Source organism: Triticum aestivum, chromosome 7A, assembly GCF_018294505.1.
Source record: "Triticum aestivum cultivar Chinese Spring chromosome 7A, IWGSC CS RefSeq v2.1, whole genome shotgun sequence".
NCBI lineage: Eukaryota > Viridiplantae > Streptophyta > Magnoliopsida > Poales > Poaceae > Triticum > Triticum aestivum.
The window spans coordinates 669355989-669428077 of record NC_057812.1 but is presented as its reverse complement, the minus strand read 5'-3'; the positions used below and the strand labels follow the sequence as shown (position 1 = coordinate 669428077).

General features: G+C 44.5%; 1 protein-coding gene, 1 long non-coding RNA gene, 2 other non-coding genes and 1 pseudogene across 6 annotated transcripts; 4 read left to right on the top strand and 1 right to left on the bottom strand.

The window, feature by feature from the left end:
* Positions 1 to 6728: 6728 nt before the first annotated feature.
* On the bottom strand, positions 6729 to 9664 carry LOC123154499 (uncharacterized). Of its 3 annotated transcripts, none has more exons than XR_006476872.1 (3): positions 8957 to 9657; positions 7667 to 8868; positions 6729 to 6987 (listed from the first exon to the last, which is right to left on the bottom strand). It is a non-coding gene; the product is annotated as an uncharacterized lncRNA (long non-coding RNA). The 3 variants fall into 3 exon arrangements; XR_006476871.1 differs by having other exon boundaries at positions 7667 to 9158; positions 9226 to 9657; XR_006476870.1 differs by having other exon boundaries at positions 7667 to 9664.
* A 16920-nt stretch (positions 9665 to 26584) lies between these two features.
* LOC123149133 (40S ribosomal protein S18) lies at positions 26585 to 28957 on the top strand. The gene is made up of 4 exons (XM_044568664.1): positions 26585 to 26742; positions 26839 to 26999; positions 27098 to 27286; positions 28661 to 28957. The coding sequence occupies exons 1-4, from the start codon at positions 26740 to 26742 to the stop codon at positions 28764 to 28766; spliced, it is 459 nt and encodes a 152-aa protein (XP_044424599.1). The 5' UTR covers positions 26585 to 26739; the 3' UTR covers positions 28767 to 28957.
* On the top strand, positions 27765 to 27910 carry LOC123155230 (small nucleolar RNA F1/F2/snoR5a). Its single transcript, XR_006477287.1, has one exon. It is a non-coding gene; the product is annotated as a small nucleolar RNA F1/F2/snoR5a (small nucleolar RNA).
* On the top strand, positions 27929 to 28003 carry LOC123155272 (uncharacterized; annotated as a pseudogene).
* Positions 28074 to 28160, top strand: LOC123155271 (small nucleolar RNA SNOR75). The gene has a single exon (XR_006477324.1). It is a non-coding gene; the product is annotated as a small nucleolar RNA SNOR75 (small nucleolar RNA).
* Positions 28958 to 72089: the final 43132 nt, after the last annotated feature.

Genomic DNA, 72089 nt, shown 5'->3' with positions numbered 1-72089 from the left:
TAGATCTCGTGGTCAACCGCTCCAGGGTTAGGCGGGACGGGGGCCCTGGGGGTAGCAATGCCACCGGAGCGTCGCACCGGCCCCTCATACATGCGGGGTGGCATGTCCGAAGAGGCGGCACGCGTCTCCGGGGTGTGGCCCCCCTCACGGACGGCGATGACATAGTAGTAGACGTCTGCGAAGGCCGTGGACCACACCGGAGGGGGGAAACGGCCGTGTCGGCAGCCTCGGGTAGGGTCTTGTGCTGGGTTAGACTACTGGATTAGTAGTAGATTTATTTTAAAATTTTAAATTTGTTGCAATATATATATATGCCTACGGCTAAGAAGTCGGCATAGGTGCCATGTGGCGCCTTCTCCTATGCTGACGGCTTAGCCATCGGCATATCTCACCTTATCCATCCCGGGGCGGCCCAGTCTACTCGTTCCCCTCATCTCTCCCCGACCCCCTGCGCCTCCCATCCTGCATCACCGCTGCCGCCCGCCTCCACCCGCCCACGCTGCCGCCTCCTCCACACCCGCGCCGCCGCCGCCGCATCCATCCCGGCCCAGCCCCCCTACCGCTGCCACCAAACCCCGCGCCGCCTAGCCTCCACCCCGGCCCAGCCCCCCTGCCTCTCCAAGCCCCCCGCCGCCTCGATCGACCCCGCCCCTTCCCTCTCCAACCCTGCGCCCCGACCGCCCCGCCGGTCTCCCCACTGTCCCGGACTACTCCCTCCTCCTAGACCCTGTGCAGCGCTGGCGGCGGTCCCGAGCACGGTTGGCCGCGGCTCTTGCCGGCCCGCGCCCCTGATGTGTTGGCCGGGCTTCCCCAGCCCGCCCCGGCCCTCCCGTCCCCTCCACCGCTGGCCCCTACCTTTAACTCCACCACCGCGACGCCCCTCTGCCCGGTGAGCTAACACTCCTTTTTTCATTTTTTTGCATTATTTAGCTACTGTTGGATGTATGTATGGATGCATGGATGGATGTTGGATGTTGTTAGGTTGCTAGATGGATGAATGTTGTACTTAGTTGGATGGAGGAATCTCGGCAAAATGAATTATTTTGCTACAGGTTGCTAGATGGATGAATCTTGGAAAAATGAATTATCATAGTTAAAAAAGCAACTTGAGTCACTTAGTTTATAAAATTGTTAACGAAGATTTTATTTTCAGTTTGTGATGTTGTTAAGTAGCTATGTGAGATGTGCTTCAAATTTGGGATATGACAAGTGGTTATTTCATCATGATGATCTTGCTAAAAAAATTGATGTGTCAATGCTTAATGTGAGGTGATGACCTAAATTGCGATATGATAAGTGCTTCCAAATTTGATAGTTGACAAAATATGATTTTTCTTTATAGTTTAAAGTGTTAATGATTAATGTGAGATGATGACCTATTTTTTCACTCAGTGTAATTAACAGGATTTGTGGTGTTCCATCTTCGTGGAGTGATCATCGATGTTGGAGGTGTTGGTCCACGATCGTCCCTCTCCTTTGATCGACTACATCGGAGGGTGAGCAACAGTTCCATGACCTCGTCCACTTTTTTTCCATGTCACTAGATTAAATTTTCACATCAAGTCGCATAACCTAGGTCTCCCGTCCGAAAGGGTTGCATCGATAAATATGCATTCAATTGCATATTTATCACCGCAACTCTTTCGGATTGTCCAGGGCTTTGCACTGACAGCCCGAGGATGTGTAGATTGGGTATGTTGTTCATGCTCTACCCTGTTCCGAGACATGATTTCGGCGGCGCCTCCCTGTTGTTCTCCGGATGCACATTCTCTCGGCATTTTGCCGAGACGTGTATTTGGAGAACAACGGGGAGGTGCTGCCAAAAATTTGTCTCAGAATGGGGTAGAGCATGGACAATGTACTCAATCTACACATTCTTGGGTGGGATTAGGACCCATCTTTACCTATTAGAGATGTAGGTGGATTAAATGTCGTTTCTCGTCAACACTCTAAAAAATAAAATATTGATGTGAGTAATTTAAATGAATCCTTAATTTTGTTGTGTGGCTTCCAATAAAGTAGAGATGGCAGATAATCAGTGGATGTATATTGGGTTTTTCCATCGGAATCAAGTAACAACAGAGTGGTTCGAGAAAACTGATGTGTTTTTGAAAGAGATATTCCGTAGTCCAATGAGGATGGTGCCAGAATGCCCGTGTGCCAAATGTAAGAGACGTATCTGCAGAGATAAGAGTGAGATGACTAAGCACCTTCGCACGCATGGATTTATGCCAACTTTAATATGCCGATAAACTTTGCCCAGCGGGACCGTGGTAGAGATGAGGTGATACGACAACGCGTCGCTGGTTATGAGGACGATGGGGTTAGAGACATGCTAGATGATGTCTTTGCTGCACAGCCGACACCTCCGTCACATTCAACGAATGAACTGGAGGAGCCGGAGGAAACCGCAAAGGCCTTCCTGGATATCTTGGCCTCGTCAAAGAAACCTCTTTATGAGGGTGCCAAGCTTCTGTGCTGGATGCCATCTCGCAACTGATGGCAGTCAAGGCTGAGTACGGCTGTAGCCGAGGTTGCTTCGAAGCATTTCTGGGAGTATGGGCTAACAGCCTGCCTGAGGGCCATGAACTGCCGAAAACCATGTACGCTATGAAGAAAATCATGAAGGCGCTCTCCATGGATTATGAGAAAATACATGTTTGTCCAAAGAATTGCCTTTTGTTTAGGCATGAGTATGCGGATGACAACTACTGTAGGAAGTGCGGTTCCTCTCGGTATATTGAGGTGGTCGATGAGCATGGTCAGAAGCAGCAGCTAAAAATCCCTGTGAAGGTTCTTCGTATCTTGATTTTATAAAAAGACTGCAGCGCCTTTTCATCACCGAGGAGTCTGCCAAAATGATGAAGTGGCACAAGGAAGGGAAAAGGTACAATCCAAAAAAATTGTACATCCATCAGAAGGTGAAGCATGGAAGTCATTCGATATAGAGTACCCGGAGGAAGCAGCCGAGGCTGGGAATGTCAGAATTGCTATAACAGGTGATGGGTTCAATCCATATGGTATGTCGTCTAATCCATACAGCTACTGGCCCGTATTTGTTATTCCGCTCAATCTCCCTCCCGGCGCCATAATGCAACGCAAGACCATGTTCCTGTCGCTTATAATTCCGGGGCCTGAATATCCGGGGAAGAATTTGAGTGTGTTTATGCAGCCGTTGGTGGATGATTTGCACCATTCTTGGTACTTCCCGAGGTTGACATACGACCGGCATCTGCAGAAAAATTTCTTGATGAAAGTTTGGCTACAGTATTGCATGCATGACTTTCCCGGCTATGCCCTGTTCTGCGGATGGTGTACAAGTGGAAAGATGCCTTGCCTAGTGTGCATGCAGGCCTTGATTTTCATTTGGCTGAAGAAGGGTGGCAAGTATGTTGCCTTTGACCTGCATCGACGGTTCCTCCCTCCAGACCATCCTGATGGGGAAGACAAGAAGAACTTCACAAAAGGCAAAGTTGTCCATGAAGTAAACGAGATTCCAACGTTTTCTGGTGCAGATGTGCTTGCTCAGCTAAAAGATCTTAAGCCTGCCAGCGAAGGGAAAGGTAAAGGCAAAGCCACAGGCGAAGACGAGGGCGAGGGCAAAGGAAAAGGGAAAGGGAAAAAATGTTTTGAAGCTTATGGTGAGACGCACAACTGGACTCACATTACCCCCTAAATGCAGCTTCCCTATTTTAAGGACCTCAAACTTCCATACAACATCGACGTGATGCTCACCAAAAAGAATGTCGCAGAGTCCCTTTTTTGCACCATCCTCAACATTCCTGATAAGACAAAGGATAATGTTAATGCTAGAGTCGATCAACAGAATATTTGTGATAGACCACGTCTACACATGCAGCCTCCCACAAGCAGTCGAAAATCTTGGTTCAAGCCAGATGTTGATTTCATACTTAAAAAGGATCATAAGATGGAGGCACTGAAGTGGCTGAAACACGTCGTGAAGTTCACTGATGGTTATGCGTCGAATATAAGTAAGGGGGTCAATCTTTCAATGAGCAAAGTGACTGGGCTTAAGAGTCATGACTATCATGTGTGGATTGAGCGGATTATGCCGGTGATGGTTCGGGGCTATGTTCCCGAGCGTGTCTGGCGTGTGCTTGCAGAGTTAAGCCATTTCTTCCGCACACTTTGTGCTAAAGAAGTATGTCCTGAGAAGATAAAAGAAATGCATAAGAAGGTGCTGGAGTTGATATGCAAGATAGAGAAGATCTTCCCGCCAGGATTCTTTACTCCGATGACACATCTCATTTTGCACCTCGCAAACGAGGTATTGTTGGGGGGCCCTATGCAGAATCGTTGGCAGTACGGTCCTGAGAGATAGAACAAGCATCTGAGACAGAAATGTGGAAACAAAGCTAAGATTGAAGCTTCCATAGTTGAGGCAGTTATCCTAGAGGAGGTGGCAGACCTTAGGACAGCCTACTATCCAGACCACGTTGCACAATAAGGTGTCTTGATACAATACATAAGAACCTAAGTATAAACCCAGGTTGCCTCTATTCATCGGGCAAGGTGGCAGGGCTGGATGCTCGACACCTTATCTCATGCCACGAGATGAGTGGGAGGATGTCATGTTCTATATCTTGCACAACATCAAGGAAGTTGAGGATGAGTGGATGAGGTAATACCTTTGCACCATTCTTTAGGTCAATTCGTTATGTTCACTTTGTCTAGTTCTTATACCGCTTTTCTTATTGTAGTCGATTTGTTGATGAAGAGTGGACGGGAATGCTGCCTCCTAATGAAGCGGAGGCACTTGCTCTTAGGGTGCTGATGGAAGGAAAAATTTCGTTGTGTGGTTCATGGAGAAAGTAAGGTTTCACACTTCCCTATTACCTATTTCAATTAAACTCAGGCACCCTATAATTTTAATTAAACTCATGCACCCTATAATTTCAATTAAACTTGTAGGAAATGATCTGAATGAATCAATGGATGAAGAATTGAGATGGGTTTCCATGGGTTTTGACCCTACCGTCATGACATGCCAAAAGTATGATGTGAATGGGTATCGCTTCCATACAGAGGAGCATCAGAACAGTCGGCCTGATCCCAAAACCATAAATACCGGAGTCTTCACTGAAGGAGATAGTAAAGTAGATTACTACGGAAGGGTAGGAAAAATATACGAGCTTACATTCAAACGTGGCCACGAACCCCTAAGTCTCACTGTGTTCAAATGCCAATGGTTCGACCCCAAAAAGGGTCTGAGACATACGCCTTCTGTTGGTTTAGTTGAAGTTAAACCATCAACCATCTATGCCGGAGCTGATCTCTTTATCGCCGCTACCTAGGCCACACAAGTATATTATCTGCCTTACCCATGCCAGAAAGAGTACCTAAAGGGTTGGGAAGTTGTGTTCAAGGTGTCGCCACATGGTAAGCTACCGGACCCGGACGATGATGATTACTACAACATAAACCCCATGACATACGAGGGAGTGTTCTTTCAAGAGGAACATGATGACGTGGTCTGAAACAACGAGGATGATTACTTGGGTTATGTTGACCTGGACCCAAACGACGACGACGCATGGATTGATGGTGAGGCAGTTGTGAATCAAAGAGACACAATTATGCTTGAAAAGTTAAATGAAGACGCTGACGATGAGGAAGAGCCTCCACCTCCATCAGACAATGAAGAAGATATGCGTGGTAGTGATGATGAGACCGGTCGACAAATAGATTACAATAGTGATGATTCATATGGGTTCTAGAAAATGTAAGTTCTTTTAATGATCATTACAATAGTATGCTTAATGTGCTCTTTTGTTATTAATGTTTTTCCTGTATGCTTGTTTATTTGATATCCTTACTAATTGTTTATTCTCTTCTCAATGCAGGTTTGCTAATCATGGGCAAGTCCAGCAGCGCTAGTTTCCTCAGTAAATTCAAAGGACTAACTCGGAGTGGACGAGCCCACAAGGTTCCCTCCCGACTACGCAAGGATGACACCTCACATGGAGGTGGAGGGGTCGGGGGAGAAGACCCTAGAGGAGGAGGGAGTGGGGGGAGAGCCCCTAGAGGAGGAGGAGGTGGGGGAGAGGCAGCCGGGGCAAAAAACTCCGGGCCGTGTCCGAAATAGGAGGGTCTTCTTCAATGCCCTCCTATACTGAGGCACCTTCTGAGTTTGAGGAGGAGGAGTATGTTCTTGATGGCGAGGAGGAGGAGGGTGAGGAGGAGGGCGAGGAGGATGGTGGAGGGGAGGTTGACCCCGAGTTGTGGGGTGACTTGCCATCGGGTCACTACAAGAAACCTGTTAATACGTGACAGTCCTTGTCCGTCACGCATCAGTGCAAAACTATCATGGGTGCCCATCGATGACGGATTTGAAATCCGTCATGTATATCGCACCATAATTTGACATTAGGCCTTCCATGACAGTCCTTGACCGTCATGGATCTGCCCTAAAGCCCACCCAGCCCAAAATAGGCCCAACCATTCATGACGGAACAAGCTGTCACAGGACCAACGCCACGTAGGATTTTCGATCGACCAATTGGAATGACGTGGCTGCCTACGTGGACATTATTTTTCGTCACATAAATCGTTGTGGAATTTGGCACAATTTAAATTTCATTACCACACATCTGCTGCACCAATTTTGAACCAGTACATATTTTAGCCTAATGCATTACACAAATCATAATACCAACTCTGGGCCAAGACCAAGTATTTCCAAAGAATGATCATATATTACACAAATATTCAATATGCATCCATCCATTTTTATATATACCACATCAACTTACAAAATCCTCCATGAAATGATAATTTACAAAATATATTGCCAAAATATATCACACAACAAGGTTAGGAACCAATACAATCCAATTTACAACAACAGAACATATGATACTATTGAGCTTGTTATTCAGGTTCTTGTCATCAGCCCTCCTAATGGTAAGTATCATGTCATGGCGGATTGTGATGGCCAGCACCAAGAAGCCTGCTACCCAATCATACCTAACATATTTACAACAACATTAGATAGTAGTAGACAATAGAAATAAGAGAATAAGAACAAACTTCAAAAATAAATTAACAGTTGTCCAAATTTCTTAAATTTTACTGTCCCTACATACGAGAATAACAAAGTATCTAATCAAGTGAGGTTGCCTAAAATTAATCCAAATAAAAGTGGGTTAAATGAAAGTCTAATCAAGTTGACAGATAAGTGACAACGCAATAGAACATACATCAGAGAACACAAGTACTCAGTAGCAGTTGAGGCCATATAAACCCGACGGCAAAATGGCATTCAAATTTTCATGTGTCAAGATGTATACACGTGAAACTAAATGTTTATCCGAGGCACTTACACTAGTAAAAAACAACTGCTTGACAAGTTAACTTCAAATGGCATGCAAAATAACTATAAGGTGCGGCCACTAATAAATCTATAGAACTAAGTGGCAAATGGTTCTCTTAGGAGATACTGGATAGATGTATAAACTATTGCTCTTAAAAACATGCATACTGGGGTTACTTTAATTCAAGTGCATGAGATGATAAATTTCACCAAGATCCAAGGGGCACAAACAAATTAGTAAAAAATCAAACCATGGTGAAAAATGCCTAACTCAGAACTAAATCAACTAAATAGGTGCAGTTCAGTAGCAGTTGAGCTGGGGAATGTAAATACCGGAGAAATCATAGGAGTGGCAGTAGAGCAAGCCCCTGGATGATCACAGAGCAGCTCCACCACAGTTATCATGGCCGCCCTCTCGAGCTCTATTTTGCGCCATGCAGCGGCACAGCTACTATGGCACCGCCTAGACCTACGTACATCCTGAAAAACAGAAATCATAATCAAGGAGATTACAGTGTTAATTGATCATAAAAAAGATGGGAAAACATCAAGGAAAAGATTTAGGATCAGAGAGTAGACATCAATCCTTACTTGTCGGCAAAACTACTATGGAGGTCGACCTGGCAGGGAGCACATGAGTTGAAGAAATATGTGTCACTATGTTGGCAACTGCTAGCTTGGTGCGTGCCTCCAGGTTGAGGGAGAGTGAACTTACATGCATTGGTTCTAGTACTAGTAGGCGCACAACTAATAGTAGCAGTACTACATGTGCTTAGTACACAAATGAACAAGTTTAAACCTCTGCAGTACAGATATAGGACTGCCACTGTACCAACATAATTTTCTTCTTAGATTCAGATTAAACTTAATTCTGGTTATATATATTCAATGAGCTGCAGTTGACAATATGGACAGAAGTGTATGGAGAAACCTCTAAATAGAACATGTCGCCATATTAATACACTAACAGAAATTATGTCTCCTATTTGATGAAATTATTCACCACCTGATTACATTGATACATACTGAATTATATTTTGATAGAAAACTAAACTGAATGCATATAGAACATTTAATTATATTGATTTACAGAACAGAGACACATCAAACTGTCAAAAAAATATAAACTGAATTAGATCTTGGTAGAAAATTAAACTAAATTAGATCTTGATAGAAGCCCACATAGCCCAGTGCAGCTGGTTGATGAACTACTGTAGTTTCTTCAACTCGTGTTTAATTCAGTGAACTACAGCGTGTATAAGAAACTATGGCAGGTCGACCTGCCTACTAGTATTAGACAAGCCAGGTCAACCTCCGCAATAGTACACCACCGGCAGTGTGTACAACAAACTATGGCAGGCCGACCACCTAGGCCTCGTATAAATTCAGAGAAAATTAAACTAAATTAATTCTCTATATCTTTACAGTGCAGGCAGGGTATCTCGGCAAAATTACGGCACCACATAGACCTACATCCGAAAAAACAGAGATCATAATCAAGGAGGTCGACCTGCCTCCTGTCTCTACTAGGTACCCTGCAGTGTAAAGATACAGAGAAAATTCAGTGTTAAAGATTCAGAGGAAACCCACAAACACAACACACCGGCTACTGCACGCACACACATCTCACTCATATACACGTTGTAGCCCTCGATAGACGCTGTCGCCGCCATGTCAGCATGGACACACACACCCTAAGATTTGGAGAAGGCAGTAGCCAAGCTTAAGCAATCGATTGAAGAGGGAGGCCACACACCAGCCTTAGGCTTACCACCATGCCCACAAACGGCTGTTATGGCTAACGGCTTAGGCAAATGAACCTAACCTGTGGTCGAAGCAGCAGAATGAGGCCATGGTGTCAAGGAAGCCAACAGAAGGGGCGGGAGCCATACCAGAATCCAGTGGCGGCGAGGGCTACGGCCTCCCGTGAGCCATTGTCATAGACCGGCCACCGCACGGTCGCTCCGCTCCAACAAGGCCAACAATGGGGGTTGAGCCCATGTTGGATCTACGCGCGCCCAAGACGCGGATCTCATCAGTCGGGCTGCCGCCGCCGTCAAACTAGGCAGATCAGCAACACATGTTGCGGATCAACCATCCTCGTGAAGATAGGGCGGAGGGGATAGTAGACGATGGTGTGTAGGGGTGATGGTTTCCACTAGGATTACGAGTGGAGGAAGTACGGGAGTGGCCTGGAGGTGGGGATTGGGTGGAGGAAGGAGAGACCGTCGGAGCGGTCGATGAGCGGATGACGAAAAGGAGTGGATCGGGGAGAAGGAAGGAGATGATGGGGGCGGCGGCGGAGGGAGAATGAGATGGGGGCAGGGAGAGGCTTAGGGTTAGATTTTATACGAGGAATGGGTTAGACGGGCTCCAGCGGGCTTCGGCGGGCTCTGGGGCCGTACTAGGCCAGTTCATGATGAATTCTTAGAACTTCACCGAAAATCCGTCATGTATTAACTGATTTCTTGTAGTGGGTGCTCCGCAGGGGTGGCTGCGTGGTAATGTCGGAGTACCTACACCACCTTCTATCGAGGCGCACAAGTGTCTCATTGAACCTGCGGGGACAGAGTAAGTGCCTCTCAATCATATTTTCAACACATGACGGCATTTTCTTATTGTACACATGGCAATCCTTTGATTCTTTTGCAGTAACTGGATCCTTCGTGGAAAGGGCCGTAAATTGAACGGCCTTATCACTGTCTTGTTGAAGGAGTTTTGGCCTGGCCTATTCTGCCCGCGGCCAGACAGGGACCCGAAGCTGCGGGTTTTGGCCACGAGCTAGGCCCACTACGAAGCTTGCAGCAACGCGGAGTATGGGACGACCACTAAGGCCGTGATCACCAAATTTTGGGTAAGTTCTCTTTTGAATCACTTATCTTCAGTTTCGTTCATAGTTTATCATTGAATCACTCAACTCATGCCTTGTTTGCTTCTGGTTTATGCATGATTGCGGCAACTCTATAGAGTTCTTGACGAGCACAAGGCCAGAGCCGACGTGGTCTTACTTGCGGCTGCAAAGAAGAAAGCTCGTCAGTTGCAGTACGAGGTGCGCTGGATTGCCATCTCGCAGTACTACCACATCTACCTACACCAAAAGATGACCAAAACTCAAGTGTAGAGGCAATGACTTACCTTGAACAGGGAGCAGTTCATGATGGTAACTATTACTGACTTTTCATTGTTTCAAGCAGTCAACTATATGTTTCGTGCTCACATGTCATGCTTCCAAAATTTGCATAGGTTGTTCCTTGTTGGTGCTATGGAAGGCATTACGATGGGCGAGTTTGGTGGATAGGTGGCTCGACGATGATGCAGAGTTTGCTGCCAAGAGCATCAAGGCCCGGGCTAACCGTGGAAAAGACGGGACACACGACCAAGGAAATAGGAACCACTGGGGCTTCAAGGCCATGAAGGTATATCTATATGCATGATGCATTTTTGTTCTTCTTTACCGTCATGTTCTGATGTATGGCTAACTTATGTTTGACATTGCAGGATGACAAGTTGAAGAGGCCGCTCTCAGACATTGAGTCATGGAAGCTGGCCCACGAGCGGAGTGATCGCAAGGACGGCGAGAGCCAGTACTACGGCAAGACCGAGGAGCACCTGGAGTCTTACACTCAGAACTATCAGAAGTTGCATCCGGATGTTCCTGTTCCTGAGGTCGCCCAGTCTCAGATTGATGACATGGCGGTGGTGGCCATCTAGGGGAAGTCACATGGCCGGTATCCGTGTTTCGATGGCTTGATCACTCCTTCGATCTCGTACACACGGCTTCGGGCTACCAACCCGAGCTAGTTAGAGAGTACGGGGCGTTCACAGACTCCCTTAGCCCGCCAGCATGCTGTAAGTACTTCCCCTTTATCTTCTTTCTCTCTAGCATTCTTAGTTTATTTTCAGCATTGCAAACTTAGAAACAACCTAAATTACGTAGGCATATAAGGCCTTTGTCGAGAATAGGAATCTCGAGGTGCGAGAGTACTTGCAACGAGTGAAGACAAACGATGATTACAACCGTCAGATGATGATGGTTAGTTTTGCCCTCTTAAAACCAAGCTAAATTTTTGCACTTTCATTCCTCTGACCTTCTAGTTTGCTTGTTTAACTAACATCCAGGCTATGTTAGCGTCTTGGAGTAACCGCACAGAACCACCACAAATGGGACCCCCCCCACCACCACCTGCAGGAGAACCCCCACACGTGCCCACGTTCGATGAATGGGTGGCACTAGGCAGTGATAGTCCGGTTAGTACATTTGCCTAACTACTAACAAACTAGTTCTCATTCATTCAACACTATCATATCATATTTACGGTTAGAACCTTCTCTCAAACATGTAGGGGACCGGTGGATCGACTCCTCCTTCGTCGACCCCAGTCACTCCGATCTGGCAGAGTGATGGTGGTCACGGTGGCGGTTTTGGCGGAGGTGGTCTTGGCGGTGATGGTTTTGGCGGAGGTAGTCTTGATGGTGGTGGTTTTGGCGGAGGTGGTTTTGGCGGAGGTGGTCTTGCTTGATGTCGATGATGATACCCGTGCATGTGGCTGTCGTGCCATACCTTTCATGTTTCTACTTGTTAGTTTCTGCTTTGAAATGATGTTCCATGTCTTGCACTACTTTTATGTTTATGAACTTTCGCCGGTGATGATCTTTAGATGATGAACTTGACTATGTTTAAATGATGATGATGAACTTGAGTATGTTTAGATGATGAACTGTCATATTTCTGCATAATCCCATATTATTCTGCTTTGAAATGCTGTCAAATGAATTGAAAAAGAGAAAACAGGGGGAAAAAGAAAACTATGCCTACGGCAAAGCCGTCGGCATAGATGAGCCCAGGGCTTGCCACGTGGCATTCCTTCTATGCCTACGGCAAAGCCGTAGGCATAGCCCTACCACCAGGAGGCACCACGGAATGCCACGTGGCAGAGGTATGCCGACGACTTTACCGTCGGCATAGATTTCCAACTATGCCGACGGCCAAGCCATCGGCATACCTCTGCCATGTGGCTTCCCGTGAATCGTCAGCGCTTTTGACGGTGCCGTCCGTTGCCATCAGGCGAAAAACACTGCCGACGGCTGTCGCTGGGCCGTCGGCATAGGCCCCTATGCCGACGGTCTGACAAGACTACGCTGACGTAATCTACCCCGACGGGGCTATGCCGACGGTAGCCGTAGGCATATATCTATGCCGACAGGAAATGACCTATGCCGACGGCCCTAGGCCGCGAGTTCGGTAGTGGCAGTCCCTTCTTGTCGCAAGGGCTTTTTCGCAATTTAGTCCTTCGAACTTTCCCGACCAAACTCGCAGTCCACCCCGTCTCCTTCCTCGCTCTCTTCATCGCTCCCCCACTCCGGCGATGGCGCTGCCTCCGACCCTCCGCCCCACGCCCCACGCCACCTTGCTCCCCCACCCACCTCTCCGCCGCACCACGTAGTCGTCGCCTCCCCCCATGCCGCCGCCTCGTTCCCCTGCCAAAACAGAGCAAGCGGCAAGGTTCGATTTTGTCGCCGCCTGGTTCACCTGCGCGTCGTGGATCACCTCCTCGCCGGCTAGCCTCCGTCGACCTCATCCCTTCCCCCCATAGCCCCACCCCGCCGCTCCCATGTCATCTTCGGCCGGCGGCCCTGCCACGCCGCAGCTCCTTCACCAGCAAGTCGACGCCGCCTTCCACCCCATATCATCGTCGCCAGCAGGTAGACGACGCCGTCCACTCTTGTTCAGCCACGGCACCATCATCCAGCACCCCAAGGCCGTCCACTCCTGTTTCAAGATTTCAGATTCAGAGGTGAGTACTAAAACTACTTGATGCTAAGATTCAGACTAAAGTTCACTGTCAAAACTGTCAATTTGCTCCTTGATGTGGGCATTTCTAGTTTGATCCAAAGTTTCAGAAGATTAAGCGACCCATTCGCACATCTAGAGCCAACGTAACGCGTCAATAATTCATCGGCGTTTGTTTACTGATTGCCGCTAAAGTTTGATGCTTTCGATCTGGCCATGATTGGGAGAGAGAGGGAGATGTAAAACAAGATGAGATAGAAACTAGTTCTTCTACAACTTGTATCTGGTTTCACACCCTTTTCTTTAGATCTAGGTGTTGGGGAACGTAGTAATTTCAAAAAAAAATTCCTACGCACACGCAAGATCATGGTGATGCATAGCAACAAGAGGGGAGAGTGTTGTCTACGTACCCTCGTAGACCGGAAGCGGAAGCGTTAGCACAACGCGGTTGATGTAGTCGTACGTTTTCACGGCCCGACCGATCAAGCACCGAAACAACGGCACCTCCGAGTTCTAGCACACGTTCAGCTCGATGACAATCCCCGGACTTCGATCCAGCAAAGTGTCGGGGAAGAGTTCTGTCAGCACGACGGCGTGGTGACGGTCTTGATGTTCTACCGTCGCAGGGCTTCGCCTAAGCACCGCTACAATATTATCGAGGATTATGGTGGAGGGGGGCACCGCACACGGCTAAGAGAACGATCACGAAGATCAACTTGTGTGTCTAGAGGTGCCCCTACCCCTGTATATAAAGGAGCAAGGGGGGAGGCTGGCCGGCCCTTGAGGCGCGCCAAGGAGGGGGGAGTCCTCCTCCTAGTAGGAGTAGGACTCCCCTTTCCTAGTCCAACTAGGAAGAGGGAAGGGGGAAGGAAAGAGAGGGAGAGGGAGAGGGAAAGAGGGGCCGCGCCCCCCTCCCCTAGTCCAATTCGGACTCCCCATGGGAGGGGGCGCGCCACCTCCTGGGCTGCTTCCCTCTCTCTCCCCTCAGGCCCACTAAGGCCCAATACTTCCCCGGGGGGTTCCGGTAACCCTTCCGGCACTCCGGTTTTCTCCAAAATCACCCGAAACACTTCCGGTGTCCGAATATAGCCGTCCAATATATTGATCTTTATGTCTCGACCATTTCGAGACTCCTCGTCATGTCTGTGATCATATCCGGGACTCCGAACAACCTTCGGTACATCAAAATATATAAACTCATAATGAAACTGTCATCGTAACGTTAAGCGTGCGGACCCTACGGGTTCGAGAACAATGTAGACATGACCGAGACACGTCTCCAGTCAATAACCAATAGCAGAACCTGGATGCTCATATTGGCTCCCACATATTCTACGAAGATCTTTTATCGGTCAGACCGCATAACAACATACGTTGTTCCCTTTGTCATCGGTATGTTACTTGCCCGAGATTTGATCGTCGGTATCTCAATACCTAGTTCAATCTCGTTACCGGCAAGTCTCTTTACTCGTTCCGTAATACATCATCCCGCAACTAACTTATTAGTTGCAATGCTTGCAAGGCTTATGTGATGTGCATTACCGAGAGGGCCCAGAGATACCTCTCCGACAATCGGAGTGACAAATCCTAATCTCGAAATACGCCAACCCAACAAGTACCTTCGGAGACACCTGTAGAGCACCTTTATAATCACCCAGTTACGTTGTGACGTTTGGTAGCACACAAAGTGTTCCTCGGTAAACGGGAGTTGCATAATCTCATAGTCATAGGAACATGTATAAGTCATGAAGAAAGCAATAGCAACAAACTAAATGATCAAGTGCTAAGCTAACGAAATGGGTCAAGTCAATCACATCATTCTCCTAATGATGTGATCCCGTTAATCAAATGACAACTCATGTCTATGGTTAGGAAACTTAACCATCTTCGATCAACGAGCTAGTCAAGTAGAGGCATACTAGTGACACTATGTTTGTCTATGTATTCACACATGTATTATGTTTCCGGTTAATACAATTCTAGCATGAATAATAAACATTTATCATGATATAAGGAAATAAATAATAACTTTATTATTGCCTCTAGGGCATATTTCCTTCAGTCTCCCACTTGCACTAGAGTCAATAATCTAGATTACACAGTAATGATTCTAACACCCATGGAGCCTTGGTGTTGATCATGTTTTGCTCGTGGAAGAGGCTTAGTCAGCGGGTCTGCAACATTCAGATCCGTATGTATCTTGCAAATTTCTATGTCTCCCACTTGGACTAAATCCCGAATGGAATTGAAGCGTCTCTTGATGTGCTTGGTTCTCTTGTGAAATCTGGATTCCTTTGCCAAGGCAATTGCACCAGTATTGTCACAAAAGATTTTCATTGGACCCGATGCACTAGGTATGACACCTAGATCGGATATGAACTCCTTCATCCAGACTCCTTCATTTGCTTCTTCCGAAGCAGTACTCTGCTTCACATGTAGATCCCGCCATGACGCTTTGTTTTGAACTGCACCAACTGACAGCTCCTCCGTTTAGTAAAAATACGTATCCGGTTTGCGATTTAGAATCGTCCGGATCAGTGTCAAAGCTTGCATCAACGTAACCATTTACGATGAGCTCTTTGTCACCTCCATATACGAGAAACATATCCTTAGTCCTTTTCAGGTATTTCAGGATGTTCTTGACCGCTGTCCAGTGATCCACTCCTGGATTACTTTGGTACCTCCCTGCTAGACTTATAGCAAGGCACACATCAGGTCTGGTACACAGCATTGCATACATGATAGAGCCTATGGCTGAAGCATAGGGAACATCTTTCATTTTCTCTCTATCTTCTGCGGTGGTCGGACATTGAGTCTTACTCAACTTCACACCTTGTAACACAGGCAAGAACCCTTTCTTTGCTTGATCCATTTTGAACTTCTTCAAAACCTTGTCAAGGTATGTGCTTTGTGAAAGTCCAATTAAGCGTCTTGATCTATCTCTATAGATCTTAATGCCCAATATGTAAGCAGCTTCACCGAGGTCTTTCATTGAAAAACTCTTATTCAAGTATCCCTTTATGCTATCCAGAAATTCTATATTATTTCCAATCAATAATATGTCATCCACATATAATATCAGAAATGCTACAGAGCTCCCACTCACTTTCTTGTAAATACAGGCTTCTCCAAAAGTCTGTACAAAACCAAATGCTTTGATCACACTATCAAAGCGTTTATTCCAACTCCGAGAGGCTTGCACCAGTCCATAAATGGATCGCTGGAGCTTGCACACTTTGTTAGCTCCCTTTGGATCGACAAAACCTTCTGGTTGCATCATATACAACTCTTCTTCCAGAAATCCATTCAGGAATGCAGTTTTGACATCCATTTGCCAAATTTCATAATCATAAAATGCGGCAATTGCTAACATGATTCGGACAGACTTAAGCATCGCTACGGGTGAGAAGGTCTCATCGTAGTCAATCCCTTGAACTTGTCGAAAACCTTTTGCAACAAGTCGAGCTTTATAGACAGTAACATTACCGTCAGCGTCAGTCTTCTTCTTGAAGATCCATTTATTCTCAATTGCTTGCCGATCAACGGGCAAGTCAACCAAAGTCCACACTTTGTTCTCATACATGGATCCCATCTCAGATTTCATGGCTTCTAGCCATTTTGCGGAATCTGGGCTCACCATCGCTTCTTCATAGTTCGTAGGTTCATCATGATCTAGTAGCATGACTTCCAGAACAGGATTACCGTACCACTCTGGTGCGGATCTTACTCTGGTTGATCTACGAGGTTCGGTAGTAACTTGATCTGAAGTTTCATGATCAGTATCATTAGCTTCCTCACTAATTGGTGTAGGTGTCACAGAAACCGGTTTCTGTGATGTAATACTTTCCAATAAGGGAGCAGGTATACTTACCTCATCAAGTTCTACTTTTCTCCCACTCACTTCTTTCGAGAGAAACTCCTTCTCTAGAAAAACTCCGAATTTAGCAACAAAAGTCTTGCCTTCGGATCTGTGATAGAAGGTGTACCCAATAGTCTCCTTTGGGTATCCTATGAAGACACATTTCTCCGATTTGGGTTCGAGCTTATCAGGTTGAAGCTTTTTCACATAAGCATCGCAGCCCCAAACTTTTAGAAACGACAACTTTGGTTTCTTGCCAAACCACAGTTCATAAGGCGTCGTCTCAACGGATTTCGATGGTGTCCTATTTAACATGAATGCAGCCGTCTCTAAAGCATAACCCCAAAATGATAACGGTAAATCAGTAAGAGACATCATAGATCGCACCATATCTAATAAAGTACGATTACGACGTTCGGACACACCATTACGTTGTGGTGTTCCGGGTGGCGTGAGTTGCTAAACTATTCCGCATTGTTTCAAATGTAGACCAAACTCGTAACTCAAATATTCTTCTCCACGATCAGATCGTAGAAACTTTATTTTCTTGTTACGATGATTTTCAACTTCACTTTGAAATTCTTTGAACTTTTCAAATGTTTCAGACTTATGTTTCATTAAGTAGATATACCCATATCTACTTAAATCATCTGTGAAGGTGAGAAAATAACGATATCCGCCACGAGCCTCAACATACATCTGTATGTATGATTTCCAACAAATCCGTTGCTCTCTCCATAGTACCGGAGAAAGGCGTTTTAGTCATCTTACCCATGAGGCACGGTTTGCAAGTACCAAGTGATTCATAATCAAGTGGTTCCAAAAGTCCATCAGTATGGAGTTTCTTCATGCGCTTTACACCGATATGACCTAAACGGCAGTGCCACAAATAAGTTGCACTATCATTATCAACTCTGCATCTTTTGATTTCAACATTACGAATATGTGTATCACTACTATCAAGATTCATCAAAAATAGACCACTCTTCAAGGGTGCATGACCATAAAAGATATTACTCATATAAATAGAACAACCATTATTCTCTGATTTAAATGAATAACCGTCTCGCATCAAACAAGATCCAGATATAATGTTCATGCTCAACGATGGCACCAAATAACAATTATTTAGGTCTAATACTAATCCTGAAGGTAGATGTAGAGGTAGCATGCCGACCGCGATCACATCGACTTTGGAACCATTTCCCATGCGCATTGTTACCTCGTCCTTAGCCAATCTTCGCTTGATCCGTAGCCCCTGTTTCGAGTTGCAAATGTTAGCAACAGAACCAGTATCAAATACCCAGGTGCTACTGCGAGTATTAGTAAGGTACACATCAATAACATGTATATCACATATACCTTTGTTCACTTTGCCATCCTTCTTATCCGCCAAATACTTGGGGCAGTTCCGCTTCCAGTGACCAGTCTGCTTGCAGTAGAAGCACTCAGTTTCAGGCTTAGGTCCAGACTTGGGTTTCTTCTCCTGAGCAGCAACTTGTTCGTTGTTCTTCTTGAAGTTCCCTTTCTTCTATCCTTTGCCCTTTTTCTTGAAACTAGTGGTCTTATTGACCATCAACACTTGATGCTCCTTGATTTCTACCTCCACGGCTTTTAGCATTGCGAAGAGCTCAGGAATAGTCTTATTCATCCCTTGCATATTATAGTTCATCACGAAGCTTTTGTAGCTTGGTGGCAGTGATTGAAGAACTCTGTCAATGACACTATCAACAGGAAGATTAACCCCCAGTTGAGTCAAGTGATTATGATACCCAGACATTTTGAGTATATGTTCACTAACAGAACTATTCTCCTCCATCTTGCAGCTATAGAACTTATTGGAGACTTCATATCTCTCAATCCGGGCATTTGCTTGAAATATTAACTTCAACTCCTGGAACATCTCATATGCTCCATGACGTTCAAAACGTCGTTGAAGACCCGGTTCTAAGCCGTAAAGCATGGCACACTGAACTATCGAGTAGTCATCAGCTTTGCTCTGCCAGACGTTCATAACATCTGGTGTTGCTCCTGCAGCAGGCTTGGCACTTAGCGGTGCTTCCAGGACGTAATTCTTCTGTGCAGCAATGAGGATAATCCTCAAGTTACGGACCCAGTCCGTGTAATTGCTACCATCATCTTTCAACTTTGCTTTCTCAAGGAACGCATTAAAATTCAATGGAACAACAGCACGAGCCATCTATCTACAATCAAACATAGACAAGCAAGATACTATCAGGTACTAAGTTCATGATAAATTGAAGTTCAATTAATCATATTACTTAAGAACTCCCACTTAGAAAGATATCCTTCTAATCCTCTAAGTGATCACGTGATCCAAATCAACTAAACCATGTCAGATCATCATGTGAGATGGAGTAGTATCAATGGTGAACATCAATATGTTGATCATATCTACTATATGATTCACGCTCGACCTTTCGGTCTCCATGTTCCGAGGCCATATCTGTTATATGCTAGGCTCATCAAGTTAAACCTGAGTATTCCGCGTGTGCAACTGTTTTGCACCCGTTGTATTTGAACGTAGAGCCTATCACACCCAATCATCACGTGGTGTCTCAGCACGAAGAACTTTCGCAATGGTGCATACTCAGGGAGAACACTTATACTTTGATAATTTAGTGAGGGATCATCTTATAATGCTACCGTCAATCAAAGCAAGATAAGATGCATAAAAGATAAACATCACATGCAATCAATATAAGTGATATGATATGGCCATCATCATCTTGTGCTTGTGATCTCCATCTTCGAAGCACCGTCATGATCACCATCATCACCGGCGCAACACCTTGATCACCATCGTAGCATCATTGTCGTCTCACCAATCTTATGCTTCCACGACTATCGCTACCGCTTAGTGATAAAGTAAAGCATTACAGTGTAATTGCATTGCATACAATAAAGCGACAACCATATGGCTCCTGCCAGTTGCCGATAACTTGGTTACAAAACATGATCATCTCATACAATAAAATTTAGCATCATGTCTTGACCATATCACATCACAACATGCCCTACAAAAACAAGTTAGACGTCCTCTACTTTGTTGTTGCAAATTTTACGTGGCTGCTACGGGCTTAGCAAGAACCGTTCTTACCTACGCATCAAAACCACAACGATAGTTTGTCAAGTTGGTGCTGTTTTAACCTTCGCAAGGACCGGGCGTAGACACACTCGGTTCAACTAAAGTTGAAGAAACTGACACCCGCCAGCCACCTGTGTGCAAAGCATGTCAGTAGAACCAGTCTCGCGTAAGCGTACGCATAATGTCGGTCCGCGCCGCTTCATCCAACAATACCGCCGAACCAAAGTATGACATGCTGGTAAGCAGTATGACTTATATCGCCCACAACTCACTTGTGTTATACTCGTGCACAACATCAATGTATAAAACCTAGGCTTTGATACCACTATTGGGGAACATAGTAATTTCAAAAAAATTCCTACGCACATGCAAGATCATGGTGATGCATACCAACGAGAGGGGAGAGTGTTGTCTACGTACCCTCGTAGACCGAAAGCGGAAGCGTTAGCACAACGCGGTTGATGTAGTCGTATTTTTTCACGGCCCGACCGATCAAGCACCGAAACTACGGCACCTCCGAGTTCTAGCACACGTTCAACTCAATGACGATCCCCGGACTCCGATCCAGCAAAGTGTCGGGGAAGAGTTCTGTCAGCACGACGGCCTGGTGACGATCTTGATGTTCTACCGTCGCATGGCTTCGCCTAAGCACCGCTACAATATTATCGAGGATTATGGTGGAGGGGAGCACCGCACACGGCTAAGAGAACGATCACAAAGATCAACTTGTGTGTCTAGAGGTGCCCCCTGCCCCTGTATATAAAGGAGCAAGGGGGGAGGCCGGCCGGCCCTTGAGGCGCGCCAAGGAGGGGGGAGTCCTCCTCCTAGTAGGAGTAGGACTCCCCTTTCCTAGTCCAACTAGGAAGAGGGAAGGGGGAAGGAAAGAGAGGGAGAGGGAGAGGGAAAGAGGGGCCGCGCCCCCCTCCCCTAGTCCAATTCGGACTCCCCATGGGAGGGGGCGCGCCACCTCCTGGGCTGCTGCCCTCTCTCTCCCCTCAGGCCCACTAAGGCCCAATACTTCCCCGGGGGGTTCCGGTAACCCTTTCGGCACTCCGGTTTTCTCTGAAATCACCCGAAACACTTCCGGTGTCCGAATATAGCCGTCCAATATATTGATCTTTATGTCTCGACCATTTCGAGACTCCTCGTCATGTTCATGATCATATCCCAGACTCCGAACAACCTTCGGTACATCAAAATATATAAACTCATAATGAAACTGTCATCGTAACGTTAAGCGTGCGGACCCTACGGGTTCGAGAACAATGTAGACATGATCGAGACACGTCTCCGGTCAATAACCAATAGCGGAACCTAGATGCTCATATTGGTTCCCACATATTCTATGAAGATCTTTTATCGGTCAGACCGCATAACAACATATGTTGTTCCCTTTTGTCATGGGTATGTTACTTGCCCGAGATTTGATCGTCGGTATCTCAATACCTAGTTCAATCTCGTTACCGGCAAGTCTCTTTACTCGTTTCGTAATACATCATCCCGCAACTAACTTATTAGTTGCAATGCTTGCAATGCTTATGTGATGTGCATTCCTGAGAGGGCCCAGAGATACCTCTCCGACAATCGGAGTGACAAATCCTAATCTTGAAATACGCCAACCCAACAAGTACCTTCGGAGACACCTGTAGAGCACCTTTATAATCACCCAGTTACGTTGTGACGTTTGGTAGCACACAAAGTGCTCCTCCGGTAAACGGGACTTGCATAATCTCATAGTCATAGGAACATGTATAAGTCATGAAGAAAGCAATAGCAACAAACTAAACGATCAAGTGCTAAGCTAATGAAATGGGTCAAGTCAATCACATCATTCTCCTAATGATGTGATCCCGTTAATCAAACGACAACTCATGTCTATGGTTAGGAAACTTAACCATCTTCGATCAACGAGCTAGTCAAGTAGACGCATACTAGTGACACTATGTTTGTCTATGTATTCACACATGTATTATGTTTCCGGTTAATACAATTTTAGCATAAATAATAAACATTTATCATGATATAAGGAAATAAATAATAACTTTATTATTACCTCTAGGGCATATTTCCTTCACTAGGGACATAGGTCATGCTGGCATGGTAGCTTACATTGTAGTGCTGATGCAGAGGTCTCCTCTACTTGGGTTAAATTAAGGCGGTGACATCACGTCTCGGTGTTAGAGTTCGTTTATCAGCATGCTGTCTGGTAATTAAGCAAATCAAACCAGGTTCAAGTGAATGCTGCTAATTCTTTTTCATTTGGTTTGTAGTGTAGCTTTCCATAATAGGGGACTATAGACACTTTATTTCTTTTTTTTTAACGGTGCTACGGCGCGCTTACTATAGAAACTTCGTGACTGTAGTTGCTGCTGCACTAGCACTTGTGGTGCAGCTAGCTAGAAGCTAAGCTTGCCTGAATTATTTGTTCGGCTTAATTATCTGCTACTCTCATCATGTAAACAAATCGAGACCATTCTACATGCTTGTTTGTGACTAAGAAAGAGTAAAGTAACGGTAATTAACAAAGAGTAAAGTACTCCTTGATGTGGGCATCCTCATTGGTTGTAAAGCAAAGCAATTTGACATTTTCAATCATGAGTAAATCAGAAACTAGTCTCAGCTTGAGACCCTTGTGCATTTTCTTTTTTCTTTCAGTGAACTAGTCTAGCTATTGAGTCATGATGTACTGTAGTTTTTTATTTAAATGTTTAATTGACAAATCATTTTAAATGGTGTGCACAGGTTTCGGTGAACTAGTCTTAGCTTAAAATAGCTAACTGAATTTTGTCAGTGGAATGGATCTTTTTGAACCACTCTGAATTCTGTTTCTGAAAAATAGTCGGGTCATCTTCACATCCTGTGTTGTGTGTGTTTCTGAAAAAAAATAGTTAACTGAATTTAAATGTTGTTAATGCATTAGAATTTTAGAATGACTGAATTTTCAGCCAAGTTTGTTTCTGAACAGTAGTGACATGGAGTAGTGTAGTGGTCCTGTAGTGACCAAAATTTCAAATACTCTTTGTAAGTTGGTGAAAATACGAGAGGGGCGTTTTGGAGGCCGAGCTACGTGGCTCCTGTTATCTCGTCCAGCCATTGTCACGTTGTGATTTGCGTGGCCTGCTTTTCACACTACTATACGCTGGCTGTTTGGTGGGAATACAGCAGTGCCATGCGTTGGTGTGCTTGTTGTGTATATGGGTATCCGTTCTGTCTCATTGCACGAACAAGTAGGCAAGCTGTGCTGATGGCTGCGGACTGCGGTGTGTGTTAATAAGAGCAGATGGTTGAGTTTAATGCTGAGCGTGACAGGAAGTAAAGGATTCCCAACAGTGAGACTACGCATACAGCTGAGATGGCTAGTGTTGACCAAGTAAATTGCTTTCTATATTTGAAAATTCTGAGAACAAAATATGACATTGTTATTTTTAACGGATATCAGAGAACAAAAAAATGAACTACAACAGAAAATTCATATACATTAAGATATAAAAAGGTTGGGATACTTGGCGAGTTATTATTTTTTAAATATCTGAAAATGTAGTCACATACTCGATATGATGCATTGTCATGCTATTGCGACAAAATGGATTAAATCCTCTAACTATGGAATGTTCGGAAGTAGGAAACGGCCAACGGGTTAGAAAACGTAGTCGCATACTCGATATGATGTATTGTCATGCTATGTCAAGAAAATGGATTAATTCCCTATTTATGGGGTGATCCGAACGAGGATATGACCAAAGGGTTCACAATGTCTCCTAGCATGCTAGGGCCGTGGATGTCGAGAAAATTGAAATAAGTCAATTCATACGACAATTTTGTATGGATGGTTAGTTGGTCGATGAAAAATTTGGTCGAGGTCCTGCTGAAATCAAATAATTTTGTGTGTATGGCACCACATGCGCATCACCATTATATGGTATATTGTACAAGGCCCTTGGTATTGAGATTTTGCTTGGTGTTTGACAATTTAGAAGGGATAGTAAGTATGCATTGTAGTGGCCTGACGTCTACATTAGGAGTCGTGCGGATGATGCTTTAGAATTCTCAATTACGATGTGTCGGCTTTTTTAATATGGCGCCCATGGATGGTCAGTTTGTCTTAAAGAAAAATATAATAGATAAAACAAAAACTTGAAAATAAGATTTGTCGGTGATTCGATGTTTGCCTTTATATAGGTCTATTTCATAGCACGGACCGGCATCCTTCTAATCTCGTACCATCTACAATGAAAGTCATGCATAGCGGTCTTTAGAATACTTAATTAGATGATTCCGATGTTTTAATATCACTCTCGTGATATTAAGCAAGTGTTTTTGTTTAAAACAGTTTAAACATAAAGGATAAAAATGGATCTTTTTATATGTAGGTGGTTCGAGGTTTGTTCTTTTTATTGTTGCATCCATGATCCATTGAGTGCTGGAGCAGAGGCCGGTCGGAGGTGGTGGTCGGGAGGGAGGTATGTAGGTATTTTGCGGAAGATGATATTTTTGGATGAACCGATTGTGGTGTCAAATTCAGAGCATTGCTTATATCGTCCACATAAAATTTTGGTAGTTCGGTGCACATTTGATCCATGTCATTTTCCAAACGTTTTTTTTTTTGAATCATTTTCCAAACGATTTTACATGATCATTATACAAGCAAAACATCAGCATGGGGGCTCTCATCCATTTTAAGTAAACCAGGAAAAGTCACCAAGGTTAAACGGTGGAGACAAGCTCCAGTTTGCACAGATAAAATTTAACTCAAAAATATATTGGAGGTGTAATTATAGCGCCAAGGTAGTGTGAGTGTGATGGCAGTTGTCTTGGCTGGATTGATCTCCTAATTAAATGACTCTACCTGTCCGTGGACTTTAATTAGCTGCCCTCAGTGGTAGAGGCGACAGCCTTTACCACAGGTGGTAGGACGTCTGACATGGGATGGCACTTTTGCTGAAGGTAGAATACGGTGGCTTGGAAACAGCTGGAGGATGAAATACGCGACAGTAATACAGGGGCCGCACCTGACAGCCACAAAGATTGACATGCAGGATAAAGAGCACCATGAAGCTCGGCCTCCAAACAGCATTTTCGGTGAAAATACCCCTTATATACTCTTTGCAAGTTGGTGAGAATACTTCATGCTCAAGATGTTTTTTTGCAGAAAATGTTGCCATACTCAAGTTTTTTGCTGAAAATACTCCATGTATGAACAAATTGCAATAAATTCCAACATTCTATGCCAGTTTAAACATTCAACATTCTGTAGCGTGGCGGTGTGAAACTAACAGTGTAAACATTCTACGTCAGTTGCTGGTAGCAAAATATCGAAGTTCAGTACAGGTGTTGCTGCTGGAATCGCAGTAGCCGGTGGGGTTCTTGTGATTGCCCTCATTTTCGTGGGACTATTCGCTTTGCGACCGAAGAGAAGGAACAAGGAACTAAAAGAACGAAGCACCGACCCTTTTGGTAAGGATAAATGTACAAACTGGTCTTGCAGTTTCTGTTACACCAGTAGCATTTTTTAACACAAGTCGGTTACTTAATTATCACGTATGTACACATGTGCCATGCATAAATAGTGTTATCTTGAATGCCTAATTTAGGTCACATATCTTATGAGTTAATTTTTGATACAGCAAGCAACAACATGACGAAGAGATTACAACAACGATAGTCGCTACAGATCAATCGACAGGGGAAGAAGAGCAAAAGACCAGAGATTATACTGTACCTTCTTCTTCTTCTTCTTCTTCTTCTTCTTCTTCTTCTTCTTCAGAGAAGATGAGCATCGAAGAAGAGCAGGTCAGCATGAGCACGAGCTCCACCGGCAAGCATGCAGCATGGGCGAGCGTGCACGCACCCGAACATGGATGATACTCCAATGGCAGCGGCACCGGTTTTTGGTCACCGGAGGAGCTACTGACGAGCTCCAATGGCAGACCACCACGGGCAGGCGAACCAGCAACCAATCGACAGGGAAAAAGTGATGTGGAGGACCCGAAGATCACCCTGGAGCTGTTGAGCCGCTCGGGGAACCAGAGGAGGAGCGATGGCATTGAGCTCGTGTGCGGAATCGGCGGCCAGAGTGGGAGGAGTCCGTCGATCAGCGGCTTCCCAGCAAGCGTGGCTCAAGGAGGGCGTAGGTATCGGCGAGGCGGAGCTCTTGGTATGCTCAAAATATGATGATGTATTTTTCATGTACCAAAAATGAATAATGAAAAAAAAGTTAAGGACTTGAAAAGAAAAATGTGCGCGGACATAATGCGGCCGGGATGCGTCCGCGCACTGAGCGCACGGCCACCGCATCCCAGGACAGGCCCGAACACGACCCCATCGCCCTACCCAAACGGACAAAATCTGGACAAAACGGACGTCCGTTTGGGGTCGCGGCGCGGTGGAGTTGGCCTGAGAGAATTCGAAGCTCCCCCTCCCTACGGCCCGTTCAAAAAGAGGCCGAGAAAGTCCAGAAAAAGGCCCGTTCAAAGAGAGCCCAACAAAGCCGCCCGCAGATCACAGCCGTCCGCACTAGGGTTTCACTCGGGTATATAATTCGTCCCCGTCCCCACCTCCAAAACGCTCTAACGCCAATCTCCTCCCCCTCCAGCCCCCTCGCGCCCCAGCCGACGCCGCCGCCGCCGTCGCCGCCGCCGACTGCAGCAATGGTAAGCCTCTACCCCCGCCATCTCCGTCCTCCTCCTCCTCTCGCGGATCCCGCCTCCTCTCGTGTGCTGACGTCCGTGACTCTTCTTCGGCCGCAGTCGCTGATCGCGGGCGAGGAGTTCCAGCACATCCTGCGTGTGCTCAACACCAACGTCGACGGTAAGCAGAAGATCATGTTCGCGCTCACCTCCATCAAGGGTGTGGGCCGCCGCTTCTCCAACATCGTCTGCAAGAAGGCCGACATCGACATGAACAAGAGGTGAGGAACCGTCCGCCCCCCTTTCTCGCCAGATCTCGCCGTGGTGGGTGGGTCGGGGGCCTGAGCCGTGCGCTGTGTTCTGTGTGGGTGGTGTGCAGGGCCGGAGAGCTTTCCGCGGAGGAGATGGACCGCCTGATGGCGGTGGTGCACAACCCGCGCCAGTTCAAGGTGCCGGACTGGTTCCTCAACAGAAAGAAGGACTACAAGGACGGGAGGTTCTCCCAGGTCGTGTCCAACGCCGTGGACATGAAGCTCAGGGATGACCTTGAGAGGCTCAAGAAGATCAGGTATAACCTCGCTGGTCCCTCCTTTTCTTTTTGCCCCTTGCTATTGGTTGATATGTGGCTATGTGTTAGATTCGACTACTGGTGATGCTTGCACTTCACATATCAGGGCTAACCGTTCGTATCTTGCCTGGTAGTGTACAGTTTAATTTGCTACTATTAGCTAGGGTTGTTGATTGACGTAGTTTTCTGCTCAAGTCAAATCTCCTAAACACTAGAATGTCTGAAATGTCTGGGTAGCAAGTAATGCTCAGTAGTTTCTGTTTCTTGTTTTTCATTTGATTCAATCTCAAACTTCTGAAGGCAATAAATTAGAGTCTCTGGTGCGCTTCTTATAATAGTGTAAATCAGCGCTGTACGTTGCCGAGATATCTTTGGGCTAAGATTCTGGCACAAGCCATTCTTTGAGATGGCTTTTGCATTCAACTTGTCCATACATATCTTAGCACTGAACTGAATTTTGTTTGGATAGGGTTATTAGGGATGCCATGAGGTATCTGATGCTTGGTCTTCTTTCATGGCCTTGTTTCTCGTTAGATTGGCTAACAATGAGAAGGAAATGGGTTTTTGCGACACTGGCTGCTCTCATACCAGGAGCTTCCTGTTACTATACCCCCATTTACATCAATCATTTGGTTCTTTTGTTCTCGCTGATTAGATGTCCGATCCAATCCATTCCATTAAACCATGGGGACAAAATGAGGCATTTGTCGGAGAGAACATGTTAGGACTGTTGCTCTGTTGAAAACACTTTTTTTAACACCTGCCTTTGTAATTTGTAGTTCTTAGAACTCTGTGATGATGAAAACAGATGATGAGTCTGACATAATCCATTCTATTAAACCATGTGGACAATTGAGGCATTTTTCTGAGAGAACATGTGCTTCTGTGCTATTTTTTATTTATTTATTTTAGTTTGTGATTGCGTTGCTGGCACTATGAGGAGGACAGTTGGTGTCTGACGTGCCTTTCCCGTGCCTGTGCGCATACAAATTTGGACTAGCTTTTTTTATATAGCCAGTTGTTGCTTCTTTCTACAGAAATACAGAATGTTAGCTTGTATGAATGGTTATTACCTGGAACTTCTGCCAGCTCTAGGTTATAACAGTTCAATTCAGTCTATTACTTGTATCTAGATTTTATATTCTGCCCTATGCCCTTACTTGCTTAGATTCATAATTGTTATGTCTTGCAATCTGGTATTGATGGCTGTCAAAGTATTCATGTGTACCCTTCTAGTGTACCTTGTATGTGACCCAGCTGTTCTGTATGCTTTTGCCTGATGGCTGATTCCTTAAAACTTCACTGTGCGGTAGCATTGTCCTAGCTCATAGATTGTGAGCGACCACTTATGCTTGAAACCCTGCTCTTTTCCAGGAACCATCGTGGTCTGCGTCACTACTGGGGTGTGCGTGTCCGCGGTCAGCACACCAAGACTACCGGCAGGAGAGGAAAGACTGTTGGTGTCTCCAAGAAGCGATAAGCTGCTTCACAAAGATTCCTCATAGCTTTGCTACTACTGTGTTGGTCCATTTCCAGAATCTTAAGGGAGTGTTCTTATTTAGATGATTACCTTGGATGATGTTTTGCCCTAGATAATGTTTTGGTTCTGGAACCTTTAATATATTGTATCTTGAATTCTTTGTTGAACTCGTACAAGAGTTTGTTTTGCCATGTGCTTCCAGTCATTTGAATGGTTGGCAACATCATGTCTGTTCTAAGCATATCTGTGCATTACAGGTTTGTTGGCTAATTGAATCCTGGTATGTTTTTTGGGCGTGCCATTCTAGTTGTTGGTGTAATTTGTGACAACAGGGGTAATACCCCTTCCGTTCCTGAATGTTAGATGTTTTGGCAGTTCAAACTGAACTGCCAAAATGTATAAGAGGTAGAACATAGGTTGTCACGTCCTATTTAGGTGGCGTTGCTTATCTTCATAGCGTTTGAAATGGATTTAAAACATATAGTGCCTAGTGCCTACTATGGAGCCATGTATAGTGTCTATGCTGATAGTGATATATGGTGCTTAAAGAGAGATGATATAGCCGCAGTGCAAGCATCTAAACTTGTCTACTCCAATAATGCAACCTTCTCTTTGCAGGGGATTAAATGATTTTAGTATCTGTACATCAGTGCTAGTTACTATCCATAACCATTTGTGAAGTGCCGGAGCGTCATCAAGGTACTCCCTCCGTTTGGAAATACTTATGATCAAAATGGATAAAAGAAGATGTATTAGATATATTTAAATTCTAGATACATCTGTTTTTGTTCATTTTGATGACAAGTAGGGAGTATGAAACAAGCACATTTGCTATCTTAGGATAAGCACCTGCCTCAAGTCTCCCCAAAAAGGCCAAGATTCTTCTTGTGTACCGTTATTCTCCTTCTATCTTCTGTGCTGCCATCATCGAAGTCTCGGTGACATTTGTTTCGTCGCCTTAATGCCTTGGTGACATTTGTTTCGTCACGATGGATTGCACACTGGTTGCTGCCATTGTTGAAGTATCTGTACTGCTGTTTGAAGTTGGTACAGAGGCAGAACCTTGAAGACCATCACCAATTCGCATCACAATATTTTCGAAACAGAAAGGGAGTTTCACTTGATTTCTTTTTCTTTTTTGGCGGGGAGAGTTTCACTTGATTTGTTTTGGAGTTTATACTACAATTAGTTCATTATTACTCATGTATGATGTTATTCGCAAATTAAATGAATGCATGCCAGTTAGTTCCTTCCGCTATTGCCTGATATCTGCACTCTGCAGTGCACAATGTGTTGTCTCATGACCATCTAGCGTTTAATTCAACTAGATGACCCGGTGCGCCAAATGGTGCAGAGACCCATTTGAAACCATGTACGGATTGAAAATATTTGCATTTGTTAGTAATCTTAGGTATTAAAAACACCTAGGATAACATGGATAACCCTTTTATATATAAAAAATAAAATTGGCGTATCTTCAAAATATATACGGAAGCATGCATAAATTTTTATGTTATTTGAGTAACATGAAGGCATAATTTTAAATTTTAATTTAAACCAAGAAATAAATGCAAAAATTTGCTTAACATAAGGATGTAACAAAATAGATCATCAAGAGGTCCAAATAGTTGAGCCCGCAATTAGAAGTCCGAGTAGGTGTAAACTTTCATTCAAAAAAAGAGTAGCTGTAATCATAGCCAAATGGCGTGAAGACCAATTTAAACTAGGAACTAAAACCAATTATTTTGCTTAATTTAGGAGCATTTGATGCTGACTTAAGAGTTGTTTGCGAAGAGGTGTATGCTATTGCAGGTCTGCAGCAACACTGAATCTTTTCCAATTGTAAAAAAGAGGAAAATATTTTTTCTTAATCATGGAAGATTGTTTTCAAATAGGTAATAACACAAAATCAGCAAAAATGTATTTTCGTGTGAACAGAAGGCTGAAAGGTTTTCATCTTATTCATAAGTCCCTTGTTTCATTGGTCACTGGCGTGCATGTTGTTGTCCTGTGATGTGTCAAACAATGACCCCTTCCACCTGCACTTCCCTTTGCACTTGTTTGTCCAAGTAACAGGAGAATTATCTGCTACAGGGACAAAAGATTAACGGCTTTTCCTGACTACATATATATTTGACATGTGTCAAACATCAAGTAAACAATTCATGATTTGCATTGGTGCAAACATAGATGAAATAAAACTCCACACTCAACATGGCTTAGTTTCAAAATATTAAATCAATAATATATACACAATTCTGGTCCCATTCACATATTTCTGTAAGAGCCATGCCATAATTCAATCACATTTACATTTCTCGCTCTAATTATGCTACTATAGAACAAAGGGGACAACTCCCAGGGATAATAATATATGGCCACCGACAGAGCAAACTTTGATATATAATTTATCATAACAACTTAATGCTTGTAGCTCTCAAGTGTGAACAAAAGAAAACATATGATCCATAAAACATTATTAACCATTACTCCACTTCAAGTTCTAGGATAAGGTTGCTTCTTGCCGATGACTCCTTGGCCTCTCCTCCGATTGACAGGATGCTGAAGCTACACCATTGCCAATGGCTCCTTGGCTTCTCATCCGATTGGCAGGCTGTTGCAGCTACCAACCAAATACATCCACACGGGTTTGTATGCAGCTCCCACAAGGACCTAGGCACACACAAATGGCCAGCATAGTTAGCATCAATTAACAGGGCCCAAAATAAGTAGACATGCCACACACAAAAAGGATCAAACAGTAGTTTATCACTGGAACAGAGACATAGAAGAGAGCCCAAAATACCCCATGGCATTCTTGATGGAGGATGATCACAGCAATCTGGACGCTGCCTGGATCTCTAGACGGAGAATGGCGACAAAAAACACAGGTGAGCAACCAAAAGAAAGAGAACATCATAACTAAAATCAAAACAAGGGTGCAAACATAAAAACAATTCAAATAAAGTAGCATGGATCATATCTCAGATATTTCCCAAGGCAAACCATATTTCAGTATCCCAAAGAAAGATTAGAAATGTGTCATCACAAGTAAAATCACAAGAAAATTGCTCAGTGGATGCATGACAGCATACTATCAGCAAACATACCCAGCAACCTGAGATTAATACTCGCAATTCAAGAGCTTCCATGAAAGTTGTGAATTTATACAAACAGAAAGGTATATAGGACATGATACTAATTAACTTAGAATCACAAGATTCAACCGATTTTGTAAAGGAAATGGCAAAGAACCATGACCTATCATCACCTGAGGGTTCTTCCCGTAAGTAGAACAATGTTCATGCTTAGCATGCTTATTTCAGATAGCTATCTCCGCTAGTAGTTGGTAGTATGTTCAGAACCAATAGACTGCATTGAAGATACTTCAAAAAGGGCATGCGTTAGGTGTTTTAAATCTTGGATAAAAATGGTAGTACGAACAGTAATAATGGAGATAATCATCTTTCATATACAGGTACGTTCATAACAAATACATTATAGTGGGATAGAAATATTGAGAGAAACAACAACAGGAAAGGCAAACTACATCTATGACCATGCATGAGCCATAATAGGGAAACCCATCAGGCAAATATATTAATGCAGACATGTAGTTAATTAAGTTATTTGTAAGGGCCTATCCTACAATTTAAAAGACATGTAATGAAGAAAACAGATGCTGAAAGACTAACCTCAACCAGCGTCATGGGCTGCGGAAATAGCTATTAATCAGCCAAAGGAGCAAGGTGGGGCAATCGAGCAAAAGGGAGGGAGATCCACACATTTGCAGATGAACCAATGACCATCTCCTTTCCAAATCAGGCATATTCAAATACACAGTTTACGGAACCTTCTCCATATATGGGTTGGAGGCAGCACCGCTGCAAATCATATAATTTGCTTACGACCCAAATGCATCTGAACTATAGCGACTACTAAAAGGTTAGGCACAAATTACCATATTTCATTGTAAATAATGTACTGGACAAACACATGGCTGCAGTTTCAGGTCAGCACCAGCAAAAATTGATGCTTCTAGTGAAATTTGTGAGTAGTGGACAGAAAAATGAAAGTCAATTTAGTACACTCCATTCGAATGCTAAGAAATGGAAGTTAAATATATAATCCAATTACAGAAGAGGACACTAACAAACATTTCATACATTTTTCGGCAGGAATAGACCTAACAAATATTGACTTATATATGTCAGAAAGTAGTGAAGTAAAAAAGCCTCTCCATCTGAACCACTTCATTGCAACATTAAAATGAGACAGATTCCCTAGCAAAATTTGTAGCTGTAATACATAGTTCAGAGGTTGAATGATATTCCCAGTAGTAAACTGAACTATAGCAGGTAATACAGACAACCATCTTTACTGTAACAACATGATCATATTCCTAAGAAACTACCATCTGCATTGGTTCTTTCTCAGGTTTAGGATATCCATTCCCCACATGGAAATGCAACCCAACATGATATCCTTTACACTTACGGTTAATATGAAAGATTGAGTAAAATGAAGTATCAACACTTCAACAAAAACAGGATCAGTACAAAATTGTTAATCCACTTACCTGCAATCCATCTTCAGAGATCACTCAAAACAATGGTCGTAACTTCTATGTATTAATTCCTCGATTCTTCCATTTTGTAAGATTATTTCTGAAAGTATTATATGTACTCAATAGAAAAATACTCATGAAAGTACACTGTTCCAAAATGGAACAATAAATTTGACGCGAACTTGAGAGTCTCAAGCTGAACTCATACCGTGAGGCCATATATACATTTTGTTAAGGAATGGTCTGAATCATAACTACCCTGCCAGGAAATAAACTCACACAATCAGGATCATTATACATTAAGAGCAAGGACTAAAGGAAAAAACACAGTCAAATTAAAATATTAACATTCAAAGCTCAATCAGTACCAAGAAAAGGGGTCGGCAAAAGATGTACAACTTAACTGAACTGAATGTTGTCGGGGCTAAATGGCACGAACACATCTATTTAACTATTGCACAACTTCGAGTTGAAAAAGAAAGGATGGCTCATTAGCTAATCGATGCAGGAAACTACTATCACAATATATTGAAAATCATCATCAGGTTCCATCTGTATTATTGGTTGGACTACACAAAATGTGAAATATGGTCCTGTCTACTGGCATTCTAACAATTGTATGGGAATATCACCAGACTTACATAATAAATATCACCAGACTTACATTACACACATAAGAGATATCACCAGATACCCAAATAAAATCACGCATGGACTTTTTTGAAAAGGAATTACTTGTTCAAGAAATTAATTTGCTTATTGAATGACAATGGTACACAAATGGGAAGCAATCTAGCACATAAAAGTAGTAGTACCAGCAGGATAGAGATGTTTACAAAGTGGATTTGAATAAGCATTATACTTATTCCTTATTCCTATAGCATAATTGGATGACAAGCAGACGGACTGAAGTCGACAACACCACAACAGTAAGTGGGGAAATCACTAACAAACCAAATCCATTGGAATACAAACAAAGGCTGGGCATAATCACCAGCTCAGGTGCAGGAAAAAAGCACTGAAGTAGTAAACAGGAACGAAACAACAAAACTGATGATGGAAACTGCTCCTTAAGTAAATCTAAGGCGAGGGCCCAAACTCACAAAATATATGCCAGAAAGGAAATGGTAATAGGAGAGCAATAAAGGCAAATGAATGACCAAAAATAGCTACCCCCTCCCCCAAAGGCAAGGAATATGATAACCTTTGAAGGAACATCAGGTTGAAATATGTATAAAGAAATATTTAGTAGTGGAAATCAACTTAAGAATCCTTTGGCCAGTTCAGGAAGTAGAGAGTAGAAGACTTGCACCTTCTACATCTATCCTCGGCCTTTTATATAGTAGGCAAAACTTATTTTTAATAAATACAACACATATATCATAAGAGCAATATATTTACATGCATCTACGCAATCAGTATAAAGGGATGATGGGTGAGATGGCAGTGGAAATTAAATTAAGCAAGTAGCAAGCATATCTCAGACTTTCACTAAGGTACTTCAATTTTTAACCCTTCAGCTAGAGCAACATAAACATGCAAACACAACAATAAACCCAAGCTAAGTAATTTGTTCTTGCCAGGAAGAAAATAAGGAGATAGCAAGCATCTATTCAGGTGGACTGCAACCTACAACCATCATTGCATAGAAGAAACAGCCAAATTGCCAGCAAAGCAGGGGAGCAAGAAAAACTGAGGTAGGAGTAATAAGGTGGGCCATAGCTAACAGTGAGGAGGATAACCTTGTGTTGCAACGTCAAGACATCCTCCCTGAAGGAGTAAATTGCCAAAAACCACCACAATTGCGTCACTTGGTGCGAAAGACCACCGTTTTCATAAAAGTTTGCGAAAAACACTATTTTTCAGTAACTTTGTTGCAGGAAGCACTAACTGGTCGATTGAACGTGTTTTGATAGGAAAGCTGATGGGTGGGCCCACCCGCCAGGCCACGTGGCAAGGGGGAGACGACGCGGCGCTGCTACCTCTTGAGCACTGCGTTGGTTTTCCCTTGAAGAGGAAAGGGTGATGCAGCAAAGTAGCGTAAGTATTTCTCTCAGTTTTTGAGAACCAAGGTACACTCCAGTAGGAGGCCACACCCAAGTCCCTCGTACCTACACAAACAAATAAGAACCTCCAACCAACGGGATAAAGGGGTTTTTAATCCCTTCACGGTCACTTACGAGAGAGTGAGATCTGATAGATATGATAATGATAAGATAAATATTTTTGGTATTTTTATGATATAGATTGAAAGTAAAAATTGCAAACTAAAATAGATTGGAAACTTATATGATGGAGAATAGACCCGGGGGCCATAGGTTTCACTAGTGGCTTCTCTCAAGATAGCATAAGTTTTACGGTGGGTGAACAAATTACTGTCGAGCAATTGATAGAATTGAGCATAGTTATGAGAATATCTAGGCATGATCATGAATATAGGCATCACATTCGTGACAAGTAGACGGACTGCTGCCTGCGTCTACTACTATTACTCCACACATCGACCGCTATCCAGCATGCATCTAGAGTATTAAGTTCATAAGAACAGAGTAACACATTAGGTAAGATGACATGATGTAGATGGATAAACTCAAGCAATATGATATAAACCCCATCTTTTTATCCTCGATGGCAACAATACAATACACGACGTTTCCCTTTCTATCACCGGGATCGAGCACCGCAAGATTGAACCCAAAGCTAAGCACTTCTCCCATTGCAAGAAATATCAATCTAGTAGGCCAAACCAAACTGATAATTCGAAGAGACTTGCAAAGATAACCAATCATGCATACAAGAATTCAGAGAAGATTCAAATATTGTTCATAGATAGACTTGATCATAAACCCACAATTCATCCGATCTCGAAAAACACACTGCAAAAAGGGTTACATCAAATAGATCTCCAAGAAGATCGAGGAGAACATTGTATTGAGATCCAAAGAGAGAGAGAGAAGAAGCCATCTAGCTACTAGCTGTGGACCCGAGGGTCTGAAGTAAACTACTCACACATCACCGGAGAGGCCATGGAGTTGATGTAGAGGCCCTCCGTGATCGATGCCCCCTTGGTTACAGAAGGTTGCGGTGGTGGAAATAGGGTTTCGTGGTGCTCCTGGATGTTTTCGGGGTATATGAATATATATAGGAGGAAGAAGTAGGTCGGTGGAGCAACGAGGGGCCCATGAGGGTGGAGGGCGTGCCTAGGGGGGTAGGCGCATCCCCTGCCTCGTGGCCTCCTCGATTGTTTCTTGACGTCCACTCCAAGTCCCCTAGATCACGTTTGTTCCAAAAATAACTCTCCCGAAGGTTTCATTCCGTTTGGATTCCATTTGATATTCCTTTTCTGCGAAACACTGAAATAGGCAAAAAACATCAATTTGCACTGGGCCTTGGGTTAATAGGTTAGTCCCAAAAAAAATATAAAAGTGTAAAATAAAGCCCATTAACATCCAAAACAGAATATATAATAGCGTGGAAGAATCAAAAGTTATAGATATGTTGGAGACGTACCAGCATCCCCAAGCTAAATTCCTGCTCGTCCTCGAGTAGGTAAATGATAAAAACAGAATTTTTGATGTGGAATGCTTTGTAGCATATTCTCAATGTAAATCTCTTTATTGTGGCATGAATATCCAGATCCGAAAGATTCAAGATAAAAGTTTAATATTGACATAAAGATAGTAATACTTTAAGCATACCAACTAAGCAATCATGTCTTCTCAAAATGACATGGCCAAAGAAAGTTATCCCTACAAAATCATATAAGCTGGCTATGTTCTATCTTCATCACACAAAATATTTAAATCATGCACAACCCGGATTACAAGCCAAGCAATTATTTCATACTTTTGATGTTCTCAAACTTTTTCAATCTTCACGCAATATATGAGCGTAAGCCATGGATATAACACTATAGGTGGAATAGAATGGTGGTTGTGGATAAGACAAAAAAGGAGAAGATAGTCTCACATCAACTAGGCATATCAACGGGCTATGGAGATGCCCATTAATAGATATCAATGTGAGTGAGTAGGGATTGCCATGCAACGGATGCACTAGAGCTATAAGTGTATGAAAGCTCAAAAAAAGAAACTAAGTGTGTGTGCATCCAACTTGCTTGCTCATGAAGACCTAGGGCATTTTGAGGAAGCCCATCATTGGAATATTGTGACGCCCGGGTAATTAAGCTACAGTGATCCTCTGCTAATGGTGCCACGTCACCTCGTTTATAGTTGCTAATCTCGAGTTAGTTCGAAACCGATTCAAATTCAAATTCAAAAATAGGCAAACAATAAAAGTTTTCAAATATTAAAACTAAAATGTTCGGAGTGAACCAAATATTGCATAGATAATTATGATGGAGAAACCACACTTTTATAAAATGTTTAAATACTGTTAAATGAATAAAAGAGTAGAAAAAAACAATTATTTTAATGCTCTAAAAAATAATAAACATTTTCAAAACTAAATTGTTATAAGTATTAAACTATTGTGGCAGTGGCATAATTTGTAAAATCCTATTTAGGTGCCACTTTGGTAATTTACTAAAACTAAAATAATAGGAAACTAAAAGAAAGCAAAGTATAAAAAAAAACAGAAAACAAATCTAACTAAAAATAAAAAAAAGAGGCACCCCCCCACTGGGCCATCTGTGGCCCAGCTGGCCAGCCCAACTGGGCAAAGGCCCAGCCGGCCGACCCAGCCCCCTCCATATCCCCACCAGGGAGGAAACCCTAACCCACGACCCACCTCACTTCCCCCCCCCCCCCGACGCCACCTCTCCCCTCTCCCGATCCAGATTGGATCGGGATCGAACCACCCCGCTCCCCTGACGACGCCCGCTTCTCCGGACCTCCACCCCGTCGAACGCCGCCCCCTGCCTCCTCCCAGGCGCCCCCCACTCGACTGGACGAGGAGGGGCTAGATCCCGCGCCCCCCAACGCGCCTCGGCGCCGCCCATCACCGCCGGACTGCCTCGTCCCCGCCTCTCCCTCGCGCAACTCCCTCCCCGAGTTGGGCATCGTCGCCGTCGCCCCGCTACTCCGGCCCTTCCCCGAGCGCGCCTTTGCACATCTACAGGGCTATGGGAGCCCCCTTCTCTTCCCCTCTCTTCCCTGGCGGATCCGCCGTCGCGTCCGCACGCGCACACTCGCCGCCCGTGCTGCTTCCGCTCCCTGCGCACCACGCCGGACCGCGCCCGCGGCTGACACCGTCGGTGCTCTCTGCTGCGCCCGTGCGTCACCTGCGCGCCGGACCTCCCCTGACCCGCACTCCCCCCCCTCGCAGCTCCGTGCCTCGCCACGGCTCCCGCGCACCCCCGCGTCCGACGACCCAACCACGGCGCCCCTCGCCTTGCGCCCCACCTCGTCGCCTCGTCGCTCCACCAGCGGTGCTGCAACTCCGGCGTCGTCCTTGCGCTGCCCCGCGCCCGCCGTTCCCCCATGCGCCCTCTCCAGCCACGGCCAGCGGGCCGCCCTGCTCCCCTCGCCCCGTGCTGTCGCTGCCTTGGCCGCCGGCGCCCAGGCGCGCCGATGGCCACCCCTGAGCCAGCGTCCGGGCTTGCCGTGCCCGTGGCCGGCGCCTCCCCCTGTCGATCTGGGCGCTCGCCCAGTCGGGCGCCGACGCCCAGCGCCCGCACCCGCGGCAACCGCATGCCCGTTAGCCCCCAGGGCCCTATGACAAAGGGGGCCCGCCCCCAAAACGTTAAAAAAAGTATATAAAAATAAATAAAACAATAATTAAAATAAAAATAAATTTAATTAATTAATTAATTAAATTAATTAAGTTAATTAACCTTAATTAATTAATCTAATTAACATGTTAGCTTAATTAAACAGTAATTAGTTTAACTAAATCCTAATTAACCTAACAGAGTATGACAGGTGGGTCCCATTGGACCCACGCGTCAGTTTGACCCAGTCAACCCCTGTTGACTGCTGATGTCAGCATGACGTCATGCTGACGACATAAATCCATTTTCCGAATTAATTAAATAATTAAATAAATTCCAGAAATTAATAAAATCTTTAGAAAATCATATCTTTTAATCCGTAACTCGGATTAAAATATTTTCAACATGAAAGTTGCTCAGAACGACGAGACGATTCCGGATACGCAACTCGTTCGTCCGCCACACCCCCCTAACCTATCGAACCCGCAACTTCCCCCCCCTCCGGCTCCTCTGCCCGAAAACACGGAACCCCGGGAATACTTCCCGGATGCTTCCCCCCTTCACCGGTATCACCTCCTACCGCGTAGAACACGTCTAGCTCTGCCTGTTATCCTGTTATGCACTTGCTTGCTATGTATTTACTGTTTCTCCCCCCTCTTCTCTTCGGTAGACCCCGTGACGAGGCTGACGCCCCAGTTCGACTACGGAGTTGACGACCCCTCTCTCTTGCCAGAGCAACCAGGCAAGCCCCCCCTTGATCACCAGATATCGCCTATTCTCCTCTATACTGCTTGCATTAGAGTAGTGTAGCATGTTACTGCTTTCGTTAATCCTATTCTGATGCATAGCCTGACATTGTCGCTACATCTGTTGATACCTTACCTGCAATCCTAAATGCTTAGTATAGGATGCTAGTTTATCATCATTGGCCCTACATTCTTGTCAGTCTGCCTTGCTATACTATCGGGCCGTGATCACTTGGGAGGTGATCACGGGTATATACTATACATACATACATACTATACAGATGGTGACTAAAGTCGGGTCAGCTCATTGAGTACCCGCAAGTGATTCTGACGAGGGGGCTGAAAGGACAGGTGGCTCCATCCCGGTAGAGGTGGGCCTGGGTTCCCGACGGCCCTCGACTGTTACTTTGTGGCGGAGCGACAGGGCAGGTTGAGACCGCCTAGGAGAGAGGTGGGCCTGGCCCTGTTCGGCATTCGCGGATACTTAACACGCTTAACGAGATCTTGGTATTTGATCTGAGTCGGCTACGAGCCTATACGCACTAACCATCTACGTGGGAGTAGTTATGGGTATCCCGGCGTCGTGGTATCAGCCGAAGCACTTCAGACGTCAGCGACGGAGCGGCGCGCGCCGGATTGGAACGTAAGCCTGCTCTTGTATTAAGGGGGCTAGTTCTGCTTCCGGCCGCCCACGCAACGTGCAGGTGTGCTATGGGCGATGGGCCCAGACCCCTGTGCGCTTAGGTTTAGACCGGCGTGCTGGCCTCTCTGTTTTGCCTAGGTGGGGCTGCGACGTGTTGATCTTCCGCGGCCGGGCATGACCCAGGAAAGTGTGTCCGGCCAAATGGGATCAAGCGTGTTGGGTTATGTGGTGCACCCCTGCAGGGAAGTTAATCTATTCGAATAGCCGTGATCTTCGGTAACAGGACGACTTGGAGTTGTACCTTGACCTTATGACAACTAGAACCGGATACTTAATAAAACACACCCTTCCAAGTGCCAGATATAACCGGTGGTCGCTCTTCCTCAGGGATATGAGGAGGGGATCGCCGGGTAGGATTATGCTATGAGATGCTATTTGGAGATGCTACTTGGAGATGCTACTTGGAGGACTTCAATCTACTCTCTTCTACTTGATGCAAGATGGTGGCGGCGAGAAGCGTAGTCTTCGACAGGATTAGCTATCCCCCTCTTATTCTGGCATTCTGTAGTTCAGTCCACTGATATGGCCTCCTTACACATATACCCATGCATATGTAGTGTAGTTCCTTGCTTGCGAGTACTTTGGATGAGTACTCACGGTTGCTTTCTCCCCCTTTTCCCCTTTCCTTTCTTTCTGGTTGTCGCAACCAGATGCTGGAGTCCAGGAGCCAGACGCCACCGTCGACGACGACCCCTACTACACTGGAGGTGCCTACTACTACGTGCAGCCCGCTGACGACGACCAGGAGTAGTTTAGGAGGATCCCAGGCAGGAGGCCTGCGCCTCTTTCGATCTGTATCCCAGTTTGTGCTAGCCTTCTTAAGGCAAACTTGTTTAACTTATGTCTGTACTCAGATATTGTTGCTTCCGCTGACTCGTCTATGATCGAGCACTTGTATTCGAGCCCTCGAGGCCCCTGGCTTGTATTATGATGCTTGTATGACTTATTTTATGTTTTAGAGTTGTGTTGTGATATCTTCCCGTGAGTCCCTGATCTTGATCGTACACATTTGCGTGCATGATTAGTGTACGATTGAATCGGGGGCGTCACAAGTTGGTATCAGAGCCGACTGCCTGTAGGAATCCCCCTTCCACACTCCTTGGCCGAAGTCGAGTCTAGACATTACAAAAACTTTTACTAACTTGGATGTGTGCCTTACGGGCCCACGTCGCCATCGGGTGGTACTAGGATCTTTTACTCCTCGACCTTTACTCTGGGACTCTGAGCTCTCTTCTATTCGGGTTAAATGATTTTGCTAAAAACAAAACTAACTTTAGGTTCTCGCAAGTACTTTCTCCCGGAGAGCCACTTGTTACCGATGACCGCCTGCTGCACCAGAAGATTCCGAAGATACTCTACGATGTGCTCTCGAGACTATGTGCCATCGCTTTTGCAATTCACTTCCATCGATAAATCCCTCTGGATAACTACTTACACCTATCGTTCATATTGTCATCCCCAGTTGCTCTTGTTATTACAAAATGTCCTGAAATACTCTTCGGTATTCCGAGAATTCTTTACGCTTACTGCCCTACAGTTCCTTGCTGCATGAATACCCCTACGGAAAATTACTCGCGCTTGCCGAGTATCCGCTCATCCCCAGTTGTTCTTGTGTTTCACAAAAGTCTTCAAGATAATATTCGATCTTCCGAAAATCCTCTGGAGCCTTTGGCTCTTGAGATTCTTGTTTGCTCGCATTATGGTTAATCCCATAAGTCTCGTAGTCTTAATGACATTCCTTGTCATTATCATTTTGAGTCTGTTGACTCAATATGTTTGCGAGTGCACGCAATCATCATTGATCCTTATAAACTACTTCTCCGGCTAAGCTGCCATTCTTGTAACTGGAATTGGTTCTCGACCAATCCAATTGTCATTGATTGTACCCTAAGGCTATTTAACTTATCCATCCCTACTCAGGGCATTGCTTCTGATCCCTTGATTTGGAAATCATAATTCCTTTGCAGTTGACAATTGAGTTAGTCAGTTGTTTCTATAATCTGATCTCCTTGCAATCTTCTTCCTCTAGTTGAGTACCGATGCTCATGTCAGATCCCTTGTGGACCACCAGATCCTTTGTTGGATTTTATCTGACAACGCCCTTCATATTCAATAACCTTGTGAGCCTTTCCTCTGATACATAATGCCTTTGGTAAATTGTATCCTTTGCTTTCTCAACCATGCTCTGCCTTTGAGCTTGAGTTAATTACTTCTGAAGATTTGGTATATGATTCTAAGATGCCCCAATGGGTTGAACCTATGCCTTCCTTAATAGGTGTGAACTCGAAAGTTTTCACGAGTCGTACTTTTCTGGTATTTTGCCAGATAAAATGTCAAAACTACAACTTCATTGAGCGCGAGAAGTGAATGAAAGGTTGTGCATTGGAGAAGTGGGAGTCGACCTTGAACTTTGCGTTCATGCCCATGGACACGATGTACATCTTCTCATCGAAGCTTCTTTTAAAATCAATTATTCCCTTGGTATAAGTTCATCTTATATCTAGGATCTGGCCTTTTGCAACCGTGGTTCCGACCATGATTGTTCTTCTTTGATCTCATTTCTCGGACAAGTTAAAACAATTGTCTTCTATGGATCAATACACCAGTCCAACCTTTACTTTGATCTTGTGTCGAGTATTACTCCCCTGGTATCTCGAGATTATCATGGAACTGCATAACTTTTTATGAGTTCTTTATCAAGTGCTACCTTCCCACTGATTCCAATTTTTCGCGGGCTCTGAGTTACTGAACACTCAAAGACACCGATAACTGAACCGAATCCGCTCTACGGCTCAACAACTCTTCAGTAAGCTTCTATTAGTACGAGTTTGTACCCGATCACGCCATTCCTAGCCTGTTTGGCTATATCATTGTCGTGACGATTCTAACGGTGCTACCTGGTCCTTATTCTCGGAGCACCAATTTTCGACGATGAACTAACCTTACGTCGATTTTTCCTCGTCATACCCTTTCACCTTAAACAACAAGCTTGAGTTCGAGTTTGTGTCATAACTGTGGTTCCAATAACCTCTTGCTTCATCATTCCTTTGACTTGATGTCGTCGCTGATTGACTACATCTTCATGAACTCTCGTGACAAAGGTGTCGTGATCATCAACATTCTGAGCTCATCCAGGATATCAATTGAATTTATGACAAGAAATACCATCCTTGCCCTCGATGAATTGTATTATCGTCGACCACTTTATTGCCCTCCCACCAACACAAGCTTGTTCATGTTTGGTGTTATACCTTGAGTTCCTTGCTATCCAGCAATTGTTCTTCTTTACCTTGGAGTATTACCATCCTTTATGTCAAGACTGTTCTGAGATTTGTTCCACCTCTTGAGAATTCTTGACATAGAAATACTTCTCACCATCACCATTCTTTCTTGGTCCCCGTGTTAATTCCAACAAGTGAACGGTGTTGTTTGGATTCTTTCCTTCTAGCAACCCTATTGCTTTGAAGTGAATGGGCGATAGTTCATTCTAAGTCTTTCGATAATTGAATCACCATTCTAACATTTGCCGTGCAACCCAACCCATATTTCGGGTGCACCGTTCAACCAATGTTTAATTATGTATGTTTTCCTCGAGCATGTCCCATTATATCATTTGATCTAACAAATGTCATCCTCTTGTTCACATTATCATGGAAATCCATCTATTTGGAATTCTCGATGAATTGTCGCTGAGCCCATCAGCCACCTCCTCATCCCCTCCTTGGTTTAATGATGAACTATTGCTTCAGAAACCCGCTCCCATAGTTCATTTCCCGAGAATCTTGCAATGTCATTTCGTCGATTTGTGTTGCACCTTTTCCTCTCGGACCCCTTGAGTCTGAGGTATCATGACACCAATTGGATATGAATCTCGGTCAGATATGATGGATGGGACAACTTTCCAAGAGTTATGATGTTGATCCTTTGATGACCCGTTAACATGATGTCATGCCTAGCCCCCCCCCCCCCCGGCTGGAGGACCTATCATTATAGATTCCTTTTCAGCAAGGTTATCCATTCATCCATGAGGAAATTGTAAGACTTATTCTACAAGTTATTCTTGATGGATCCTTCGTGTTTCCAAAGTCTGATCTTCACCTGAAGACCATGTCACTGCTATCTCGAAGCATGTCAATGGTACTCCGATTTTCAACAGGCACGTTTGAAGCACGATGCTATATTTTAATTATCAATTATCCTAACACCGTTGTATGAGTAATATCATGAGATTCCTCCCCCCTTACCTAAATGGTTTTCTACTTTATATCCTGTCATGGATATCTTGCTCTGCTTGTCCTTGGGAAGGATATACCCTCGAAATATGTGTTTAAACATATTTTCCTTTCCATTGTTCTGTTTAATCTGATGATCATATTTTCCTTCCATTGGTTTGTTTAAACCTTTTCTATGATCTATATGATATAAGCAGTAATAATCCACTACTTGTGCAAACACCTCGATGTACAACTCGGTCAGCAAGACCTTGTTACTATTGTTGATGACATTCCGGTAACCACCGATGGACGGGAACCTTGCCTATTGGTCCGCCTCGTTTCAACGAGCAGGAAAATGGTTCTTTTCGTCCCTCGCCCTTGGTACCAACGTTGTTGCCGACATAGCTGACATGGTACTCCCTGACTTGCCTTGCTATCATGACCGTGCAAGATGTCACTGCTCCTATTAAAAAAAAAAGAACCACATGGTGGGCCCATAACCCACAGTTTCACAGGATCGAAACCTGACTCTCCTATACACCCTGTTGCCAAAGTTATTCCTATAGCTTGACTTCGTATGTAATTTGCGAGCCACCTTCCTAGTGATCAATTCTGGTATCGGACACAATACTTATTCCTGTTGCTCTGAACCCCATTCACACTCTGTTTCAGGCAATGAACGATTGCCTATCCGCTTGGAACTTCTTATTGCACCGTCTTACTTTGCTCTCGATGTGTTTCATTTGTTCAACTCGAGAGATACTCATATGTTCATACTTGGGAAACCCCCAGAAGATTTTCCCTTGTAACATCCTATCGTTGTAGAGCTGCCCCTTACCTATTCGTAAGTACGATGGAGATCCCGAAGAAAGGATGACAAATTGATCATGGTGACTTGAAGCAGTGAAATGAAGACATCAACGAAAGGGATCAACCTCTTCGAAAGGGAAGCCAAGACCGAGAAGACTCGTTAGGTTTTTCGCTACCAACACCTTCGCCCCTTACTCCACCGCTTAAATCTCGGGACGAGATTTCTTGTAGTGGAGGAGAATTGTGACGCCCGGGTAATTAAGCTACAGTGATCCTCTGCTAATGGTGCCACGTCACCTCGTTTATAGTTGCTAATCTCGAGTTAGTTCGAAACCGATTCAAATTCAAATTCAAAAATAGGCAAACAATAAAAGTTTTCAAATATTAAAACTAAAAGGTTCGGAGTGAACCAAATATTGCATAGATAATTATGGTGGAGAAACCACACTTTTATAAAATGTTTAAATACTGTTAAATGAATAAAAGAGTAGAAAAAACAATTATTTTAATGCTTTAAAAATAATAAACATTTTCAAAACTAAATTGTTATAAGTATTAAACTATTGTGGCAGTGGCATAATTTGTAAAATCCTATTTAGGTGCCACTTTGGTAATTTACTAAAACTAAAATAATAGGAAACTAAAAGAAAGCAAAGTATAAAAAAACAGAAAACAAATCTAACTAAAAATAAAAAAAAGAGGCACCCCCCCACTGGGCCATCTGTGGCCCAGCTGGCCAGCCCAACTGGGCAAAGGCCCAGCCGGCCGACCCAGCCCCCTCCATATCCCCACCAGGGAGGAAACCCTAACCCACGACCCACCTCACTTCCCCCCCCCCCGACGCCACCTCTCCCCCCTCCCGATCCAGATTGGATCGGGATCGAACCACCCCGCTCCCCTGACGACGCCCGCTTCTCCGGACCTCCACCCCGTCGAACGCCACCCCCTGCCTCCTCCCAGGCGCCCCCCCCACTCGACTGGACGAGGAGGGGCTAGATCCCGCGCCCCCCAACGCGCCTCGGCGCCGCCCGTCACCGCCGGACTGCCTCGTCCCCGCCTCTCCCTCGCGCAACTCCCTCCCCGAGTTGGGCATCGTCGCCGTCGCCCCGCTACTCCGGCCCTTCCCCGAGCGCGCCTTTGCACATCTACAGGGCTATGTGAGCCCCCTTCTCTTCCCCTCTCTTCCCTGGCGGATCCGCCGTCGCGTCCGCACGCGCACACTCGCCGCCCGTGCTGCTTCCGCTCCCTGCGCACCACGCCGGACCGCGCCCGCGGCTGACGCCGTCGGTGCTCTCTGCTGCGCCCGTGCGTCACCTGCGCGCCGGACCTCCCCTGACCCGCACTCCCCCCCCTCGCAGCTCCGTGCCTCGCCACGGCTCCCGCGCACCCCCGCGTCCGACGACCCAACCACGGCGCCCCTCGCCTTGCGCCCCACCTCGTCGCCTCGTCGCTCCACCAGCGGTGCTGCAACTCCGGCGTCGTCCTTGCGCTGCCCCGCGCCCGCCGTTCCCCCATGCGCCCTCTCCAGCCACGGCCAGCGGGCCGCCCTGCTCCCCTCGCCCCGTGCTGTCGCTGCCTTGGCCGCCGGCGCCCAGGCGCGCCGATGGCCACCCCTGAGCCAGCGTCCGGGCTTGCCGTGCCCGTGGCCGGCGCCTCCCCCTGTCGATCTGGGCGCTCGCCCAGTCGGGCGCCGACGCCCAGCGCCCGCACCCGCGGCAACCGCATGCCCGTTAGCCCCCAGGGCCCTATGACAAAGGGGGCCCGCCCCCAAAACGTTAAAAAAAAGTATATAAAAATAAATAAAACAATAATTAAAATAAAAATAAATTTAATTAATTAATTAATTAATTAAATTAATTAAGTTAATTAACCTTAATTAATTAATCTAATTAACATGTTAGCTTAATTAAACAGTAATTAGTTTAACTAAATCCTAATTAACCTAACAGAGTATGACAGGTGGGTCCCATTGGACCCACGCGTCAGTTTGACCCAGTCAACCCCTGTTGACTGCTGATGTCAGCATGACGTCATGCTGACGACATAAATCCATTTTCCGAATTAATTAAATAATTAAATAAATTCCAGAAATTAATAAAATCTTTAGAAAATCATATCTTTTAATCCGTAACTCGGATTAAAATATTTCCAACATGAAAGCTGCCCAGAACGACGAGACGATTCCGGATACGCAACCCGTTCGTCCGCCACACCCCCCTAACCTATCGAACTCGCAACTTTCCCCCCCCCTCCGGCTCCTCTGCCCGAAAACACGGAACCCCGGGAATACTTCCCGGATGCTTCCCCCCTTCACCGGTATCACCTCCTACCGCGTAGAACACGTCTAGCTCTGCCTGTTATCCTGTTATGCACTTGCTTGCTATGTATTTACTGTTTCTCCCCCCTCTTCTCTTCGGTAGACCCCGTGACGAGGCTGACGCCCCAGTTCGACTACGGAGTTGACGACCCCTCTCTCTTGCCAGAGCAACCAGGCAAGCCCCCCCTTGATCACCAGATATCGCCTATTCTCCTCTATACTGCTTGCATTAGAGTAGTGTAGCATGTTACTGCTTTCGTTAATCCTATTCTGATGCATAGCCTGACATTGTCGCTACATCTGTTGATACCTTACCTGCAATCCTAAATGCTTAGTATAGGATGCTAGTTTATCATCATTGGCCCTACATTCTTGTCAGTCTGCCTTGCTATACTATCGGGCCGTGATCACTTGGGAGGTGATCACGGGTATATACTATACATACATACATACTATACAGATGGTGACTAAAGTTCGGGTCAGCTCATTGAGTACCCGCAAGTGATTCTGACGAGGGGGCTGAAAGGACAGGTGGCTCCATCCCGGTAGAGGTGGGCCTGGGTTCCCGACGGCCCTCGACTGTTACTTTGTGGCGGAGCGACAGGGCAGGTTGAGACCACCTAGGAGACAGGTGGGCCTGGCCCTGTTCGGCGTTCGCGGATACTTAACACGCTTAACGAGATCTTGGTATTTGATCTGAGTCGGCTACGAGCCTATACGCACTAACCATCTACGTGGGAGTAGTTATGGGTATCCCGACGTCGTGGTATCAGCCGAAGCACTTCAGACGTCAGCGACGGAGCGGCGCGCGCCGGATTGGAACGTAAGCCTGCTCTTGTATTAAGGGGGCTAGTTCTGCTTCCGGCCGCCCACGCAACGTGCAGGTGTGCTATGGGCGATGGGCCCAGACCCCTGTGCGCTTAGGTTTAGACCGGCGTGCTGGCCTCTCTGTTTTGCCTAGGTGGGGCTGCGACGTGTTGATCTTCCGCGGCCGGGCATGACCCAGGAAAGTGTGTCCGGCCAAATGGGATCAAGCGTGTTGGGTTATGTGGTGCACCCCTGCAGGGAAGTTAATCTATTCGAATAGCCGTGATCTTCGGTAACAGGACGACTTGGAGTTGTACCTTGACCTTATGACAACTAGAACCGGATACTTAATAAAACACACCCTTCCAAGTTCCAGATACAACCGGTGATCGCTTTTCCTCAGGGATACGAGGAGAGGATCGCCGGGTAGGATTATGCTATGAGATGCTATTTGGAGATGCTACTTGGAGATGCTACTTGGAGGACTTCAATCTACTCTCTTCTACATGCTGCAAGACGGAGGCTGCCAGAAGCGTAGTCTTCGACAGGATTAGCTATCCCCCTCTTATTCTGGCATTCTGCAGTTCAGTCCACTGATATGGCCTCCTTACACATATACCCATGCATATGTAGTGTAGTTCCTTGCTTGCGAGTACTTTGGATGAGTACTCACGGTTGCTTTCTCCCCCTTTTCCCCTTTCCTTTCTTTCTGGTTGTCGCAACCAGATGCTGGAGTCCAGGAGCCAGACGCCACCGTCGACGACGACCCCTACTACACTGGAGGTGCCTACTACTACGTGCAGCCCGCTGACGACGACCAGGAGTAGTTTAGGAGGATCCCAGGCAGGAGGCCTGCGCCTCTTTCGATCTGTATCCCAGTTTGTGCTAGCCTTCTTAAGGCAAACTTGTTTAACTTATGTCTGTACTCAGATATTGTTGCTTCCGCTGACTCGTCTATGATCGAGCACTTGTATTCGAGCCCTCGAGGCCCCTGGCTTGTATTATGATGCTTGTATGACTTATTTTATGTTTTAGAGTTGTGTTGTGATATCTTCCCGTGAGACCCTGATCTTGATCGTACACATTTGCGTGCATGATTAGTGTACGATTGAATCGGGGGCGTCACAAATATACAAGCCAAGTTCTGTAATGTGAAATCCCCACTAGTATATGAAGGTGACAACATAGGAGACTCTCTATCATGAAGATCTTGGTGCTACTTTGAAGCACAAGTGTGGTAAAAGGATAGTAACATTGCCCCTTCTCTCTTTTTCTCTTACTTTTTTTATTTGGGTCTTTTCTCTTTTTTATGGCCTCTTTTTCTATTTTTTTCGTTCGGAATCTCATCCTGACTTGTGGGGGAATCATAGTCTCCATCATCCTTTCCTCACTTGGGACAATGCTCTAATAATGATGATCATCACACTTTATTTACTTACAATTCAAGAATTACAACTCAATACTTAGAACAAAATATGACTCTATGTGAATGCCTCCGGCGGAGTACCGAGATACGCAATGAATCAAGAGTGACATGTATGAAAGAATTATGAACGATGGCTTTGCCACAAATACGATGTCAACTACATGATCATGCAAAGCAATATGCCAAGCGTGTCATAATAACGGAACGGTGGAAAGTTGCATGGGAATATATCTCGGAATGGCTATGGAAATGCCATAATAGGTAGGTATGGTGGCTGTTTTGAGGAAGGTATATGGTGGGTGTGATACCGGCGAAAGGTGCGCGGTATTCGAGAGGCTAGCAATGGTGGAAGGGTGAGAGTGCGTGTAATCCATGGACTCAACATTAGTCATAAAGAACTCACATACTTATTGCAAAAACCTATTAGTTATCGAAACAAAGTACTACACGCATGCTCCTAGGGGGATAGATTGGTAGGAAAAGACCATCGCTCGTCCCCGACGCCACTCATAAGGAAGACAATCAATAAATAAATCATGCTCCGACTTCATCACATAACGGTTCACCATACGTGCATGCTACGGGAATCACACACTTTAACACAAGTATTTCTCAAATACACAACTACTAAACTAGCACGACTCTAATATCACCATCTTCATCTCTCAAAACAATTACCAAGTATCAAACTTCTCATAATATCCAATGCACTTTTTGTATGATAGTTTTCATTATACCGATCTTGGATGCCTATTATATTAGGACTAAATTCATACCCAAAGCAAATTACCATGCTGTTCTAAAGGACTCTCAAAATAATATAAGTGAAGCATGAGAGATCAATTATTTCTATAAAATAGAACCACCACCGTGCTCTAAAAAGATATAAGTGAAGCACCAGAGCAAAATTATCTAGCTCAAAAAATATAAGTGAAGCACATAGAGTATTCTAACAAATTCCAATTTATGTGTGTCTCTCCCAAAAGCTGTGTACAGCAAGGATGATTGTGTTAAACTAAAAAGAAAAGACTCAAATCATACAAGACGCTCCAAGCAAAACACAAATCATGTGGTGAATAAAAATATAGCTCCAAGTAAAGTTACCGATGGACGAAGACAAAAGAGGGGATGCCTTCCGGGGCATCCCCAAGCTTAGGCTTTTGGTTGTCCTTCGATTTTACCTTGGGATGCCTTGGGAATCCACAAGCTTAGGCTCTTGCCACTCCTTGTTCCATAATCCATCAAATCTTACCCAAACTTGAAAACTTCACAACACAAAACTCAAAAAGAAAATCTCATGAGCTCCGTTAGTAAAAGAAAACAAACTACCACTTCAAGGTACTATAATGAACCCATTATTTATTTATATTGGTGTTAAACCTACTGTATTACAACTTCTCTATGGTTCATAAACTCTATTACTAGCCATAGATTCATCAAAATAAGCAAACAACACACGAAAAACAGAATCTGTCAAAAACAGAACAATCTGTAGTAATCTGTAGGTTTCGACTACTTATGGAACCCAAAAAAATTCTAAAATAAATTTCTTGACGTGAGGAATTTATCTATTAATCATATTCAAAAATAATTAACTAAGTAGCACTCTTCAATAAAAAATGGCAGCAATTCTCGTGAGCGCTAAAGTTTCTGTTTTTTACAACAAGATCACAAAGACTTTCCCCAAGTCTTCCGAAAGGTTCTAATTGGAACAAACATTAATTAAAAGCATAAAACCACATCTAAACAGAGGCTAGATGAATTATTTATTACTAAACAGAATCAAAAAGCAAGGAACAAAAATAAAATTGGGTTACCTCCCGACAAGCGCTATCGTTTAACGCCCCTAGCTAGGCATAAAAGCAAGGATAGATCTAGGTATTGCCATCTTTGGTAGGCAATCCATAAGTGGATATCATAATATATTCATAAGGTAATTTAATTTTATTTCTAGGAAAGTGTTCCATGCCTTTCCTTAATGGAAATTGGAATCTAATATTCCCTTCTTTCATATCAATAATTGCACCAATCGTTCTAAGGAAAGGTCTACCAAGAATAATAGGACATGAAGGATTAAAATCTATATCAAGGACAATGAAATCTACGGGCACATAATTCCTATTTGCAACAATAAGAACATCATTAGTTCTTTCCATAGGTTTCTTAATGGTGGAATCCGCAAGATGCAAGTTTAAAGAGCAATCATCAAATTCATGGAAACCTAGCAAATCACACAAAGTTTTTGGAATCGTGGAAACACTAGCACCCAAATCACACAAAAGCAAAGCATTCATGATCTTTAATTTTAATTTTAGTAGTAGGTTCCCACTCATCATAAAGTTTTCTAGGGATAGAAACTTCCAATTCAAGATTTTCTTCATAAGATTGCATCAAAGCATCAACGATGTGTTTGGTAAAAGCGTTATTTTGACTATAAGCATGCGGAGAATTTAGCACGGATTGCAAAAAGGAAATACAATATATCAAAGAGCAATTATCATAAATAATTCCCTGAAATCCAAAATAGTGTGTTCATTGCTATCCAAAGTTTTGACCTCTCCAATCCCGCTTTTATCAATTTCTGCATCAAGATCTAAAAACTCCGAATCATTGGGACGCCTTCTAACTAAAGTTGACTCATCTCCAGTCCCATCATTATCAAGATTCATATTGCAAAAAAAAGATTTAATATAGACACATCAATAACTTTTAGATCTTCATCATTATTATCATGGAAACTAGAAGGACACGCTTTCACAAAGCAATCTTTCTTAGCACGCATCCTAGCGGTTCTTTCTTTGCACTCATCAGTGGAAATTCTCATGGATTTGAGAGACTCATTGATATCATGCTTAGGTGGGATAGATCTAAGTTTCAAAGAATCAACATCAAGAGAAATCCTATCCACGTTCCTAGCCAACTCATCAATCTTAGACAATTTTTCTTCAATCAAAGCATTGAAACTCTTTTACGAACTAATAAATTATTTAATATTAGATTCAAAATCAGAGGGTACCTTATTATAATTTCCATAAGAATTGTTGTAGGAATTACCATAATTATTAGAGGAATTGCTAGGAAATGGCCTAGGATTAAAATTACCTCTATACGCGTTATTACCAAAATTGTTCCTACCAACAAAATTCACATCCATAGATTCATTATTATTCTCAATCAAAGTAGACAAAGGCACATCATTAGGATTAGAAGGAACACTCTTATTAGCAAACAATTTCATAAGTTCATCCATCTTTCTACTCAAAACATTAATTTCTTCTATTGCATGCACATTTTTACTAGTAGAGCTTTCAGTGTGCCATTGAGAATAATTGACCATAATATTATCTAGGAGTTTAGTAGCTTCTTGATAACCCAGAAGTATAGGGGATCGCAACAGTTTTCGAGGGTAGAGTATTCAACCCAATTTTATTGATTCGACACAAGGGGAGCCAAAGAATATTCTCAAGTATTAGCAGCTGAGTTGTCAATTCAACCACACCTGGAAACTTAATACCTACAGCAAAGTATTTAGTAGCAAAGTAATATGATAGTAGTGGTAACGGTAGCAAAAGGTAATGATAGTAAAAGTAATGTTTTTGGTATTTTGTAGTGATGATAGCAATAGCAACGGAAAAGTAAATAAGCGAAGAACAATATATGGAAAGCTCGTAGGCAATGGATCAGTGATGAAGAATTATGCCGGATGTGGTTCATCATGTAACAGTCATAACCTAGGGTGACACAGAACTAGCTCCAATTCATCGATGTAATGTAGGCATGTATTCCGAATATAGTCATACGTGCTTATGGAAAAGAACTTGCATGACATCTTTTGTCCTACCCTCCCGTGGCAGCAGGGTCCTAGCGGAAACTAAGGGATATTAAGGCCTCCTTTTAATAGAGTACCGGACCAAAGCATTAACACTTAGTGAATACATGAACTCCTCAAACTACGATCATCACCGGTAAGTATCCCGATTATTGTCACTTCGGGGTTAACGGATCATAACACATAGTAGGTGACTATAGACTTGCAAGATAGGATCAAAAACTCTCATATATTGATGAAAACATATTAGGTTCAGATCTGAAATCATGGCACTCGGGCCCTAGTGACAAGCATTAAGCATAGCAAAGTCATAGCAACATCAATCTCAGAACATAGTGGATACTAGGGATCAAACCCTAACAAAACTAACTCAATTACATGATAGATCTCATCCAACCCATCACCGTCCAGCAAGCCTATGATGGAATTACTCACGCAAAGCGGTGAGCATCATGAAATTGGTGATGGAGGATGGTTGATGATGACGATGGCGACGGATTCCCCTCTCCGGAGGCCCAAATGAACTCCAGATCAGCCCTCCCGAGAGGTTTTAGGGCTTGGCAGCGGCTCCGTATCGTAAAACGCGATGAATCTTTTTCTCTGATTTTTTCTCCCCGAAAGCAAATATATAGAGTTGGGGTTGAGGTTGGAGGAGCTCCAGGGGGCCCACGAGGTAGGGGGGCGCTCCCCCCACCCTCGTGGACAGGTGGTGGCCACCTGGTCTTCATCTTTTGCAAGGATTTTTTATATTTTCCGAATAGATGTTCCATGAAGTTTCAGGTCATTCCAAGAACTTTTGTTTCTGCACATAAATAACACCATGATAATTCTGCTGAAAACAGCGTCAGTCCGGGTTAGTTCCATTCAAATCATGCAAGTTAGAGTCCAAAACAAGGGCAAAAGTGTTTGGAAAAGTAGATACGATGGAGACGTATCAACTCCCCCAAGCTTAAACCTTTGCTTGTCCTCAAGCAATTTAGTTGACAAACTGAAAGTGATAAAGAAAAACTTTTACAAACTCTGTTTGCTCTTGTTGTTGTAAATATGTAAAGCCAACATTCAAGTTTTCAACAAAGATTATGACTAACCACATTCACAATAATGCTTAGGTCTCAAGCTTACTCATATCAATGGCATAATCAACTAGCGAGCAATAATAATAAATCTCGGATGACAACACTTTCTCAAAACAATCATAATATGATATAACAAGATGGTATCTCGCTAGCCCTTTCTGAGACCGCAAAACATAAATGTAGAGCACCTTTAAAGATCAAGGACTGACTAAACATTGTAATTCATTGTAAAAGAGATCCAGTCAAGTCATACTCAATGTAAACTAACTATAATGAATGCAAATGACAGTGGTGCTCTCCAACTGGTGCTTTTTAATAAGAGGATGATGACTCAGCATAAAAGTAAATATATAGGCCCTTCACAGAGGGAAGCAGGGATTTGTAGAGGTGCCAGAGCTCAGTTTTGAAATAGAGATGAATAATATTTTGAGCGGTATACTTTCATTGTCAACATAACAACCAAGAGATGGCAATATCTTCCATGCTACACACATTATAGGCGGTTCCCAAACAGAATGGTAAAGTTTATACTCCCCCTTCCACCAACAAGCATCAATCCATGGCTTGCTCGAAACAACGAGTGCCTCCAACTAACAAGAGTCCCAGGGGGAGTTTTGTTTGCAATTATTTTGATTTAGTTTGCATAAAGCATGGGACTGGGCATCCCGGTGACCAGCCATTTTTCTCGTGAGTGAGGAGCGGAGTCCACTCCTCTTGAGAATAACCCGCCTAACATGGAAGATACGGACAACCCTAGTTGATACATGAGCTATTCGAGCATACAAAACAGGATATTTATTTGAAGGTTTAGAGTTTGGCACATACAAATTTACTTGGAACGATAGGTAGATACCGTAAATAGGTAGGTATGGTGGACTCATATGGAATAACTTTGGGGGTTTAAGGGATTGGATGCACAAGCAGTATTCCCGCTTAGTACAGGTGAAGGCTAGCAAAAGACTGGGAAGCGACCAGCTAGAGAGCGACAACAGTCATGAACATGCATTAAAATTAATCAACACCGAATGCAAGCATGAGTAGGATATAATCCACCATCAACATAAATATCATGAAGGCTATGTTGATTTTGTTTCAACTACATGCGTGAACATGCGCCAAGTCAAGTCACTTAAATCATTCAGAGGAGGATACCACCCTATCATACCACATCACAACCATTTTAATAGCATGTTGGCACGCAAGGTAAACCATTATAACTCATAGCTAATCAAGCATGGCACAAGAAACTATGATCTCTAGTTGTCATTGCAAACATGTTTATTCATAATAGGCTGAATCAGGAACGATGAACTAATCATATTTACAAAAACAAAAGAGGTCGAGTTCATACCATCCTTTCTCATCTTAGTCAGTCCATCATATATCGTCATAATTGCCTTTCACTTGCACGACCGAACGATGTGAATAATAATAATAGTGCGCGTGCATTGGACTAAGCTGGAATCTGCAAGCATTCAATAAACAGGAGAAGACAAGGCAATATGGGCTCTTTTGTCAGATCAACAATTATGCATATAAGAGCCACTTCAACAATTTAATTATGGTCTTCTCCCATCGAACCCCAAAGAAAAGAAAAGAAATAAAACTATTTACACAGGAAAGCTCCCAACAAGTAAAAGAAGAACATGAAATCTTTTTGGGTTTTCTTTTTAATTACTACTACAAGCATGGAAAGTAAACAAATTAAAAGCTATGACTAATTTTTTTTGGTTTTTCTTAAGGTTTATTAAACACACAAGAAGAAAGCATAAAAAGGAGATAAACTAGCATGGATGATACAATGAAAAAGAATGAGCACCGACATCTTAGCAATGAGTGTGTGAACATAAATGTAATGTCGGTGAGAGATACGTACTCCCCCAAGATTAGGCTTTTGGCCTAAGTTGGTCTATGGCCACGGTTGGCCTGGCAGATATCCATAATAGTAGTTGGGGTCGTACTGCGATGAAGAAGACTCTGATTGCCACTGGTTGGCAATCATCTCGAGATCCCACTGGTAATTAGACTGTCGTGGAGGATCAACTGGTGGTTCAGACTTTGGCTCTGTGGCTGGTGCAGGGTTCCGGTAGGCGTGAATGTCCTCCGGCGAGATGAGGTACTGGCCTGCAGATAAATCAAACAAGGAAGCAGCAGGCAAGGTAATAGTAGAAGTTTTGCACAAAAGTATTGGTGAGTAAGAGATACTGTTCGCGTTGGTCGTGGAGGAAGTCAGTGAGGCCTGCATTATTAGCCAATTCATAAAAATCCTCATAATTCCCGGTGGCTCTCAAGAAATCATCGGAGGGCCATTCACACGGCCTAACCTCCGCGGTGCGAGGCATATTATACTTAGGCTTCTGTGCCTCTTCATTTTGCTTTTCCCTTGAGCTTCGGCTCGATGAGCCCCTCAAAAATCTCTTCATCATTTTCTGAAAAATTCTGAAATTTTTAGTAACTTCAAAAATAAAAGTGAACCAAACTCAATAATATTGATAGCAACTACTCATACAAGTGCCTAGAGCCTATATCATGCATCAAAACTACTTGGAACCATATAAATTTGACATGCAAGCTCAAGAACATGGTCACCTAGGCAGCACAAATTTGCAATGAATAAATCACTAGAACAAAAACTAATTGGACCAACGGAAGAGTCACATACCAAGGAACAATCTCCCCAAGTAGTTTTGTGAGAGGTGCTTTGAGCAAGGAGATCAAAAATGGCAGCAAAATGAGCTAGAACTCGTGCTTGAGCTAGATATTCATGTTTGCGGGAGGAAGAAGAAGTGTGTGGGTGCAGGAATAAGTGGAGGAAGGCCACCGTGGGCCCACGAGGCAGGGGGCGCGCCCTTGACCCTCGTGGCCAGGTGCCAGCTCCTCCTGATGTGTTCTCAGTGCCAAATATTCTCAAATATTCTAGAAAAAATCATATTTAAATTTCAGGGCATTTGGAGAACTTTTATTTTCGGGATATTTTTATATTGCATGGATAATTCAGATAACCGACAGAAAATACTATTTTATTTTATTTAATATAAATAATAGAAAGTAAGAGTAGGGTACAGAAGGTTGTGCCTTCTAGTTTCATCCATCTCATGATCATCAAAAGGAATCCACTAACAAGGTTGATCACGTCTTGTTAACGAACTCATTCCGAATAACATGGAACCGGATTCGAATAACACTATGTTACCTCAACGGGGATATGCACGTCCCCAATAATAAGAATATCATATTTCTTCTTGACAGTAGGAAGAGGAAATTGAAAACCTCCAAATATAATCGACGAAATTTTTCCAATAGAATTGATACTGCAGACTTGAGGTTGTTTCATCGGAAAGTGTACTGTATGCTCATTACCATTAACATGAAAAGTGACATTGCCTTTAGTGCAATCAATAACAGCCCCTGCAGTATTCAAAAAGGGTCTTCCAAGAATAATAGACATACTATCGTCCTTGGGAATATCAATAATAACAAAGTCCGTTAAAATAGTAACGTTTGCAACTACAACAGGCACATCCTCACAAATACCGACAGGTATAGCAGTTGCTTTATCAGCCATTTGCAAAGATATTTCAGTAGGTGTCAACTTACTCAAATCAAGTCTACGATATAAAGAGAGAGGCATAACACTAACACCGGCTCCAAGATCACATAAAGCAGTTTTAACATAGTTTCTTTTAATGGAGCATGGTATAGTTGGTACACCGGGATCTCCTAGTTTCTTAGGTATTCCACCTTTAAATGTATAATTAGCAAGCATGGTGGAAATTTCAGCTTCCGGTATCTTTCTTTTATTAGTAACAATATCTTTCATATACTTAGCATAAGGATTCATTTTAAGCATATCAGTTAATCGCATATGCAAGGTCTAATCATTTCAGCAAAGCGCTCAAAATCCTCATCATCCTTTTTCCTGGATGGTTTGGGAGGAAAAGGCATGGGTTTCTGAACCCATGGTTCTCTTTCTTTACCATGTTTCCTAGCAACAAAGTCTTTCTTATCATAACGTTCATTGTTTGATTGTGGGTTATCAAGATCAACAGCAGGTTCTATTTCTATATCATTATCATTACTAGGTTGAGCATCATCATGAACATTATCGTTAACAGTATCACTAGTTTCAGGTTCATTACCAGATTGTGCTTCAACGTCAGAAAAAGAAATATCATTTGGATTCTCAGGTGTTTCAGTAATAGGTTCACTAGAAGCATGCAAAGTCCTATCATTTTTCTTTTTCTTCCTTTTAGAAGGACTAGGTGCATCTATATTATTTCTCTGAGAATTTTGCTCAATCCTTTTAGGATGGCCTTCAGGATACAAAGGTTCCACCTGAGTCATTTTACCACCTCTAGTCATAACTCTAATAGCATTATCATTATTCTTACTATTCAATTCATTGAGCAAATCATTTTGAGCTTTAAGTACTTGTTCTACTTGAGTGGTAACCATAGAAGCATGTTTACTAATAAGTTTAAGTTCACCTTTGACATTAGCTATATAATCACCCAAGTGTTCAAGCATATTTGAATTGTATTTCAATTGTCTACCAAAATAAGTATTAAAATCTTCTTGCTTAGCCATAAATTTATCAAACTCATCTAAGCATGGGCTGGCAAATTTAGTAAACGGGATTTCAGCTTTATCATATCTATAGAGAGAATTTACCTTTACTACCTGTGTCGGGTTATTAGGACCATGAGTTTCTTCAATAGGAGATGTATTAAGGTCATATGTTTCTTCAACAGGCGGTAAATTAATACCATGTATTTCTTCAATAGGAGGTAAATTCTTAACATCTTCAACTTTAATACCTTTTTCTTTCATAGATTTCTTTACCTCTTGCATATCTTCAGGAATGAGAAATAGAATGCCCCTTTTCTTCAGAGTTGGTTTAGGAATAGGCTCAGGAGTTGGTTCAGGAACTGGTTCAGGAGGTGTCCAATTATTTTCATTTTTCAACATATTATTCAATAGAATTTCAGCTTCATCCGGCGTTCTTTCCCTGAAAACAGAACCAACACAACTATCCAGGTAATCTCTGGAGGCATCGGTTAGTCCATTATAAAAGTTATCAAGTATTTCATTTTTCTTAAGAGGATGATCAGGCAAAGCATTAAGTAACTTGAGAAGCCTCCCCCAAGCTTGTGGGAGACTCTCTTCTTCAATTTGCACAAAATTATATATATCCCTTAAAGCAGCTTGTTTCTTATGAGCAGGGAAATATTTAGCAGAGAAGTAATAAATCATATCCTGGGGACTACGTACACAACCAAGATCAAGATAATTAAACCATATCTTAGCATCACCCTTTAATGAGAATGAAAATATTTTAAGGATATAAAAGTAGCGAGTTCTCTCATCTTTAGTGAACAAGGTGGCTATATCATTTAATTTAGTAAGATGTGCCACAACAGTTTCAGATTCATAGCCATGAAAAGGATCAGATTCAACCAAAGTAATTATATCAGGATCAACAGAGAATTCATAATCCTTATCGGTAACATAGATAGGTGAAGTAGCAAAAGCAGGGTCAGGTTTCATCCTAGCATTTAGAGATTGCTTATTCCATTTAGCTAATAACATCTTAAGTTCATATCTATCTTTACAAGCTAAAATAGCTAAAGAAGCTTCTTTATCAAAAACATAACCCTTAGGAATAACGGGTGAATCTTCATCATCACTTTCATCAGTATTATCAGATTCAATATTTTCATTCTCCCTAGCAAGTTGTTCATCAAGAAATTCAGCAAGTGGCACAGTAGTATCAAGCATAGAAGTAGTTTCATCATAAGTATCATGCATAGCAGAAGTGGCATCATCAATAACATGCGACATATCAGAACAAATAGCAGAAGAAGGTTTAGGTGTCGCAAGCTTACTCAAAACAGAAGGTGAATCAAGTGCAGAGCTAGATGGCAGTTCCTTACCTCCCCTCGTAGTTGAGGGATAAATCTTGGTTTTTGGATCTCTCAAGTTCTTCATAATGATAAGAAGATAAAAATCCCAAGTGACTTAAAGAATAGAGCTATGCTCCCCGGCAACGGCGCCAGAAAATAGTCTTGATCACCCACAAGTATAGGGGTCACAACAGTTTTCGAGGGTAGAGTATTCAACCCAAACTTATTGATTCGACACAAGGGGAGCCAAAGAATATTCTCAAGTATTAGCAGCTGAGTTGTCAATTCAACCATACCTGGAAACTTAATATCTGCAGCAAAGTATTTAGTAGCGAAGTAATATGATAGTAGTGGTAACGTGTGACGCCCCCGATTCAATCGTACACTAATCATACACGCAAACGTGTACGATCAAGATCAGGGACTCACGGGAAGATATGACAACACAACTCTACAAATAAAAATAAGTCATACAAGCTTCATATTACAAGCCAGGGGCCTTGAGGGCTCGAATACAAGAGCTCGATCATAGACGAGTCAGCAGAAGCAACAATATCTGAGTACAGACATAAGTTAAACAAGTCTGCCTTAAGAAGGCTAGCACAAACTGGGATACAGATCGAAAGAGGCGCATGCCTCCTGCCTGGGATCCTCCTAAACTACTCCTGGTCGTCGTTAGCGGGCTGCACGTAGTAGTAGGCACCTCCCGAGTAGTAGTAGTCGTTGTCAACGGTGGCGTCTGGCTCCTGGGCTCCAACGTCTGGTCATAACAATTGAGAATAGAAAGGGGGAAAAGGGGGGAGCAAAGCAACCGTGAGTACTCATCCAAAGTACTCGCAAGCAAGGAGCTACACTACATATGTATGCATTGGTATCAAATGGAATAAGGGTATCATATGTGGACTGAACTGCAGAATGCCGGAATAAGAGGGGGATAGCTAGTCCTTTCGAAGACTACGCTTCTGGTAACCTCCATCTTGCAGCAGGAGAAGAGAATAGATGGTAAGTTCACCAAGTAGCCTCACATAGCATAAACCTAACCGATGATCCTCCCCTCGTCGCCCTGTGAGAGATCAATCACCAGTTGTATCTGGCACTTGGAAGGGTGTGTTTTATTAAGTATCTGGTTCTAGTTGTCATAAGGTCAAGGTACAACTCCAAGTCGTCTTGTTACCGAAGATCATGACTATTCAAATAGATTAACTTTCCTGCAGGGGTGCACCACATAACCCAACACGCTCGATCCCCTTTGTCCGGACACACTTTTCTGGGTCATGCCCGGCCTCGGAAGATCAACACGTCGCAGCCCTACCTAGGCACAACAGAGAGGTCAGCACGCCGGTCTAAATCCTATGGCGCAGGGGTCTGGGCCCATCGCCCATTGCACACCTGCACGTTGCAAACGCGGCCGGTGAGCAGACCTAGCCTCCCTTATACAAGAGCAGACGTTCTAGTCCAACCCGGCACGCGCCGCTCAGTCGCTGACGTCACGAAGGCTTCAGCTGATACCACGACGTCGAGTGCCCATAACTGTCCCCGCGTAGATGGTTAGTGCGTATAGGCCAGTAGCCAGACTCAGATCAAATACCAAGATCTCATTAAACGTGTTGTCTTGAAATAACCGCGAACACCGACCAGGGCTAGGCCCAGCTCTCTCCTAGGTGGTCTCAACCTGCCCTGTCGCTTCGCCACAAAGATCCACACAAAGGGCTGTCGGGAAAGTATGTCCTTCCAGCCCCCAATTTGTGAATCAAACGCGGGTACTCCTCGAGCCGACCCGTCTTTAGTCATCACATGTATCATGTATAAAGTATATAGTATATACTCGTGATCACCTCCCGAGTGATCATGGCCCGATAGTATAGCATGGCAGATGGACAAGAATGTAGGGCCACTGATGATAAACTAGCATCCTATACTAAGCATTAGGATTGCAGGTAAAGGTAACAACAGTAGTAGCAAGGACAGGCTATGCATCAGGATAGGATTAATGGAAAGCAGTAACATGCTACACTACTCTAATGCAAGCAGTATAGAGAAGAGTAGGCGATATCTGGTGATCAAGGTGGGGGAGGGGCTTGCCTGGTTGCTCTGGCAAGAGAGAGGGGTCGTCAACACCGTAGTCGTACTGGGTAGCAGCGGCGTCGGTCTTGGTGTCTAGCGAGAGAAGAGGGGGAAGAAACAATAAATATTTAAGCAAACAGATGCATAGGGATGCATGACATGACAAGTATCGGTGCTAGGGGTGCCCTAACGCGGTATGAGGTGATACCGGCGAAGGGGGAAAACATCCGTGAAAGTATCCCCGGTGTTTTGCGTTTTCAGGCAAAGGAGGCGGAGGGGGAAAGTTGCATGTTCGGTATGCTAGGGATGCGTGGCATACGAACGGGCTGCGTATCCGGATTCGTCTCGTTGTTCTGAGCAACTTTCATGTTGAAAATAATTTAATCCGAGTTACAGATTAAAAGATACGATTTTCTAAAGATTTTATTAATTTCTGGAATTTAATTAATTATTTAATTTAATTCGAAATTAGATTTATGACATCAGCATGATGTCATGCTGACGTCAGCAGTCAACAGGGTTGACCGGTCAACCTGACCAGTGGGTCCCACTAGTCAGTGACACATTTTAATTAGACATATTAATTATCCTAATTAGTATTAATTAAGGGGTGGGCCCCACTGCCATACTAATTAATTAGCTAATTAACAGATCAGGTTAATTAGGTAGCTAATGTGTAATTAGTTTAATTAGCTGTTTATTTTAATTAATCAAAATTAATTAAGTTAATTATTTCTTTAATTAATTAATTATTATTTTTAAATGCGTTCTGGGGCTGGGCCCCGTTGTCCAGTGGCCCAGGGCCTTAACGGGTTCGGGCGCTCGGGTGCGGGTGTCACCCGAGCGGGCGCTGGGCAGCGGGCGCCGTTGCGGGTGAGGCGCCCATCGGGCGGACGAGCGCGGGGCGGCGGTGAACCGCAGCGGCAGAACAGCAGGGGGCGCCGTGGTGGGGCAGAGAAGGCCGGCCACGTGCGCGTGAGGGGGAAGGCGCGGACGGCGTGGTCAGAGGAGCGGGGCAGAGCAAGGGGACGGCCAAGCGCAGCCGGGACGGCAGCGGGGCGAAGGCAGGGCGGCGCGTCGGCGGGGAGCAGCGGTAGGTGGCCGGGCACGGCGGGGCGCCGTTGCGGCCAAGGCTAGCAGCAAGCAACAGCGCGCAGCAGCACACGGCGATACAGGACGCGGCGCGGGGGCGTAGCAGCACGGGGCACGTGCGGGGGGGGGGGGGGGGGGGCTGCGGGCCACGCCGCCAGGAGCAAGGGCGACGTCAGCCGCGGTGCGGGCGCGGCGAGCACGGACGCGCGCGAGGTCGAACGCGATGGGAAGGCGGGGCGTGGTCCAGGCGCGTGCACGCACGGGCAGGGCGCGGCCCCGAGCGGCGAGCAAGGAACGAGGGAGAGAGAGGAGGGGCGCAACTCACGGGGGGATGTAGAGACGGGGCAGTGGGCTCAACGGAGGTCGGGGGGGGGCGACAGGGATGAGCGGCGGAGAGGATGCAGGCCGGCGGGGAAGTCCGCTGAGGCGGCGCGGTCTCCAGGCGGCGACGGGCGACGGCGTCGGGCGCCTCCTCCTCGATCCCGATCCAAATCGGGGGAGAGGGGGGATATTTTCGGGGAGTGGGGGGTGTGACGGTTAGGGTTTGGGGGGAGTGGGGATAAGGGGTGGCCGGTTGGGCCGGTTCGACCGGGCCGACGGAAGTGGCCAGCTGGGCCGGTTGGCCCAGTTGGGCTAGGGGCACTTTTCCTTTTTGTTTTTCTTTTCTCTTTTCTGTTTTGCATTTTCTTTTATTTTATTTTCCGTTTTATTTCATTTTAAATCATTTAGGCATTTTATAAAAATGTGTTTGCTTTATTATAATTACCCAGGCATTTAACTGCACACCCCGAACATTTTAGTTTAATATTTTGAAAACTTTGTCGTTTGACATTAATTTGAATTTGAATTTGAAAAGGTTTCGAATCATTGCGAGGTTAGCAACAGTAACCGAGGTGTCATGGCATGATTAGCGTGGGATTACTGTAGCATGATTATCCGGGCGTTACAAATCTCCTCCACTACAAGAAATCTCGTCACGAGATTTAGGAGGTAGAAGGAAATAGTGCGGGGTATTCATCATGCAGGCGGTCCTCACATTCCCAAGTGGCTTCGTCTTCAGAGTGATTTGACCACTGGACTTTGAGGAACTTGATCGCCTTCTGACGTGTGCGGCGTTCAGCTTGGTCGACAATGCGGACCGGATGCTCTTTATAGGAGAGGTCCTGTTGCAATTCGAGCACTTCATGATCCACTGCTCGGATTGGATCCTTGAAGCAACAGCGGAGTTGTGACACGTGGAACACATCGTGAACCTGAGAAAGGTTCGGCGGAAGCTCCAGTTGATATGCCACTTTTCCACGCCTTTCGAGAATAGTGAAGGGACCGATATAGCGAGGAGCTAGCTTGCCCTTGATCCCGAAGCGGTGAGCACCCTTCATTGGTAACTTGAAGATAAGCCTTTTCGCCAGGTTGATAGACCATGTCTTGGTGATGACGGTCATACTGACTTTTCTGACGTGACTGAGCAGTCTTGAGATTCTCGCGAATAATGCAAACTTGTTCTTCGGCCTGTTGGATAATATCCGGACCGAAGAGTGGACGTTCCCCAGTTTCTGACCAGTTCAGAGGGGTTCGACACTTTCGTCCATATAACACTTCGAAGGGGGACATCTTCAGACTAGCTTGATAGCTATTATTATAAGAGAACTCGGCATATGGAAGAGATTCCTCCCATTTCTTGCCGAAGGAAATTACACAAGCTCGAAGCATGTCTTCAAGAACTTGGTTGACACGTTCAACCTGTCCTTGCGACTGGGGATGAAACGCCATACTGAACGACAGATGAGTTCCCATAGCTTCTTGGAAACTTGCCCAAAATCTTGAAGTGAATAAGCTGCCACGGTCTGAACTGATAACCAGTGGAATACCGTGAAGTGAAACATTTCTGGACATGTAGAGAGTAGCCAGCTGACTAGCAGTGATTGTCTCTTTGACTGCCAGAAAATGTGCAACTTTAGAAAGCCGGTCAATGACGACAAGAATAGCATCATTACCTTTCTGCGATTTGGGAAATCCAGTGATGAAGTCCATTTCAACATGGTCCCATTTCCATTCTGGAATAGAGATAGGTTGCAGAGTTCCAGCAGGACTTTGATGCTTTGCTTTGATACGGCGGCAAACGTCACACTCAGCAACATAACGAGCAATGTCCTGCTTCATATTAGACCACCAGAATCTTTGACGAATATCCCGGTACATCTTTGTACTACCAGGATGGATGGACAGAGGCGTATCATGAGCTTCTTTCATAACCCTTTTAGTCTTATCCAGGTTTTTCTTCGAACATGGTACCACTAGGCGGCCTTTGAAGTACAAAGCGCCATCATCGGCGATAGTGAAGAATGAGGGCTTTCCTTCTGCTAGATGGCATTTAATCTTATGGACTTCAGAGTCATAACCTTGAATAGTCTTTATACCAGCTACGAGATCTGGTACGACAGCCAGGGTATTTAGAGAACCCTTAGTAACAGCAAGAAGATTCATCTTTCGGAACTCTGGGGGAGGGGGAGCGAGTGCTCCAGGAGGAACAATATGAAGGTTCAACTTCCTAAATTCTTCGACAAGCGAGGGCTGAACTTTGTGAACCTGGAGGTGGTTGTAGTAAGACTTGCGGCTCAAGGCATCAGCCATTACATTAGCCTTGCCGGGGGTATAGGATATATCCACGTCAAAGTCTGCAACAGTCTCCATCCATCTCTGACGACGGAGGTTCAGATCTGGCTGAGTTAGTAGATACTTCAGACTTTGGCGGTCGGCGAAGATCTCGCAACGATTACCGAGAAGGTAATGTCACCACTGCTTCAGTGCATGAATGACAACAGCAAGCTCGAGGTCGTGAACTGGGTATTTTTCTTCGTGAGGGCGCAGTTGATGAGAGGCATAAGTAATCACTCTGCGCTCTTGCATTAAGACACAGCCTAATCCTTGACGGGAGGCGTCGCAGTAAATGACGAAGTCCTTCTTAGTATCAGGTGGAGCAAGCACTAGGGCAGAAGTCAACTTGTCTTTGAGCATCTGGAAACTTTCCTAACACTTGTCTGTCCATTCGAACTTGACGCCCTTATGCAACAGATTAGTCAGAGGCCTGGCAATCTTGGAGAAGTTCTCGATGAATCGACGACAATAGCTGGCGAGACCGAGAAAACTTCGGACCTGCTTGACATACTTCGGAGGAGTCCAATCGAGAATAGCCTGAACTCGTTCAGGGTTGATGGCAATACCATCCTTGGAGATGACATGCCCAAGATAGGTTACTTCGGGGAGCCAGAATTCACACTTGGAATACTTAGCATACAGTTGATGCTCTTGAAGCTTTGCCAGCACAAGACGAAGATGTTCAACATGCTCTTCTTTGTTCTTGGAAAATACAAGGATATCATCCAGATAAACCACGACGAACTTGTCAAGGTAATCCATGAATATATAGTTCATCAGATAAGAGAAGGTGGCGGGAGCATTCGTTAAGCCGAATGACATGGCGGTGTACTCGTATGACCCATACCGAGTCACGAAGGCGGTTTTTGGGATGTCCTCTTCACGAACACGGATCTGGTGGTAACCCAACCTCAAGTCGAGTTTGGAGAACACTGATGAACCAGCCAGTTGATCATAAAGATCATTGATCCGAGGAAGAGGATATTTATTCTGAATGGTAGCTTGGTTTATAGGACGGTAGTCTTAGACTAATCGATTTGTCCCATCCTTCTTCTTAACAAAGAGAGAAGGTGCTCCCCAAGGAGAGCAACTTGGGCGAATGAAACCTTTGACATGAGATTTGTCGATTTCCTCCTTAAGCTCAGTGAGTTCATGTGGCGGCATCTTGTAGGGTCGTTTGGCTATAGGGGTGGTGCCGGGTTTCAAGTCGATGATGAATTCGACAGCTCTAGCAGGGGGAATCCCTGGAAGATCTTCTGGGAAGACGTCTTGGAATTCATGAACGACGGAAATGTTTTCAATGCCCTCGAGTGGTGCAGCGTTCAACGCATTCAAGGCATAAAGACGTGCCTCGGCGTTCTGAACTAGATGAGCTTGGTAAGCAATTATTTCATCAGAAGGGTGTAGCAGATGGACGACCTTAGTGGCGCAAACTATAGAAGGAGTATGTGCTTTCAACCAATCCATTCCCAGAATGAGGTCGATGCTACAGGACTTCAGTACGATGGGAGAGGCAAGGAATTCTAGTCCTTCAATTTCAACGGGAACGTTGTGACTAACCATAGAGGTTTGACACTGGCCCGCAGGAGTGTGTACCACAATCGCTGTGTTCATCTCTTCGTATTTAATGCCATGCATGAATGCAAACTCAGCTGATATAAATGAATGCAATGCTCCTGTATCAAATAAAACATATGCTGGTACTGAATTTACGAGGAGTGTACCCATCACGGTAGCAGGCTGGACTAGAACTTCATTGAGATCAACGTGGTTGGCATGAACACGACCATAAGACTTGGCATTGTTGTTGCGTGGCTGGTTGCTTCCACGGCCAGTTGCTGGGAGGGCCAGTTGATTCTGGTTCTGGTTGCATTCCCTAGCACGGTGCCCTGGTTGACCACACCTGAAGCACAAACCATTATTGGGAGTGGGAACAAGAGCTTGGGGTGGTGGAGCTGGAAGCCTTGGCTGCCTAGTTGGAGGAGTAGGCAGACGAGGTGCAGCATAGGACTGCCTTGGGGCAGGTGCAGTTGGCTGGTACATGCTGTTGGGAATCCATATCTTACGCTTCTGCGAGGGCGGGCCTGAAGATGAGCCCGTGTCACGGTTGCGCCTGTGAGAGCTCTGGTATTCCTGCAGACCAGTTTCGACATTGATGGCCTTATTCACCAGGGTGGCGAAATCAGCAAAGTCATGCACTAGAAGTGCGAGCTTGATGTCAGCTTGAAGGCCATCACAGAACTTCTCCTGTCTGCGTGCATCAGTTGCAATGTCTTCTTCAGCATAGCAGGACAAGTCAAGAAACTCCTGCTGATAAGCTTCAACAGTTTTGTTGCCTTGGGTGAGGTTGTGGAACTCATGCTTCTTCCGGTCCATGACTCCCCGAGGAATGAAGCGAGCACGGAAAGCAGCTTGGAAGTCTGGCCAGGTAATGATTGTTCCAACTGGCAGAGTATGCCTATGGCTGTCCTACCATTGAGCTGCGGGTCCCTTCAGGAAGAAGGAAGCAAAGGTGACATAGCTGGCAGGGGCTACATCAGCAGACTCCATCTCATAGGTGATGTCATGGAGCCAGTCATCAGCATCCAGAGGCTGAGTTGAGCTGCGGTACACAGTTGGGTTCAGGCGCATGAAATCCTGCAGAGTTACTGGGATTGGCTGCTGGTTCATATTGGGGCGAGGAAACTGAGCCATCATATTCTCCATGAACTAGCGATTCATCTCAAGCTGTTGGATCATACCAGCCATGTACTCAGGCGGTGGTGGGGCGTTGCCACCATGACCACGACCACCTGGTCTAACCATCCTGCTAATATATAATAGGAGTACTTCAGCATTTGAGAAATTGCGAGGACAAGAATAATTCATGATGAAACATGCATAATGAAAGGAACATGATAGATACTGCATAGTAGTTGGCACATCTTACAAAAGTGATCATGCATAGAGTTCAGTACACAGACTAAGAACATCATAGGTGGCATGCAGGCTCACGGCGAATGCATCTAACACTAACAAGCAAGCCTACATCACAAAGGGAAGACCTCCACGCGAGTAGCCCGGGGTCCACGGATACTCTGGTGCGGAACCCGATGCGCAGGTGGTAGGAGAGGACCAAGTGCGGGAGAGTAGCCTCCCACATCTGGCCAGCCGACGCACTGGGGCATCACGATCCTGGTAGGGTAGATCACAAAATGCGACAGATCACCAGATCGGACAGAGGGGTGCAACAGCGTCAGAGCACGATACAGGTGCTGACGGGTGGTGTACAACTCATGGCGAAGAGCTCGGTTAGCTCTTTCCAACCCATCAGCATGCACAACCAGGTTCTGATGGTAGAAGGGCTCTCGGGTGACAGTGGAGTAGGCAGCAGTGTAGTATCCCTCCGCACCAACATCGAAGGCGATAGCAATGTGCCTGAAGGGGGAGGTGTCCAACTCCTGGTACTCTCCACGAAGACGTGTCAGAGTAGCATAAGCAGCATCGTGGACCGCCATGTCGATAGTCAATCCAACACCATGAGCAGTGTGTAGCACGGTAGTGGAGTCATACTCCCGGGAGTAGAGGTGGATGATGGCACGGTACTGCTCCTAGTTGAAGTCCTGATACTCCTCATAGACAGTGTACTCAGGGTGCCAGCGATAACCCAGATAGGTCATTGTCTCAACCAACACAGCAGGTGATCCTGAGGCACCAATGGCCGTCGTGTGGCGCACGACCTGTCTCGTGGGTTCCATCTGAAAACAAAGATGTTTCAAAGGAGTCAACTGACAGTGTGGATAATGTTCAATATACTACTCTAAAGAATAGCTAGGGCTTATCCAACTTCGCGGTGAACGTGGTCATGGGATCCTAATGTTAAAGTTAGTAAAATCGTTTAACCCAAGTAGAAGAGAGTTCAGAGTCCTAGAGTAAGGATCAAGGAGTAAAAGATACTAATACCACCCAGATGGCGACGTGGGCCCGTAAGGCACACAACCATGTTAGTAAAAGTTTTTGTAATGTCTAGACTCGACTTTGGCCAAGGAGTGTTGAAAGTGCGTTATATCGACTAGAGGGGGGGGGGGGTGAATAGGCAAATTTTTATGGAAGTCTTCAAAACGTGGAAGTTATGAAGACAAACGATAGAAATAAACTTATTACCCTGCAGCGGAAGGTAGACTACACTAGGCAAGCCATAGTCAAGTATTCAATAGAGTGAAAGCACAATGACTAATAGCAGCAATGTAGTAAGGATCAGGTAGGAAGATATTGTGAAGCCACACAAAACACGCAGTCACTCAGTGAAGACAAAAGATAGTGCGAACATACAATGACTTCACAAGGAGTAACAGTAAGTAAAGGGAAGGGAAGATGAAACCAGTGACTCACTGAAGACAATGATTTGTTGGACCAGTTCCAGTTTCTGTGACAATTGTACGTCTGGTTAGGGCGGCTAGGTATTTAAACCTTAGGACACACAGTCCCGGACACCCAGTCCTGAACACGCAGCTCAGGACACCCAGTCCTCACCGTATTCCCCTTGAGCTAAGGTCACACAGACCTCACCCAATCACTGTAGTAAGTCTTCAAGGTAGACTCCCAAACCTTCACAGACTTCGTTCACCGGCAATCCACAATGTCTCTTGGATGCTCAGAACGCGACGCCTAACCGGCTGAAGGATGCACAGTCCTCAAGTGTAATAAGTCTTCAGATCACACAGACAAGAAGACTTAAGTGATGCCTAATTCTCTTTGGCTCTGGGTGGTTAGGGCTTTATCCTCACAAGGAATTCTCTCTTAAAGGCTTCGAGGTGGGTTGCTCTCAAACGACAAAAGCCGTACTCTGAATCTGAGTAGCCAACCATTTATGGTTGTAGGGGGTGGGCTATTTATAGCCACTTGGCAACCCGACCTGATTTGTCCAAAATGACCCTGGGTCACTAAGGAACTGACACGTGTTCCAACGGTCAGATTTCAAACTCACACGACAACTTTACTTGGGCTTCAAGCAAAGCTGACTTGCCTGACTCTGGACAAGATTCACTCTCAAAGTCTTCACTCGAATACATAGGTTTTGTTTAAGCATCACTTCAGTCATTCTGACTGGTTCTCTTGGACCCCACTTAATAGTACGGTGGTTCCTATGACTCAACACAGAAGAAAGAGAACTATGAAAGATCTAAGTCTTCGAGCTCCATAGGCTTCATGTGGTGTATTCTCTTGTCATAATCTTCAATGTGAATATCTTCATATACCACCTTTGACTTCAATGTCTTCATACATTTTTAGGGGTCATCTCTGGTAGGAAAACCGAATCAATGAGGGACTTCTACCTGTGTTATCCTGCAATTCTCACAAACACATTAGTCCCTCAACTAGGTTTGTCGTCAATACTCCAAAACCAACTAGGGGTGGCACTAGATGCACTTACAATCTCCCCCTTTTTGGTGATTGATGACAA

Coding starts and splice junctions, on each gene's coding strand:
- LOC123149133 (XM_044568664.1), top strand. Junction 27,000..27,097: donor GACATCGACATGAACAAGAG/GTGAGGAACCGT, acceptor GGTGGTGTGCAG/GGCCGGAGAGCTTTCCGCGG. Junction 27,287..28,660: donor GAGAGGCTCAAGAAGATCAG/GTATAACCTCGC, acceptor GCTCTTTTCCAG/GAACCATCGTGGTCTGCGTC.